This window comes from Rutidosis leptorrhynchoides, chromosome 3 (assembly GCF_046630445.1).
Source record: "Rutidosis leptorrhynchoides isolate AG116_Rl617_1_P2 chromosome 3, CSIRO_AGI_Rlap_v1, whole genome shotgun sequence".
Lineage (NCBI taxonomy): Eukaryota > Viridiplantae > Streptophyta > Magnoliopsida > Asterales > Asteraceae > Rutidosis > Rutidosis leptorrhynchoides.
Window position 1 is genome coordinate 70,242,747 of NC_092335.1, and position 72,089 is coordinate 70,314,835.

The window sequence follows — 72,089 nt, forward strand, 5'->3', positions numbered from 1 at the left end:
ACTTGGCCGAACAATCTTAACACATTCCATCCGGCTAAACTTATCTTTAAAGCTAGTAAAGAAGGCCTCTTTAACAGTGGCAGCCTCCGTTGTCCAAGCACCATTAACCATAATTCCCGGGACTACCAATTTTTTCCGTTTTCTCTTAATGGAAGAATGAAAGAAAGCCGAGTTTTCATCACCGAACTGAATCCATTGTTTCTTATTCTTCTGAGCTGAATCCATATTATCAAGTTTAGAATTTTTTGTGAGGTTATTAATAGCCTCACAGCGACGAGGAAAAAGTAAAGAGTGGTCACCACCGTTATCCAAATCCAAATCGATAGAATCAATAAGCTTCAAAAGAGCTGTATTTTCAACTTTTAACAAACACCTTTTAGAAAAGTGCCACACCTTAAGCTTGGTTTTCAGGAACTTTAACTTATCTTTGAAAAAAACAAAGGGGTTAAGATCACAACAGATACGAGTAGCATCGAATTCATCGCAAGCATCGATAACAGTTTTTTCAAAGCCGTCAATGTGAAACCAGGAGTTAAAGAGCTTGAAAGGCGTGGGCCCATAATCGGAATTATCCAACGTTAGAATAATCGGGCAGTGGTCCGACCAAAGGTTAAGCAAGATTCTCCCAATCATGTTAGGCCAGGAATGAAAGCAATCATTCGACATCAGGAAACGATCCAATCTAGCTCTATTATTACAAAACTTGTTTGAGCGAGTGAATTTACACCCACTTAGGGGAACATCCACCAAGTTGGCATTGAGAATAAAGGCATTCAGGTCTGTAGCTGTGAGATTGCAGAACAGCGAGCCGTCTCTTTCAGTAGGGGCTCTCACAGCATTAAAATCACCAAACAACAAGAATTCCCCACTATTATTGGATATGAACGTGGATAGATACGACCAAATAAGCCGTTTCTTAGACCTTTGTTGAGGGGCATATATGTTAATAAGGAAGCAAGGAGATTGACAACCCTTCCTATGGCCCTCGACAATTAAAAAATTATCAAAAGAGACAATCCGATTCTTAACAAAACAAAATGGGTCTCATACTGTTAAAATACCTCCCGAACGACCACGAGCACTAGAGGTAGCCACCTCAAAATGAGAGTTTCCCCAGAGAGCTTTAACAAGGAGGAGGTCAAGCTGAGTTAACTTAGTTTCTTGAATTCCCAGAACAACAATACCATGATCTTTACAAAGGTTTCTTACCCATTTTTGTTTTTGCAACGACTTCACCCCTCCTCCAAGATTTATCGAGAGCGTATTCATTAAACAGTGTTTTGAACACCCATACTCGAAAGTATTTTTTTAAGATCTTTTTGGCAACCTTTCATATCATAACCTAAAGACATCCCAAAAGAGATATAGCTGTCAAGCTTCTCCAAAAGGTCATCATCAGGTTTGGCCGAAGGGGATTTATGTCCAGTCGATTCGGTAGAGACAATAGGATCAGAAGTGTGGTTTTTCGGTCCACTAAACCCAGGTGCGTTCGACAAACTGCTATCATCTTTATCTTGATGGACACTCTCTACTGGAGAGGGGATGAAATCTATCTTGCTACCCGAATCACGGGTGTCAACATGCTCCTCAATAATTGGATTGTTAATAGCAGCTTGGTAAGAAACCTTACTACAATTCTGTTGTTGTAGTTGTCCCATAATATCAAAAGAGTCATTCACAAACTCGCCTTCCTCTAGGTCATTGTTGCTAGAGTCATCTGATAAAACTTTATAAGGGTGGGGGCCCTCGTCATCCGATTTACCATCGTATGATTCCACCAGCGGTTTTAAAATAACAGGGTTCCAATCTGACACTTCTTTGACCAGAACAATATATTCCTTATTTGCTACCGAGACCAAAGTGTTTTCATGAACATGGTTATTATTTGTGGTAAGGATACAAACTTTTCCGGAGCCTTTTTTGTCATCTATGTCTGTATCCTGAAATAACACCCTGCCAAAACGGAAAGCGATTTTCTTGAAAGCCTGTGAGGTCCAGGCACGAACAGGCAGACCTGAGACCTCAATCCAAATTGCACGTTCCTTAACCGTAAATGATTCAGAGAAGGGAGTGATTTCAGCAAGGGTGTTATGAACTGCAAGGCACTTTTTAAAGTTCCAAACAATTTCAATGTTAGGAAATTCAATCCAAAGCCAATCACCTCCAATATAGCGAACAGAAAGGCTGTCAAAACCTTCCTCAAATCAAATTCGGTTTAAATAGGGAATCTAAGTTGGGGTTTTAGCCCTACCCAATAGGATAAGATCGGAGTTTTCTAATTGTAAACATTCATCGTCCAGTATAGAGATGCGTTTCAAAGGTGATTTGAACATACCATTATTGCGAATTCCATTTACAGCAGAAGCATAAGAGTTATCGGGTTGTGGGGGATACACGTGACTGGATTTAGGATTAGCGTATTTGGGAGTGGTAGTGGCATGTTTAAAATTAGGGTTAGGAACATTGGATCTGTCAAAGCGTGCACGTGAAACAAAAATATGAAAATTACCTGCCCAAATAGTTCCAGATTCCTTATCCAGATCACGATTTGAAGCCAGCGAATGGAAACGGATAAAGGCAAATCGTTTCTGCAATCTTGAAAGTTTCCTTGCAATGTAGACATCTGATATCGTTCCAAAGCACGAAAACAACTCACGTAAATCGGAGGAGGTAAAGTGATGAGGGAAATTAGTGGTGAAGAAGGTTGTAAGTGATTTTGATTTGGTTGGATCATCGGAGCTTTTCATCTGATGATTTGGGAATATTAAAGTCTGGACCGCAGTGGTCCTTTGCTACTAGGAGCTAAAAATTCTGACATGAAAATAACAAAATAGAAATAGGTCACCTAAACTCCTAATGTTAGTTCCAAGCAAAGTACCCAAAAAGGTGAAACTATTACGTGCATTGTTTCCGGTATCAATCCACATCGAAGGTTTATGGCACTTGATTAAAGTGACATTTCTTAATATGATTAGTGTACGATTTGTTTTAATTTTTTAGAATAGCAAACCTTAAACCTACAATGTTACACATATATTATCTATTTATCTACGACCACCATAATTTATAACATCTCAGTGTCTTAGGTGATGCTTAAACTCAACTTGAAGGGTTTCTCTCGTATCGTTAGACCAAGTGTCGATTAGTATGAGTTATTAGAGGTTTAAAGTATATATTGGTCATCTTGTATATATCTATACAAATCTTTCAATCCATATGTAAGAAAATATATATGGATCGACACTAGTGTTTGAGAAACATTTTACTTGTGATGTTATCTCTATGTCAACTCGGAATCATCAATGAGGTATCAAGACTGAGGATGACATTTAGAAGAGCAATGTTCCATCCCTATCACGTACAAGTACAAATGCACATGTTGACATGACTAATTAACAAATCAATGTCCTAACATATTATCAGGTGTTTAGATTTTGTACCCGAACATAAGGCAAATTGAACGATAAAGCAAGGAGAAAAATTATTATGACGATTTTTTCAGTCTAAGTAATCTCTACATGTATTAAATGTCTGTTAAAGTGACTTTATCGTTCATAAAGATCACCTAATCGTTGATGTGTAGCAACACACACAACTACACGTGATGTCTATTTCCTTTAGCATTAATTCACTTTCACTTGCACATTACAGTATAGTAATTTTCATTAACCTATCAACGGCTATCATGTTTCTGTATCACCAATTTGAATTTAAATTTAAAATCTATATAAAAAGGTAATCCCTAAATAGGAATGAAGTATCTATAAGTAGTAGTACAAGTTATTTATAGCAGGGTAAACCAAACTTTTTGCTTTCATGAAAACTAGTTATCGAACCCTCGCTTCGCGCCGGGGGTTCGGTTTTCAATGTATTTTATTGCGTTTAGTAAAATTATTTTGTGGCTAACGATGATGTGTTGAAGCGCAACTCGAGTCGAACTAAAAGGTATAACCCGTGAGAGATTTAAATGTTATTTTAAATTAACAATATATGTGCATCTCCGCGTTTCGCTATGGAATTTTCGACTTTTAAAAATTTAACGCAAAATCAACGTGTATGAAAAGTACCCCAAATATTTAGCGTTTTTTAAAAAGCGTCCGTTTTGCGTATAGCTAGTGACATTGTGTTCCTAAAATTATTTCGAGTTTAACGATGGTGTCGGAAAAATTTAACTCGTTGCGAGCGAGAAGATATGACCCGTTGAATATTTGGGTGGAGTTTATTTAAGATTTTTTTATGAAAATGGTTAATTGACACTTTACCCCATGTTTGAGGGGTCGATTTGAATTTTCCAAAAAAGTGTGGGGGGCGTTGTTGATAAAATGAAATTTAGTTAAAATTTATAATAAAAAAGATGAAAAATCGAAAATGCCCCTGATTATTATTCATAACTTTTGTCAAATAGACCGAGACTATAGGCTATTTAATGGTTCTTGGTGGGCTTCAGATATAGTTGGGCTCAGCCCATAGTGTCTCAATTTGGTGAAACTCTAGCACCATGGTTCGGGTAACTGAGCAAGCAACAGTCCTATCGGTGACCCGACCGAATCACATTAAAGATAGTTTTAGCCATGTGCAATGGCATGGAAGATATTTCACTTTATCACGTGGCAACATACAGAAAAGGTTAAAGTGAAACACGTGGAAACCGGGTCCCACATATAGACTTATATATGCCGCAAAAAGTCAAACGTTGACCGACTATGCTCCAATCTCAATAAACACCATTAATTTACCTGCACCGATAACACCACCACTCTGCTCCAATCTCAATAAACACCATTAATTCTAATCATATTCTCAGTATCTGTAAACTGTAAATTGCCCCTGCAATCCTTCAATAAATTAATAATCAACGTCTCAGATTTCATTATAATTCATTAAAACCCTAACGAATAACCTCATTTACCATAATTATACAATGTTGCTGCTTCAATTATCGAATTCCGGCGTTTTCTCATGTTCGAGAAGCTTGTCATCGAATCAGAGGTCAACTCACACTTCAATGTACTCATATTTTTGGGGAAGAGAGGTGTGCTTCATCAATGGCGGTTCGGTGGTTGAAAATTTGGGTAGGACACGAAGAGTAGTTTCAGAAAGAGGAATTAGGGTTTTGGCGATGTCCGCTTCGACTAATTCACGATTTAAAATGAATTTGAATGAATATATGGTTACTTTAGAGAAACCGCTTGGAATACGTTTTGCTCTGTCTTTAGATGGCAAGATCTTAGTTCATTCCATGAAGAAAGGGGTCCGTAATTACAGTTTTTATTATAAATTATAAATTATTATATACATCTATATATGTATATGACTATATGTATGTATATGAATTTGGTGGTGTTATAAATGTTTGTGTAGGGAAATGCAGAGAAATCGAGAATAATAATGGTTGGGGACACATTAAAGAAGGCAAGCGCATCTTCTGGGGGTAGTCTTATTGAGATTAAGGACTTCAGTGATGCAGAGTACTGTTTGCATATATACATTTTGGAACATTTCAGTAGGACTTACATTTTAACTTATATGATATGATTACATGCTAAATTATTAGTGTACATACTTATATGTGCATACAATGATGTATTACAGCCCAATATGATCTTCTGTTTCTGCTTATATGTGCATACAGTGATGCTAAATTCGTACTGCACATACTTATATGTGCATCAATGGTTGTTGATGTTTGAGAATCTCTAGTGGGCCTGACTCAAGTTCAATCCCCATAGTCTACAACATTGGGGGCCTTGCCGTTAAAAAAGATCAATATGCTTCCTCCATGTGTTGCTTGGAGTCAAATACTTTTAAAGTGGACTTATGCCAACTTTGATGTGATTTTGATGTGTATATAACTGATAAACCATTATAGTATGAATATGAATACTTGGAAGACTTATATCTATTGTTGAAGGGCATAATAGTCTTGGATGAATTTCAGTTATTTGGTTTAAGAAATAGTAAATTTTCACATTTGCATGAGATTATGTTTTTTCATGGGGAAAGCCATATGACAATGTGACTCTTCATTCTCACAGAATATAACAAGTGGCTCATTACATAGTTTAGAAGTAACTTCAATTGCTGGATATTACTTTGAACTTTAAAGTATGAAAAATATTGTTGAAAAGCTCTGCAAACAAAATTTGAATTTTCAAGATTAATTTACTCATCCAACTGAAGTGTCTTGGGTGGTTCTTGCAGGAAGATGATGTTAGAGAAATCCGGACTTTGTAGTCTTGTTCTTGAAAGACCATTTTCCCCTTTTCCAATTCAACATTTGCATCACAAAAGTGATTTAGATATCCAGTTTAATCGAGGTCGGGTTCCTATTGCCACTTGGAATAAAACAGCTTTGACATCAAGTTTGAGAACATCTTTTGAAGGCAGTGGGAATTCAGGGTTTATCATGTTTACACCAAGATTTTCGACGCCTAAAGGGTGGAATCTTCTTATAAACCAAAACGGGCAACCTCGTGGCAGGATGCCGAAAAATATCCCGGATGAACCGTTTACTCAACTTGTCACCATTTTTTCTGAAGAAGAATCTGGAGATGATTGGTCACATGGGAGCTTCCCACTTGAGGAGTATATGAAAGCATTAGAACGTTCTAAAGGAGAACTTTATTATGACCATTCTCGTGGGATGCGTTATAGCAAGGTGAAATGTCCTTAGTATTCTTTCAGACAGTTCATTGTTATATATTAAGCTAATTCATATATACTTGTTATATCTTTCAGATTACCGATCAAATGTATGTGGGGTCATGCATACAAACTACAGCTGATGTAGAGACTTTGGCTAATGTTACGGTCAGCACTACCAAACTTGTGTCATCCTCAAAATTTTATGGTGCTTCATGACACGTTGATAAAAAAGTCCCATTTATCATTTATAAATAGCTGCAATGTTATCATCTGAATCTTTTGAGTACTTGATTGAAGTAAAGTTTCTTGCTTTATTACTTAATAATAAAGAAAGGGTGATTTTTTTACAGGGAATTACTGCTGTACTTAATTTTCAAGGCGAGGTTGAAGCAGAAAATTGGGAAATCGATTCAAAATTAATTAACGAGTCATGCCAGAAAAATAATATCCTCATGATTAATTATCCAATAAGGTAATCTAAAATTTTTCTTAGAGCTGGGGCATATTTTTTTGCTGTGAATTGTCTTTCTCATGCTAATTGGTATCCCTGTTTTTAGCAGGGAAGGAGACTCGTTTGATATGAGGGGCAAACTTCCATTTTGTGTTGGTCTTCTTTTAAGGTTGCTTAAAAAGAACCATTGTGTTTATGTTACCTGCACCAATGGTTTTGATCGATCTCCTGCCTGTTTGATTGCATACCTCCATTGGATGACTGATACTTCACTTCATGCAGCCTACAACTATGTAACTAGCTTGCATACATGCCGTCCTGACAGGTTCAGTTTATAATCTTTCAAATTATATTCTTTCAGTTTGTAAATGAAGTTTGTTTGATATGCATGTATCCGATGTCTACTGCAGACCAGCAATTGCATGGGCTACATGGGATCTGATAGCAATGGTTGAGAAGGGGAAGCATGATGGACCCGCAACCCACTCTGTGACATTTGTTTGGAATGGACACGAGGTTTTTAATAATAATAAGCATTGATATTGATATCTTTAATTACAAGTGTTACACTTGCATCTGTCGTACAGTTTTTGGTCTGTTTTACCATGTGATGGTTGCTTTTTGCATAATACTTATTACTTTACAGGGAGAGAATGTAGAACTGATAGGAGATTTTACTGGTTGGAAAGAACAAATCAAAGCATCCCACAAGGGCGGCCCGAGATACGAAGCTGAAGTTCGACTTGCGCAAGGAAAGTAAGTTATTTTCATTCTTTTTGATAGACATTTGATATTATAATTGACCATTTTTTTTTTTTTTTACCAAAGCATGCAAATTGATTATGTTTGGTACACTTAGGTATTACTACAAGTTCATAGTCAATGGGGATTGGAGGCATTCTCCATCATCACCCACTGAAAGGGATGACCGGGGAAACGTTAACAATATACTCGAGGTTGGTGACACTGCAAGTGTGCGCCCTTCTATCAAACAACCAAAGAAGGTACATTTTCTTATATTAATATCTATATCAATATATTAAAAAAGAAGGTATTTGAGATTTTTCTAGATTTATTAATCATCATAAATTCATTTGTGAATCATATTTGTTCTAGGATGCAAATATCGTGAAAGTGATTGAGAGACCATTGACAGAAAATGAGCGTTTTATGCTAGCAAAAGCAGCTCGGTGTGTTGCATTTTCGGTCTGTCCTATAAAGCAGCTCGGTACAATACCATTATACGGAGTATTCCGTTAAAACATTTATTGGACACAATCGACGACTTATCTTGTTGAGCCAGTATATATGGGTCTTCATGAACTCCGTATGTCACTAACCGAGTTTTCTCCAAGCTCAATAACTATCAAGATAATGGTATATTCGGTATGTTACATGTGTACCAATTCACACAATCACACGATCTACCATTTGTTGCTGGCATTGCCCTGTGATCTATAATCTCTCTTCTGGTTATTTTGACATATGTAAGTTCGTACATATAAATGTTATACATGTATACATACATAAATAAATGCATTATTACTCAACCATGTTGCTTTCAGGCGTTATTCATATGGTTACAACTTTACAAACCATTTTCACAGATTGATTATAAATAATAAATACAAAGAAAATGAAGTACCTTTATAAATGGATTTCTTACATTTTGATCGATATATGGATTGCTTTATAAACAAAGAGAGAGAAGAATATATGTATGTATATGTTAACCATCAAGGAGAAATTCAAGTGATAACGGTTTCTTGCTCCGATGACGGCGTGCATCGTTTAATAACTCTGCAAGCCTTCGTTTTTCATCATCCACCTCTGAACTCGCAGTTCCCAGCTTCTCTTCTCTCATTCCTACAACGTATTCGAGTATCTCTATTGCATCTTCCCACCTATAACCAATCATTCACTTTCATCATACAATATACACAAAAACAAGAAAACTAGACAATGCAAAAGAGTTCACTTCTATAAAGGCGAACTAATGTGTACTGCTAGCTAGCTGCACACATCTTGTGGGAGCCCGTACGAAATCATGGACCCCACAGAATCTTGAATGTAACATGTGTGCAGCTAGCAGTAGGGGCGGATCCAATGCAGAGCAACCGGGGTTAAACTATTATATTGTCTTTTTCAAATTTATTAATTTTTTGTCACCGTAAAAAAAAAAAAATCCTTAATCCACGTATGTTAGTACCTTCCCATTGCGTCATAAGTTCCAGCAAGATTACTATAAACACCAAGTGTATCCGGATGATGAGGACCATATTCGACCTCCAAAACACCCTTTGCTTCTTCAAACAAATCAGCAGCCTCGTCTAACAGTTCGAGATGGACACAAGCCAGTCCCATCTGGTTCAACACAATGCCAAATAAAGCCGATTTCTTATCTGCCACAACTCTTAATTTTGAAACCGCAACCTTAAAGTAATCATACGAGTCAGAGTAATTTCGCATCATGTAAAACATAACCCCCATTTGAGCCTCGACTCCTGCAATCGTGCTTAACTGACCCTGAGCCTTCCCGAAAGCCTTAAGCGCCTTTTTCAGTAAATACACCGCTTGACTAAGTTCATTCATCGACTCATATATAGCAGCAACTTCAATAAACCCGTTACCAATTTCTTCATTCGGGCTTCCGGGTACGGGCTTTTCGTATATCCTCAAAGCATTTCCGCAGTAAGATCTCGACTCACGAAACTTTCCCATTTTATTGTACAGTTCAGCCAAACGAACTAAAACAGAAGCAACCGACGGATGATTATCCCCTTTTGTAGCCTTAAACACATTAACCGCTTTCTGATAAGCAAAAATAGCTTCGTCATAACGGGCCAAACTTAAATAAGCATCACCAATACAAACATCAATCGCGGCCACGTCAGCATCTTGACCGGCTGCCGACATCGAAATACTCGCCAACACATAATGATCAAGTGCCGACTCGTATTCACCTTTCGCATCACAAACCAGACCCATAAGTCTCCTATCAGCAGCTTCCTCAACAGAACTAGTCGACCCGTTTGCTTTATGTATATCAAGCGCCATTTGACACAACTTTTTCGCCTCATCGAATTCCAACGCTTGAATATGCGCTTCGGCTACGTACCGACACGTTTCCCCAAATCGAGGATCAGTTACACCCAAAACCTGTCTTTGTATCCCCAACCCTGCTGTATAACAAAGTATCGAGTTTTCAATATATCCCAGCATCGCGTATGTATCACCTAACTGCATACACCCAGCAAATTTCGCTAACGAATTTTTATGACCTTCGCCCATACTTGGAATCTCGATAGAACGTTCTAGAATAGGAATGGCTTCATTGTACTGTCCTAAACTACAATACAATGCTGCGACGATATGCAAACACATGACATACTCCAAATTTTGTTTCTGAAATCGGTTATTCTCAAACGCTTTCATCGCCCTTATACCCAATTCAAGCGCCTTTTTAGGGTTTTCGCCCGACGACAATAACTCTCTCGTTTGTTTGAGTAAATAAGGCCCGAGGTAATGTGGTTCTTCTTTGCCACTTGGCGATCGTGTAACGTCCTTATTAGTTACTCTCGGGCTACTTACTCTCGGGCTCTTAAGAGGTGAACTGTTCTCATGAAACGATTTCGATCTTGGTTTCGGGATATTAGGAGATTGTGGAGATGAAAGTGTATTAGTTTTAGGAGTATTATAATTTGATGTATCAAATGAATCAATCTTGATTACACTCTTTTTCATAGTTTTATCAAGTGACCGTAAATTTGGGCTGATTTTTGATTCCTGGCTAAGTGATTTGTTGTTTGGCGAATAAAAAGAATCGCGATACAGCTGCTCGTAAGTGTCTGCTGCTATAGGACTGGTTTGATCTAAATCGAAAATATCATTTTCGAGTTCTTTTGCGCTTAATTGACTTCTTATAGGAGGAACTATGGATAAGTTCTTATGTGGCAAGCTAAGGTTGCTTGGCGAACGCGATTTAAAACCAGGTTTCGACATTTTTTGTAGTTCCTCAAACACGGTTTTCCCTAAAATTCGTGTTCCTGTTTACACAAAAATGAGCCCATATTATTGTATAATACTTTTAACTATGAATCATTAATTCCTACATCTACAAAAGAAATGCACGTTTATTGAGAATATTAAAATTCTAGCAATTTTAATTGCAGAAACTATATGTTGCTCTATTTGACATTTCTTGTTTTAAACATGTATGAACACAACCATATCAAATAACAAATGATGATCAACAAACAAAAGCGAAATTATGCGTGATCAGATGCAGAATAACATAACTTAATCATGTTTACATCATTACATGAATATCTTAAAATGTTAGTTATGTAGTTTATGCAACATCATTGAACGTAACATAACTGATAACGATATTTTGAAGTTAAGGAAAAAATCAAAATAACGTACTTACCTTGATATTTCACGTAAATAATGATATGATCTTCTCAGTATGCGTATGTATATGACTCCTTTCGATCTCTCTTTGTATGTATATACGTTTAGGTATTATGTATATGTATACAAAAGACGGAGAGAAAAGGAGAAAATTATTATATAATGAAATAAAAAAGGTGCAAATTTGCTTATTTTATTTTTATTTTTTATAAAAGAAATGGGAAAGGAATTATTGATAAGAGAAGAGAATGTGAAAAATAGATAGCGGTGGATGACGACTGATCTCCGCCCCTCCACGACCGGGCGCGATCACTTTTCTCTCCCTCTCTCTATTTATTTTTCAATCGCTTTTCTTTTTCTGGTTAATATCTATCTATATATGTACGTTGGTGTTTCCATTTTCCTAAAAAACAGTTTTCTTTTTTTTTTCTTTCTAAATTTATACAAATTCAAATCTTTGTAAACAAATGACCCTTAAATTAGAGGGGTGTGTAATTAGTTTTGTACAATGATAAACTCAAAAAAAAAAAAAAAAAAAAAAAAAAAAAAAAAAAAAATTACCAAATTTATTTTATAAAATGATTCTACGAGTAATAATATATACATGACAAAGAAGAAAAAGGATAAAAAAAAAAAAAAATTTCGATTGATCCATCTTATGTTTCACATCAGTATGCTAAGTTTTATTTGTAAGTTTTATGTGAACTTAACGTTTCTCTTTTGATTAACAGGGTGACGGCAATAGCGATTCAGAATTATAATTCAATTGGGTCTCGAAATTTTTTTTCATTACTAATTATATTTAAATACTATTTTAGTGGTAGTTACTTTAAAAAAAACTACAAATTCGAAAAATATATGGAGTCCGAGTAGTTAAATTTAGTGGTGTAATATATAATTTGAAAGAAAAACTATAAATTTGAGAAATATATGGTCTCCTGTAGTTAATTTTGGTGGTGTCCTGTATAATATAAAGATTATTTTCTACTAAAAATTTTCAAACTAGTGGTGCCCGTGACCCACGGGCTTCTCTTTAAACTTGCCACTAGTGACGGGTGCTTTGGAGAAACTCCGAAAGTGAATAATTAGAGTGTGTCAGGGTATCTATGTCAGTTTTCGGGAAATATAATGAGCACTAAAAATAATTTTGAACCATTAGGAAATAAAGAGAAAGAAAACAATATCTCTAACTCCCATGGAGAGACACCGAGAGAGAAGCGTTAACAAGATATTAAGAACATAAATTCCACACGTTTCTAATAAAAGACAATGGCGAAACATTGAACAACTTGTATGCTATAGGTAACCGTTAAACTAACAGACCTCAAAACCTCTACAACATGCGACCAAATCATTATTGTTCAATACCACAATTATGTTTTAATATATTTGTGTTGACGTTGTCTGTCTGCGAGAAGCTATTTTAAGCTAAATCATTTCAAACCAATTAAGTTCGATAGTTTTTGAACAAAATTACTATTATAATCTTACCTTTCAATATGATTGAATCATATAGACCCTATGCAACTCAAAATTGGGTAAAAGGGACTTCAGTAAAAGTCTCATAAGTGCTTTGAAGATGAGAGTGGGAGGTACTTTAGGGTGTGTTTGAATGACAAGTATATGGAGCTTAAGTTTTAGTGTTTTCTTTTTTTTTTTTTTTTTTTTTTTTTTTTCATATACTCAAGTTAGAATAATTATTTTGTTGCCAAAATTTCTAGAACTTATGAAAAATAAGCTCCGAAGAAGTGAGGTAGTTGAACTAGCTTATAAAATAATGTATAATAAGTTTATAAAATAGGGAAATACATAATAGTTACATTAACATAATAATTGTTTTTTTTTTTTAAAATCAATTTACACTTTAGATTTACAATTTCAGCTACTTTACAAAATATATTAAAATTAGTATTAGTAATAATAATAATAATAATAATAATAATAAGTGCCAATTTCTAGGCTTCTAGATTCATAAATAAGTTCCGCTAAACTTAAAAAAATTTTACACCGTAGCTTATAACAAACAAGTTCATGATGAAATATCAATACCAATAAACTTCAAAAGAATATTAGCTTTTAGCTCATCATCAACTTTAAAGGAAAGGTGATAAACCGTTATTCCCATTACTCAATGTTGCAATCCAACTCATGCGAATAAGTAAATAACAACTACAAAAATAATGTATGTAAATGTAATGCGAATAAGCTAATATGTAGTACATTTCTATAGCAAATGTACGTGTGACCGTTTTTTAGGTACGAGCTTCATCAGGGTTTCTTCGTTGCATTCTTCGTTGAAGACATTTTTTTTCGAAAATATTTTTCGTTATTTATTAAAGTTTTCGTTATTTTGATAAAAAAAAAAAAAAATGTACGTGTGACCCACGCACTCTCGCGTGGGTTACACCTGATTCACAAACGGGCCACGGTTAGTGTCAGTACCACTAGTTATAGTCAGTGTCGAAATCAGGAACTTTTTTCATCGGGGTGAATTTTTTTTTTTCAAAACCGTTCAAATTCACTGCAATTTTTTAGGCAAAATGTTACTGTAATACTTTTGACAAGAAAAAAATTCCACCGATGTCAAAATAAAATAAAAAAAAAAATAAGCCTAAAATTTCTAAATTCACTAGAACCAGGTGGCTCGTGCCCAGGGGCGGAGGGAGGGGTGGTCAAGTGGGGTCAGCCGCCCCCGACGATTTTTAAATTTTAGTGTAAATTTTTTTCGGTTTTTCGATTTTGCCCCAGGTGAAATTTTTTTTTGCCCCAAACCCTTCATATTTTGCCCCAAAACCTTCATATTTTGCCCTTAAATCTTCGAATTTTGCTCAAAAGCCTCTAAATTTTGCTTAAAAACTCTATATTTTGCCCCAAAACCTCTATATTTTGTCAAAAAAAAAAAATTTCCTTGCGTTTTAAATTTTTTTTTGCCCCCGGTGAAAATTTTTTCTGGATCCGCCACTGCTCGTGCCTCTTACTGTTTCCGCCCGTGCAACCAGTCAACCACGATGACAATCTAAGATGAGAGGTGATACTCACACACTCTTTTTGATCCATACACACTTTTTATCATAATACTTATAATTATATCTCTAAATTTACCTAGGAAATTGAACCTGCATTATAATAAATAAGAGTATTATAATAAATAAGAGTATAATAGTAAGTTAGTGTGTATAGATTAAAAAAGAGTGTGTGAGTATCACTTGTCATTCAAGATGCCCGTAGCTGCAATGTGGTCTTTGACCCACAACACCTGGGTCATTCTTTCCACTTCATTTTTCTGTTTGACCTCATTTTTGTTTTATCCAATGTTGTTGTTGTTTTAATTAAATTATTAAGTGTAAATGAACGCAACTAGAGTCAATTTCTCATTTAATAGATCATAATCAAAATAAATAATAATAATAATAATAATAATACGGAGTGCTAGTTATTATCTTAGTTGGTCTTTAAGGATAACAAATAGATCAAACGTTTTGACCTTGTATCTTTTACTGAAATTTTTCTTAAGTTTCATAAATCAACATGAAACAAAGACTTAAATTTTATAGAATTTTTGAAAGAATTAAATTTTATAGAATTTTTGAAAGAATGACATAACCCAAATGACTCGACTCGCCAACGAATCCTAGTGAATACAGTATGGACTACTTGATGTTTTGTACTCCGTATTAGATTAGATTCCACTTTTGTTTTGAGTGCCTACCTTCTTTTTTAAGCATGCCCCCCTGCTTTTCATACCTCTTTTAAAAGATTCTTCCACCTCAAATCAACGGATGATATTATTTTCTTGTTCACGTTACATGGAGCTGTCAAGTATTTTTACGTATTAATATGCTGCCTAATCCGGATATCTCGTAATAATTTCCAACCCTTACTCTGAACAACCTTAAAATGTGTAATAAATTTTGATGGTTGAAATAAATTGAAGGCATTCCAGAGTACATATCAACGCAATTACAGTAATAAATTATGGTTCTTTTTTTTTTTTGAAAGGCAAGCAAGAATTTTATTAGAGAAACCAAAGGTACAAGAGATAGGATCCATTAGAGGTGGATCATCTATACACTCACGTATTTATTACACATTTATTTAGAGTGGTTGTAATTTGTAACACATCACATATTTACTGTTAGAGATTATTATATTAGAGTGCGATATATATAGAGTACATGTTAAACATTCTAAACCCCCGTGAATATTATTATATTAGAGTGCGATATATATAGAGTACATGTAACCCTAAAAGCTACATAATAACCCTAATGGACTCAAGCTCACATATTGAACTTGGGCCTAATCTAATATCTTAACATTTACCAATCATTTTATGTAGAGGGATCTATAGATCATAAGCACCATAATGTTAAGAACCCACGAAGACCATATAATCGGATGTTATATGAGAAATAGTGATATCGATATAAATAGTGTGTCAATAAATCTCTAAATAGTGTGTCGATATAATAGGGCTCCTCAATTATAAATTCTGATCCAACCCCTTAATCATCACTATGTGTATACATTTATATGTCTATTTGGTTTAGAGAAAATAGATTCCTTTTGACATAAGATCACTTTTCGTGTAAAGGTACTTAACTTTATATAACAATATATTAATGATTCAGATTAAGATTGAGATCAAGGAAATAAGCATATGCATTACAAATCCAAGTCTCGAAGTATTTCGGTTGTTATAAGGTATACCCCACATAGAACCTTACATGAGCCCCAAATGCATATTTCATAGAAGAACTCATCGTATTGCAAGGACTTGGAAACGTTTCACAACTGAAACAACAAAAATTATTAAAAAGTGAAAAAATAACACCAAAACGCCATTCAATTACCTTCCAACATGTTCAGTTCAAGTACGTACAACGTTGTACATATTTATACATTTGTAGAAAAATGTATTTTATCGTTACATGCCTAGAATACCCCCACCTTAGCAGTACAAGTCAATAATTTTCTACGATAGACGTTCATTATGTTAGACCATATTGATTAGCCCAACATATAAATACATGGGCTAATCAATATGGTCTAACACATTATGATTAGCCCATATATTTATATGTGGCTAATCAATATGGTTTAACACATTATGAATCATAGACGTTCAAAATATTGACACGTATACAACATTCGATCTCATGCCTTTTCAGTGTACGAATTTTTCAAACTCGATCAAAAGCTTCTCGTCAAACTCATCTATAAAACTGTCACATTCTTTGACCGTATAAATTATAGTAACGTTGATTCCCACTTGTACACCACAATTCTCATCTATATATATAGTTTGACATTCGATACTAAACTCTGTTACTCAAATAGCTGGAGAATGATCCACACACTAAAAAAGACTCCGAGGGACCGCAAAGTATCCATGCGAAATATGCTTTTCCCTACAACCTTTTTATATTGGGAATCTTCAAACATCAAATCTCCTGGACCCCACCTTTGGTCAAAAGCGTTTCAGTCCAACATTATTAGACCATCTTTAACCGGTTGATGGGCGTGTTGCTGGGTGGGGTGGGGTACTTGATGAACGTGATGTCAGACTACTGAGTAATGGGTGGCGTGCTGAGTGGCGTGTTAGGGGTATTTTTTATTTCTTTTTCATTTTTCTTTCAATTTTATCGATTTATTAATTACTTTATACTATTATTTTATTAATTAAAAAGAAAACAAATACGATTAAAATTAAATAAAAACGATATGCTTACATAAAAAAACGATACGATTACATAATAAAGACGATACGATAGACGATACGAAAAATAAAAGTCATAAACTAATAAATAGAATCCTGACTCACGCCTTCTTCAAGGCTACTCGAATCGGAGGGCTCCCGATTAACCGGAGTAACGCCCATGTTTACAAGATACAAGACAATTCGACATGGTCGTGTCCTGGCTCGCTCTTTTTGCGCATCTCATTGCTCATCCGTAAACAGAAACATCAACGATTGATGCTCTTCGTCGAAATACACAATTTGCATAAATGCGTATGATGTTTCTTTTTGGAGAAACTTAGACAGCTTCGTCCAATCTTCAATATCGAAAACGTCAACATCTTCAAATGATTTTTTCCCCGTCTACGTACGATTTCCAGTCGTACTCAGCTCGGCCCCCGTAGTAAACGTCAAGAGAAAGTTTAGTGGAAGACAATCTGTTTTGATAAAATATAGAAGTGTATATGTGTATATGTTTGTGTTGTGTGAATATATGTTTATGTGTATCTGTATGTGTGTATCTGTGTATATATAGAAGAAAGAAAATTATATCCGTTGCAATATATCCGAATACGTACACATTTACTCAAACACGCTCGCAAAACTCATGTGCTAACTTGAAGCACGCCTCGATCATCTCCTCCCAACACGCCGCGCTACGGCGTGTTTGCCGGCGTGTTGGTGCAACACGGGCTCGAGCACGCTGGGTTAAAGTGGGTCTTAAGACCATATATAATGGTGATGGGGTTTTTGTGGGGTACAGTGCTGAGTTGGCAAATGTGATGGGGTGATAACGTGATGAAGTTTGTAGTGGTAGACGTGATAGTTATGTTATAGGAAAATAGGTCCCACCAATTTATTTATTTTTTCATTTTCTTTTACTAATTTTATTATTAGGTTTATATAATAAATTCACATTTATAAAATTAAAAGCATAAAAATATATCAAGATAACCTATGATTTATAAAATCTTATATACTTTACTAGTTCTTAACTAACAAATTTAGAACTATAGGGAACAAATTATAAATAACTATAAAGAGTAAAATCTATATTATATACATTTATATATATATATATATAAATTGTGGTAAATGGTGTCAACCTATGATTGGTTGGCACCATTTGTTAATAGTAACTTTTTTTTTTTCAAAACATGATTTGCCCAACACCCCCAAACCACTAACCCAATACCATCCGGATCCCCTGACCCGCTCCACCTATCCGACCCGAATACCAGCTACTGTAGCTGCTACTGTAGCTTTTTTTTTTTCCAAACCAACCCGCAGCGAAAGCGCGGGCCAAAAGACTATATATATATATATATATATATATATATATATATATATATATATATATATATATATATATATATATATATATATATATATATATATATAAATTGTGGTATATGGTGTCAACCTATGATTGGTTGGCACCATTTGTTAATAGTAACTTTTTTTTTTCAAAACATGATTTGCCCAATACCCCCAAACCACAAACCCAATACCATCCGGATCCCCTGACCCGCTCCACTTACCCGACCCGAATACCCGCTAATGTAGTTGCTACTGTAGCTACAGTACCTTTTCTTTTTTTCTTTTTTTCGAAACCAACCCGCAGCGAAAGCGCGGGCCAAAAGACTATATATATATATATATATATATATATATATATATATATATATATATATATATATATATATATATATATATATATATATTGTGGTAAATGGTGTCAACCTATGATTGGTTGGCACCATTTGTTAATAGTAACTTTTTTTTTCCCAAAACATGATTTGCCCAACACCCTCAAACCACTAACTCAATACTATCCGGATCCCCTGACTCGCTCCGCCTACCCGACCCGAATACCCGCTACTGTAGCTACAGTTTTTTTTTTTTCGAAACCAACCCGGAGCGAAAGCGCGGGCCAAAAGACTATATATATATATATATATATATATATATATATATATATATATATATATATATATGTATGTATGTATATAAATTGTGGTAAATGGTGTCAACCTATGATTGGTTGGCACCATTTGTTAATAGTAACTTTTTTTTTCTTTTCAAAACATGATTTGCCCAACACCCCCAAACCACTAACCCAATACAATCCGGATCCCCTGACCCGCTCCACCTACTAGACCCGAATACCCGCTACTGTAGCTACAGTCCCCTTTTTTTTTTTCGAAACCAACCCGCAGCGAAAGCGCGGGCCAAAAGACTAGTTAATATATAATTCATTCAGGGACTAAATCTTTAATTACAATATATCATCTTCTCCATCTTTCTATACTGTAAAAGTTTGCAAGCGGTTTGTTGGGTGGTTTGCTACATTCTATGGAAGAATAGAAATGCAAAGGTGTTCAAGAATAAGCTCGAGACGGTACCATCTTTATTTAACGAGGTTCAAGTTCTTTCATACGATTGAATTTCACGACGTTGCAAGGGTCATATTATGGATTGGCTTTAATGGTTCTCACACCCTTAGTTTTTTTCTCCTTTTGCTAGTTGCAATCTTTGCAATTAGCTTAGGGCGGTGTAATTTGTTTTCTCTATTTCTTTCGTGATGTATCGTGTTGTTAAGGTTGCCAGTCAACCATGTACTATTCGTGATTGTTTAATATAAGTCCTTCTTGCTTTTTTAAAAAAAAAAAAAAAAGTTTGCATCTTCAATATACAGGCTTCATAAACACAGCCGTTTATTTTTATGTATTTATTTTATGTTAATATCAAACTGGTAATGGTAATATGAAATGGAGCTGTCATCTTCCCATTGGCTAGACCATTAACCGCGCCGATTCTCTTCCCGTGAAGCAAACATCACGCCACCATTTTTTTCTTTGCATCACGCTCCATTGTGGTGTGATCAATGGCGTGATGCTCCAAAAATCCACTCATAACGCTGCGTTAATATGTCTAAGAATCTGCTTATGCATTCTTTTCCTTTCAACAAGTCAGTATATTACCAAAGGGCCACGACCTAGCGATATTGAATTGTGAGTTCAAGTCCAGGGGTAAACAATATTTAGATATTCGTGAAAAAAACTCTCGTTGGGGCTTGGTGTGTGAGTTGCCTTTCTTAAAAAAAAAAAAAAAAAAAAAAAAAAAGTCATCGATAATGCATCATCATATGTGTCCACCCATTACTCCGTCACCAAGGGCGAATCTAGGTACATTGGGGTGGGGTCCTAGGACCCCGCTAAATTGAATTCTGTTTTTACAAAATACAAATCAAATCCTATCTTATAGTACACTATTAAATTTAAAGATACGATCTCATATATTTTAAAATTACTTATTTTTTGGAAGTAAACAACCATTCTTTAAGAAAAAATATTATAGTACCTCAAATTATATAAGACTTCTTTAAATTTTGATTTTAGAATCGCCACTTTACAAATAGATGATATTTAAACCTGGGCATGATCCAAGATCTTATCTTTAATCTGCTTCAACTGCCTAATTTATCACATGCACTGATTCATTAGTACTCCTTTACTGTGTTATCAAGCATCTTAAACCTTTAACTAAAGAAAAAACAAGTTTAGTTATCCACGCGAATAAGAACAGAGTTATGACCAAATCTATAGCCAAGACTAGTTAATTGATTCACATAAAAGAACCCACATGCCAACTTATAACTAATCAACTAGGTAACATGAATTCAAGAATCAGAATATATATCCTTAATGTTAGTATGTTTGTAACAACCCCGCGCAACTCCTATGTCAATCTTGGACAGGAGAGATATTGGGTTCATAACTCTTAACCTTATTGATCAGACAACACATTTTGGGGCTATAAGCATAACATATCTCACAACTTAACCGTGATCGGACGCTAGTACCATCCACCATTACTTGAATTGAAACAAAGTGACTTGTGGTTGTACGTATATGTATGGATAGCTACTCAACAGTATAAAGTTCAGGCTTTTATATATGTGCGTGCACATGGTATCTAACCCAAGGCGCAAGGGTAAAAGTACCAACCTGACAATAAATGAAGACTAGGGGAAACATGGAATAAAGTAAGAAGAAACAATCATTCATCATAGGAATAAAAATAGGAGTACAAATATTCTATAAGATTTGGAATGGACCCATTGGATTAAATATCAAGTATGTTCTTGGAATAAAGTATATGCAGTCAAACATTCATGATTAAGACCTAAACTCGTGCACACTAACGCAAACACTTCTTAAGGAATCGAGTCGTTTTCACTTCTCTTGTTGACGTTGTATCCACTATTTTTATTCTAACTATGCTTTCTTCACTAAGTTGTGATCCAGTCCATGAGTCAGCACAGAATGATTGCTATTTGGATCCGTTAAGTTTTTTTTTTTTTTTTTTTTTTTTTTTTTTTTTTTTTTTTTTTAAATCTACATCTTTTCAGGTTATAAATAGCTTACACATTCTTCCATTTCCTTCTCAAGCCTCTGCATTTCTACTCATAAACTACAAGAAAGAACTCCAGTTTACTGTCATCAAAGTTAACAGTACAATGGATCCTTCAGATACTCTAAGGTAACAAGCATAACATTATTGTAAAGTATTATCCCTGCCTCTTTGTAAAGTATTATCCCTGCCTCTTTCATTGATATGTGCCAAATATATATACAGTGTACATGGATTGTTTATCAAGATAACTAACAAAGTCTCCCTTTATTTTGGGATGAGATATGCACCACAATCTATTCCTAGTTTGTTACAATAGAGAATAATTATCTAAAATACACAAAGATATCGGCTATTAATTATGCATCTATTAGTAACAAAGAATGTAGCACTTTCATTGACATAATAATCTGTTAACCGTTTGCATATATGATTATGTATAGTACTAATAAGATCACTTGGCACATGTAATCAAGGTAGTTAACTATATGACCACCTAAACGGGTATCTTACGTATATCATGTTATCTTGGCCAGAAATAAGTGTGCAGCATGCTATAGGCAGTTCAACAGAAAGGAGCACCTAGTGGAACACATGAGGACCTCATATCACTCGGTTCATGAGCCCATGTGTGGAATTTGTGGAAAACGTTGTCGATCATTTGAATCCCTCCGTGAGCATCTTATAGGTACTATATGTAGTTTATGTTGGTGATTTTAGTGTTATCAACAATCATTTTAGTTAATTGAGATTTACTAGAAAGCAAAGGCTTATTGAATTAAGCTCAATGACGAGTTTGGAGAGTGTGGAGTGCACGCTCGTCTGAGTTAATTCAATAAGGTATTGGAAATTATATCTTTTCATGGGAAGGTAACCATGAATAGTTACATATCTTCCTGAAGAGTGATGTTATTTCTAAGAGATATAAATGAAGAGTTGCATCTTTTCATTGAAAGGTTGTATATTTACATTGAAAGGTTGCGTCCTTTCACTCGCACCTTTTCACTTCCTATAAATATAGGAATATGTTTTTGCTTTCATAATGAACAAAACAGAAAACACACACATATTCTCTAACAATTTGATCAGTGATTTCATTGCCAAAAACACTGATTGCGTTCTTGTCTTATCCCTGTAAAGATTTCGTGCAACCGATGCAATCGTAGAGTCGAAATACTTTATAGAGAAAGTGATTACACGATTCAAGAACGAATCCGGCAGTCAATTCATACCCTTTTTCTAACAGTTTATGTTGTCCCTTTCTTACATCTATATATATATATATATATATATATATATATATATATATATATATATATATATATATATATATATATATATATATATATATATATATATATATATAGTGTATGGTCATAATAATTAGTATAGCTATATACACTGTATTAACTCCAATGCTAAATCTTAAGTGATATAACACCATTTTCAAATTTCATCTTCTTCAGGGCCACTACCAAAGGCAGAATGTGAAAGGGTGTTCAGGGACTATGGTTGTGATATTTGCTTAAATATCTTTAGCAGCCGCAACTCTGTCAGAAGTCACCGAAATACATGCCAACTATCAAGTGGAAATAATGTAATAAATCTTCTATCTCGTAAACTTATCAATTTTCCAACTAAGAGAGTGTGTGTTAATTAGAGAATGTTATTATTTCAGGGTTTATTAAGCCGGTTTGCTAACTTAGGCATCCAAGATGACTTGAGAATCGATAGTGGGAAATCAAGGGCAGTTGCACTTGCATGCAAAATGGTTGGTGGTGGTAGTGACGGTTCGTTAGATCTTTGTGCAAAAGTTTGCATCATCGACGAATATGAAAACATATTATTCCGGTCCTATGTTAAACCACACCTTCCTGTTACACATTACAGGTATCTTTTTCATATTTCACTAAACAAATTTTCAATAATTTTATATTAACAGAAGGTCTTGAATTTAACAGATATGAGACAACAGGCATTCGACCAGAATACCTCAGGGAAGCAATGCCACTTAGGCAAGTCCAAAGAAAGATTCAAGATTTTTTGTGCAACGGTGAAGCGATATGGAAGATCCGCCCACGTGGTGGAAAGGCGCTGATTCTTGTGGGACACGGTTTGGATCATGATCTTAAATGCTTGGAATTGGAGTACCCTGTAGTTAAAATAAGGTAAGCCGTTAAGCGATTAAATAAGCAATCCGAAACACATAGAAAGAGACTGATATTTTATGATTTTGATTACAGGGATACGGCTACTTACCCGCCTTTAATGAAGACTAGCAAACTCAGCAACTCGCTTAGGTATCTTACGAGAGCATACCTCGGGTAATTTTCGGCGGACCCTTTTGAATTATTTGTACCACTAATAAAGGCTTAAAGTAAACTGATAGTTTTTTTTTATATAGATATGATATACAAAGTGGCATACAAGATCCTTACGACGATTGTGTTGCAACTATGAGGCTTTACAGGAGGATGAAATCGCAGCCTCATAGAAATGAGAACTATCCACTTGCTACTGACCCACAAAACAAGAATAACTTTGGGTCATGGAGACAAAACGAGCTGGAGAGGATGAGTCCTGATGAACTGTTGGCAATCTCAAGGTCTGATTTCTACTGTTGGTGCTTGGATACAAAAGACTACATTTGATCATAAGGGATGATTGTTAATTTGTTATGAATATTGTATCTGGTGGATTTGATAGTTAAACTGAGCTAATAGTTCATGAAATTATTATATATAAATATAAATAGGAATAAAACATGGGAATTTATCCATGTTTCTACTAAGTGATTATAGGGAGATTTGCATTGTATGAGCTATATCTGTATGTGTGCTTTTACAAATGAAGTATTTGATTTGATCAGAATTATGAGGCGTAATAGTTATTGATGCGTATATCATGTAGTTAGATTAATCATGAATAAATAAGAAATGTTTTTTTTTTTTTTTTTTTGAAAGGCATGTTAGTTTTCATCGCACAGTTAGTGGTTAGATCGCATCGCATCGCACTTTACCAGGAGGAAACCGCCACCATCCAAACGGGCAGGTGGGGAAAACCCCCTGGTGAGACTCGAACCCGGGTCTCCTCGAAAACCATGCAAGCATGGTTACCAATGAGGCAAAGCCCCATTGGCAATAAATAAGAAATGTTACAGAAGATACACAACATGTGTATCACAACATAGAAATGATAAATTGTACATGTAGCAGACAATGCTAATGTCATGTACATGCATCTCATATATGTCAAATAAAACGTTCCAATGGATAAATATTTAAACACGAAAAGTTAATTTCTGTATGCAAACCGTATATTTTAGATATTGTATCTCTTATGACATACTTTTACTACTACTAAAAGTTCATATATCCACTAATAAGTTTCTATTTGTTAGACTATTTTAATGGTCATGGGGTAAAAGTGACGTGTTTGCACGTGCTGATAAACTGAAAAATAATGGGGTGGCAAAATGGTTGACGTGTTGGGGATAGAGTGAGTGTTTTTTTATTTCTTTTTCATTTTTCCTTTTAATTAGTTCATTTTAATTTTATTTTATTTAATTACTTTAATTAAATTTATGTAATTAAAATACACAAATTAAAATAATATATGATTAGTTAAAATGAACTAGTAGCTTTTATATAAGTAATAAGTAATAAGTAATAATATAATAATAAAATAGAACGGGTCTGAGCTAAGTTTAACTAGACTAGCTTTTAAAACCCAAAATCCCAAACCAAAAACCTAATCTCACGGACATTTGTTCTTCGTTGTTCTCTTTCTCTTCACTAGAAGTTCCAGAATCCATTAATTTCTTCATTTCCTTAGATATTTAGAAATACAAATTGAATGCATTAAATACATATTGAATAAGGATGTCAGCCAATCACATTCCTCCACGTAGCCAACACGCTCGAAATCATCTCCGTGCCGTTAACTAGCACCCCACCGAACCAGATCCTACCAACAAGGCGCGTTAATGGCATGTTGGTGGCGTATGGGGCTAAAAATCGACTCCGACACGCTCATTAATCATTATCTTAATAAAATGTTGATTAACATGGATATCTCTATAATCTTATATTTATCTGTATGTTAGACTCAAAATCAATTCACTAATAATGATATACACCAATAATGATATATCATTTATGCAATAGCTTTTTAAAAACAGTATAGAAAATTTATAGAACGGATACTAACCTAAGATCACAAATAACTCGACGTTTGTGCTCTCACCCACGCCTATGTAGCATAACAAACGCACCGCAAACGCTTATAGTGAAAGCGTTTGTCAATGATAACGCGGCAAAAATGTTCGTTTATGATTTATTTATTTCTTTTATCCATTTTCATTACCTTTTAACTCAACCTTCAATTATCTTTTAAAACGTCAAAAAAAAGAAAAAAAAAAAAAAACTCGTGCTAAATAGAAAGATGATTGAGGAGTGTTTTCCTATCTCAAACTCTCTCTCTCTCTCTCTACTTTTCCTCATCCTTCTCACTAAAAACAAACCTGAACCCTAATATCTTTGCCGCCTTCCGGCCTTCGGCATCTCTCCGGGGGGGTCCGATGACTCTCTTTCTAACTTTATTTTAACCCTTTTTCTAAGATCTGCCGTTTTTTGAGCTTCTCCGACGATTTGATGATTCCGGCCAACTTTTCCCTTCCGATTCTGGCGCAGGCGGCGAAAATCGCGTTCTTCTCACGTTCATTTTGCGTTGGTGTTGTTATTGGGTAAGTTATCTTGTTTCCTTTTCGTTTCTCGTTGGTTTTTGGGTTTGGCAGCCGCATTTTAATTGCCGGCGACTTTTCTGTTCTCTGTTGCTTTATTGCTCACAGGTGGAGATCTCCTTATGGAGATCTGTTACTGGTGGTGTAGTTGGGTCGGTTTTTTTATGGGTCGTTTTAGCTTTTCCTTCGGCCGGCAGGTTTGAGCGTCGGTTTGTTTTTTCCGGCGTGTTTTTGCCGGAGTTTGTGCCGGTTTTCTTATAGTTCTTCCTTTTTAAAAAAGCCGTGTTTTTCTCCTTTCTTGGCTGGATCTGGTCCGTACTGTATTTGGTATGGGTTTGTGTTGAGCATCTTGTTATGGGTTTGTCTTTTTAGTACTCCGTATATGAAAAGGATCTCATGCCAGATTCAGTTTTATCAACTTTATGTTTTAATGTTTTTGTTATGGGTTGTATTGAACAGGTTTGGTGGTATATGAAAAGGAACTCATCCTAGATACACTATTAACAACTTTGTGTTTTACTGTTTTTGTTATGGGTTGGTATTGAGCTTCTTGTTAGTTTACAAAAAGGTACTCATGCTAGATACAGTATTAACTTGGATCCTTCCTTTTTATTTTTTTCTTTTCATACTGGGTTTCTTATCATCTTTTTGGCTGCCTCGGTTGGCATACCTGCTTGTTTTTCGGTTTTTCGGCAGGAGGTCCGATGAGTTAGCCGGTGTCTTGTACATCTTGCTTGTTTTGATTTATTGTGTTTTGGTATCGCTCGTTCCATCTTTCTCGTCTTCAATTCTTTTTTGACGGATCCGACGTTGTTGCCATTATAGCTAATTGGGCTAGGTATTCGGCACACATTTTTTGTTTAGATTTATGTGTTATTTTGCTTGTTTGGTTAGGTTTGAATTTCCTTTGCATCGGTTTTACTTTGATTTTCGAATCTATTTTAATGTTATTAAGTTTTTTTTTTTTTTCATAAAAAAGCATGAACTATCTAGAATTGGAGCAAGTAGTTATATTTTTTTTATTATGATCATAAAGTTGTAGTTTTGAGGAGTAGATTTGAACACTTTGTAAAATCTAAGGAAATGCCAACATGCACTTATATAGTACTTATATGATGATCACGAAGAGATTCAAATAGCCGACAACAGTTTTTCACGAATTCAACACATAGGCTCATAATTGAGTGATATGAAGTCCTCCGTATTGTGGAACTTCAATCACTATAAGATCAATAATTACTCCAATTATAACCACCTTAAGCATTTAATTTTTCAAATTATCAACAAACACATAATTGTCAATTATGGATATAAAACCACAAGCTGTTTAATCAAACAACATTGCACATTAATGAAAAGAGCCCTTATACATTACATCAAATATTTTCTCTCCTTATTTCTTTGAATTCTTATCAAATGTATCAAAACACTTGTTTTTCATCATAGGATTAGGATATAACATAATTTTTCAAAAGACAATAGTTTCATATGAATAGTTCAAATTACAATCAGTTATTAATATGTCGCCTCCTATAGGTATGATGGCTGGAAGCGGCATGTATGTTGGCTTTCAATAATGCATGGTCTCTGAAAGAGTAACAATAACAGTTTGCCGTCCTAATGGATGATGTGTGATCTACTTTTTTCTTGATTGTCAAGTTCAGAATTTTAATTATCTCATCTAAAGCACTCTCTAGCCATGATGTCTTTAAAATATTTGCTACCTCATATCTATCAAAAACAAAAACAAAAACAAAATTTAGTTACTGGTTGTCACACAATGTAATGTTCAACACAAATCTATTACGAACCAACTTTAAATTGGAGGAAATGTTACATGCTTCACCTACAAGCTTTTATAATAGAATGGCCATAATTAGTTGTTAAGAACTTTCATCTCATTCCACGTTACTTTTGAGTGATTATCAATATTAGGTCTTGTATGGGTTACACAATCCCATAATAATTCACCTTTACAAGCACATAAACTTCATTTACCAAGATTGTATTTATCTAATCACTTGTTGCTCGACGGACTCTTTAGGTCCTACTTCACATCTATATTAAATAATGTGTTGTTGCTTCGGAGACTATACCGAATGCATTTAGTGATATTCTTTTCGGTGACCTTTATCTTTTCACCTTTAAGTGTGTTTAATGCATCTAAAATTACTGCTAGGACTTTGATATTTTCTAAAGGTAAAAAAAATGATGTTAAAGTGATTAATCCTTGGTGGCGATCTTCTAACTAAAAAACTACTAAATAACAACCATCATTTTCCTCACCTTCAAAAAATATCAGTCTTATCGTAATTTTTGATGCCTTGAACACACCTAAAAATGAAAAAATAAAGCTTATTGAGAAAAACATCACTATTATATTCGGTATGCGGATCTCAAATAGCAACACACTATTTGTTGTGAAGGAGGGCTTAGAAAGGGTCGTTGAGCAACAACTGGAAGTCTTATAGTCTTGGTAAACAGACTTTCTTTGCCGGTAAAGGTGAAGTATTGTGGAATTATGTACACCTTATGGGTACTAATGTTGATGATCACTCGAAAGAAACATGCAATGATCTGCGAAAGTTCTTAACAACTAATGATTGTCATTCTGATACAGCAGCTTCTAGTTACAAGTAACATTTCCTGCCATTTCAAGTTAGTTCGTAACAAATTTGTGTTGAAAATTGCATTATTGACAGCTGGTGATCAATTTTGTTTTTGTTTTATATTGATATAGGCATAAGTATTATGAAGTTATCATGCTTAAAAAAGAGAGCTCTAGGTGACATAATTCAGATTATGGACTTGGAAATTAGAGTAAACAAGTGGATTAGACATCATCCCGACCTGTTACTATTACTCCAACTATTACTCCTTCAGAGGCCATGAATTGTTGAAAGTCAATCTCCATTCCACTTTCTGCCATCATATCTAGAGAATGTGACATGTTAGTACCTGCTTACAATTTGAACTCTTTGTTTGAAACTATTGTCCTTTATTAATTATGTTGTATCCTGACCATATGGCGAAAACATGTGTTGATACATTTGATGAGAATTTGAAGGAGTTAGTAGACGAAAGATTTAATGCAATGTATAAGTAAGGGTCATTTTTTTGTTTATGTGCAACGTAGTTTAGCTGAACCACTTGGTGGTTTTATGTCCGTGATTGTTGTGTGTTTGTTCGTGATTTGGAAAAAATAAATAAATGTATAAGGTGCCAATTTTGTATGTAAGTAATGATCTTATAGAGATTGGAGTTCAATAGAAAGGAGCCCCTAATGGAACACATGAGAACCTTATATCATAAGCCATGTGCTTGATCTGTGAAGCACGTCGTCGATCATATGAATCTCTTCGTGAGCATGTTATTGGCAATATATGTAGTGTATGTTGTCCTTTTCTTACATTTTACAAAATATTGAAATCCACTACTCATACCTACAAACTCTATGATCATAGTCATTAACAAGGATACGGAGCCCGCGCTTCACTGGGGTAGTTTTAATCGGTTTAAAAAAGGTTAACGGGTCGGTTAATGTTACGTTTGATTGAACGGTAAAAAACGGTTGATGGAAAAGGACATCATGAACAGTAAATTACATTCAGTATATTAGTTGGTTAATAATAATAATTAATATAACTATAACTATTTGCTCTAATGCTAAATAGTACGTGTTTTTGTTTTCGGAAAAATTGAATAATATTAAAATAATGAAACCGAAGATGTACAACTGATGCAAAAAGAAATGCAAACATAGATAAACAGGTGATAAAACGTAACCTAAACAAACTATTCCACTGTTGCGGCGGATAATACCATTTACTAGAAACAAAACATGACAAAAATACAAACATTGGATAACCTAAAAATTGACTAGTAAACAAGATAAACAACGACTACGATATCGTCGACCGCCAACGCAACAAGCAAAGATAAAAAAAATTAACGAACCGTCGGGTATACCGTCTGAAAGAAGATTCCGACCGACTTCAAAGCACATCCCACGACCATCACCCTTAAGGAAAAAAACTGACCACCACCAGAATCCCGACCAACACACCCTCTGAAGCTGACACATATATGGAACCTAACCGCAAAAGAACCCGACGATCCGTCAAAGCAGAAACCCGATCTCCATACGAAAATCACCGCCTAGATCAAACCGGACAGCCCTACCGAAAAACGGAGCCCAAAAAGCAACAAAACCACGACGACGTGCACAACACTCCGACCATCAACCATCGCCAGAAACAATCGAGTAAACACCACCAACTGGGTGGTGACAACAGCTACTCCGATGGCCAAACTGAGAAGAGACATAAAGACGAAGACCGATCAAAGAGAGGACCCAACGACGTCAAACCGGTGCTACGGTAAGATGCCGGCAGGAGACAAGATAGGCGAACAGAGGTAAAAAAGATACAAAAAAGGGGGAATGAAGGAGACAGAAGGACCACCGGAAAACGCCGGCTAGGAGATGATGGTTTATTTTTTGGAGAGATGGGCGGGAGAGTTCAAACAAAAAGTATGTGATAATTTCTTCTACAAGGCCACTGCCAAAAGCAGAATGTGAAAGGGGACCGTGATTGTGATATATTTGGTTAAATATCTTTAGCAAATGAAACTTGATCGAACCCTTGTATGCCAACTTTTAAGTGGAGACCAGTGGCGGATTCAGGAAAATTTTTCACTGGGGGCGAAATTTTTTCTAAAACGTAGGAATTTTTTTTTTGGGCAAAATATAGAGTTTTTTGAGCAAAATTTGGAGGTTTTTGGGCAAAATATGAAGGGTTTGGGGCAAAAAAAAAAAAATTCCACGGGGGGCAAAATCGAAAAACCGAAAAAATTTGCACTAAAATTTCGAAATCCACCGGGGCGGGCGCCCCCCTCCCTGATACACTGGATCCGCCTCTGGTGGAGATAACGTAATAAATCTTCTATCTCGTAACCTTATCAATTTTTCGACTAAGTGTGAGTTAATCAGATAATGGTTGGTGGTTGTAGTGATGGTTTGTTAGATCTCCGCGCAAAAGTCTGCATCATGGACGAATGTGAAAATATATTATTCCGGTCCTACGTCAAACCACACCTTCCTGTTACACATTACAGGTATCTGTTTCTTATTTCAGTAAACAAATTTTGAATAATACAATGACCTTTTATTAACAGAAGCTCTTACTTTCCATAGATATGAGACGCACATTCGACCAGAATACCTTAGGGATGCAATGGCTACTTAGGCATGTCCAAAGAAAGATTCAGGATTTTATGTGCAACGGTGAAGGAATATGGAAGATCCGCCCAAGAGGTGGGAAATCGAGGATTCTTTTCTGTGCCATGGTTTGGATCATGATCTTAAATGCTTGGAATTGGAGTACCCTGCGCTTAAAATAAGGTAAGCACCTTCTTATTGTGAATACAGGGATGCCGCTACCTACCCGCCTTTAATGAAGACTCGCAAACTCAGCAACTCGCTTAGGTATCTTACTAGAGCATACCTCAGGTAATTTTCGGTGGACCCTTTTAATAAAGGCTTGAAGTAAAGTGGTAGGTTTTTTTATATAGATATGATATACAAAGTGGCATACAAGATCCTTACAACGATTGTGTTGCAACGATGAGGCTTTATAGGATGATGAAATCGCAGCCTCATAAAACGAAAATTATCCACTTGCTACGGACCTGCAAAACAAGAATAACTTTGGGTCATGGAGATAAAACGAGCTAGAGAGGATGAGTCCTGATGAACTGTTGGGAATCTCAAAAAGGTCTGATTTCTACCGTTGGTGCTTGGATACAAAAGACTACATTTGAACATAAGGGATGATGATTGTTATGAATATTGTAGCTGGTGGATTTGATAGATAAATTGAGCTAATAGTTAATTTAATGAAGTTATTATATATAAATAGGGATAAAACATGGAAATTTATCCATGTTTCTAGTAAGTGATTATAGGGAGATTTGCATTGTATGAGGTGTATCTGTAGGTGTGCTTATACAAGTGAAGTATTTGATTTCATCAGAATTATGAGACGGTAATAGTTATTGATACGTATATCATGTACTGTAGTTAGATTAATCATGGATAAATAAGAAATGTTACACAAAATACTATAGGGAAACGTAAATATCAAACTCAAATATCAACAAAAAAATAAAAATAAAATAATAATCAAATTCAAATTTTTTTATGCCTTAAGCCCAGGGTCGCAGTCCCACACAAACAAGCCCAAAATATCACCCCAAATTCTACAACGTGCAAGTCATTAAAGCGTAAAATGTGTCGCTTTTGATAAATATTAAGTGAATAGTATTCGATTTTGAAAATTAGTATACAGGTATAATAATATAATATAATACTACTTGATTTGATGAATATTATTATTGGTCTCACTTAGAGAATGTTCCGAGGAGGGTCACATGATGCACACTAACATAATTTCTGCAAAAATATGAATAACCTATAAGAAAATGTATTTTCAGTGATGTTTGGCATTTGCAATTTTGTACCTAATTTTTATGATTATGAGTAGTAAACAATTAGAGCATTCTTGGGCTTCGTTATATTTTAAGGTGTGATGTGGATCTTCTTGGAGCTATGATCTGGGAAGAAAGATGGACATAGTTTTGTATATGAGATATTGTGTAATAAAGTAGTATTACATTATTGTAATAATATTATTAATATTAATATTAATATTAATATAATATTAAATAAACTAGTCAAAGACCCGCGAATTCGCGGGTTTTACTTAAAAATATTTATATCGCAAATAAATCATGATAAATGTTTGAATATGTATATGTCGCATCTGAAATAAGTTGAAAGTATGAGGTAAGTAAAAACATAATGTTGACGTAAAATATGTATGCTATAAGCATTAAAATAAAGAAACAAACAAATAATACTAATAAATTATAGAGGTATTGATTGATTCTCATTGGTGGTTAAATGAAATCAATCTTTTGTGGTAGTTGTGAAGTGCAAGCCATGCCAACGATCTTTGTCTTATACTCAGTATATCTTGTATCTTCGTCAAGATAGTTATACGCAATTCATCAGCCTGTAAAAGGAAAACGAGTTAACAATTTTAGAGCTTAGACCAGTTAATTCACCCGTGAATTCACGGGTTTGGTTAAAAATACTTCTATCTTGGTACCTAAATTTTAATGTGATAATAAAGTTGTGTGCTTTTAATAATAAAAAATAATAAAATAATAAAATAAAAAAAAAAAAAAATCCTAAATCTCACTTGCACAATCAACATTACATACAGCAGATACACATGAAGTCAAAAGGAAATGGAGTGACAGTTGGCAACCCAACTCATGTCTGAAGCTGAGAAATAAACAGACCCATATCCAGTTGCAAAAGGTGGTAATTTGGACCCAACATAATCCAACTACACAACATAAGAGACTGGGTTAAATATGCCAACCCAATTTCGCTTTTTTAGCCTTCTAAGGCAGAACCAAATCACCCCACAAATTCAGCTACATATACTTTTGGATATGAAAGCTGTTTGAGATTAGTGCTACTCAACAATATTAACCAACAAAAGTTTATTGTCATAACCAAAAACTTCACTATGAAGTACAAATAACTTGTAAGAAAGTCATAAGTTTGAGACAAATAATGTTTGGACACAATCACACAAATAACAACCTATGTCCACATCAGTTAACCATTTTGGATTCACAGGTTACTGTTTCTTTCACAATTTAGTAGAAATTATGATAAATACATCAAACTTGAACCATGGACTCATAACTCGTTTGTAGTTTTATGTGTCAAATAACTATAGAAATAATTAAGAATGAAGAAACACAAAAGAGAAGATAATAATCATAATTAAACACTATTGTGAACACCAACTAAATAAACTACTATCATTTATAGCATTGTGATAACAAGTACATAATGTGACATACAACATGGCAATGTTACAAAAATGAATGGTCAAATTTACAAAGATGCATAATCAAAAACATCCAATTTTAGAATCATTAGGCCTAAAATCAACTGAGTGTTGGAAATTGAAAACTTGAACTTGATCAAGTAATCGATCAAATAAAAAACGAATCAACACTTGCTATAAATTACCAAGGAAAAAATACATAACAAAACATAAAACTAACCTTAGATAATGTTGAAGCGAAAGAACCCCATCACACTAACATAGCCAAATCCAGAGAGAGAGAAAAAAAAAAAAAAAAAAAAAACAACAGTATATAGTAAGAGACAAAAAGCCATAGCACAAACCTTAAACAACAGCAAAATCTATTATTCGATTTAGAAAACCTAAGATTACAAAAGAACACAATTATTAATACCTCTAATCGATTACTGAACCGTAAACAACAAGTCCATTAGGAGTCATATTTCCTTCTAGGTCATCGTCATAAAACATCAACCATTAAAAATTTGAAAATAGCAAACCTAGAAAAAAAATATAGAAATATCATATGCAGAGAGAGATATCGCAATAGATAGATTAAGATGAGGATAGTATTATATATCAGATTAGATATGGAAGAAAAAAAGAACAATTATCATTTACGTAAATTTCATTTTGATGAAAACCTAATTGATTTATAAGGTTATATGAACTAAAACTATATGTTTGGATAACTATTGACCCGGAGAACCCATTGGACCTGATTTCTATTTAGCTATATTATGAGAAAAGTGTATCCTGAGTTGACCCATGTATGGGTCAAAACCCTTTGCAGCAATATGGAACCTCTTCGACGGGCAAAGCAAAGCACCTACATTAGTAGGCGAATGTTTACTGAGGACAAAATAATCAATGTCAAAGCTTTCGAGCATCCCGAACTTCCAATTCTTATTAAATGTAAACACCAAGCAGAAGCTTCAGTCCATTAATCCGGAAAAGTGACCCAATGTGACGGAAACTAACACACTTAAAGACACCTATAGGAGAAAACAACACGAATGAAGTAGAAAACAATAAACCTCCCCATCAGAAGCGCTGATAATCTGAAGCGCTTTTAATAGAGAAGGTTGGGATACCCGGCAAACCTTTTACCTCAAAATGGGTTCACGTCAAAGTGAGTTATTTAGCCCCTTGGGTTGGGGTACCCGCAAAACCTTTTGCCTACTTAATATGTCAAATGATTCAGATAGTTGTACGCTGTGAAAATACATTTTGGACAATTTTTTACCCTTTCAAACCATTTGACATATTCCATTTTAGATAATTTTTTCAGTACGACCAGCTTCAGATTTAAATGTTAGACACAACAAAATGATGAAATAATAATGTGAGTCTGGTATGTGTCTCTTTAAGTATTGAGCTCTTAACATAGACATAAAAACATTATTTCCAAATAACAAATATAGTCAACATACCATAGTTTTGCTTCACTTTAGTGAACATATGAATGGTTTTCAAAATGAAACCATATTTCTTGTACTTCAGAGGTCCCATGTATCTGCAATATAAAAACGTCAAGTAGCATTAGGTATGGTAGCTCAGATTATTAATGCAGAAGTTTTAGCATTGCAAATATTTGAACGTTGCAACTTCCATGAAAAATGGCAATAATTCCTCAAAGTCAAACCATCGGTCAACATCGAAACGCTAACACTCCTATTGGTCAAATCTGCATGAAAAAACGCGGGGAATCTTTAGTATTAAGTATTTTCAATTTTGGAACTCCTGATAAAATTGCACATTACGATTTTCGTCAAGTTTTATAATTATTTGTACAAATTTTACTGTTATAATAAATAAAGGTAACACACAAGATATCATAAATACTTTTACTATATACACAAAAGGATTTGAAAATAGAAACCACCTAAGCAAGAACAAATCGAGTGTCTTCAGTGCCTCAGTCAAGTAGGTTTCGGTAAAGAACGGTTTTTTTTTTATCTCCATCGACATAATACTTTTTCAGTTTTACCAGAAGCTAAGTCAAGTAGCTTCAGTGAAGAACTTATGGATCCCATACCTACACAAAATGGGTCAAAGTTGTACAAAGTATAAAAAATAAAATTATAGATAAAACTGTTTTCAGTCCAAACAAAACCGATCCATTATGACCCATAATGGAAAATTACCGATTTTGACACCCGACCCATCTACTGACCAGATTTGGGAACGCTGCAGCTAAACTATCCATTTACCTTTTTCCACCATATATTTCACCCGCATCTATATATATATATATATATATATATATATATATATATATATATATATTTTGATCAACTCTTGATGATCTTAAAATCAAAGCAGTTTCCTATCGAGTCGTATGCGGGCACTCGATAGCATGCGAATGCGTGTACCTTGTATGCGGTATGCGGTTATGTATCGAATGCCTTTGTTCCCGGTACGGCAGTTACTTGGTCATCAAGTCAATATCTTTTCCATAATTATATCCGTGATTCGGGGGAGTTAGTTATGGACGAGATTATCATTATCTTGGATGGTTCTAGAATTAGGGTTTGCCTATATATAAACCCTAATTATCATTCTAGGAACATTACGTAACCACCACCTACTACACATCCTACGTAGCAAGCTACCATCATTCATCTTCTCAAGGTTTACAGGTTAGCTTCTTAATAGCTAGCGCCTATGACCTTGCTAGGGGCCTTCTGATCAACGACCGTTATCGAAGGTGGACTTAATCACTTGGCCACCCCGCCGACATCATCATGTCGGCCAGGGTTATTCACGGTAGCCGGACCGGAGAGCCTTGTTCTAAGATCCTTAAACCCCCCTTTTACGTATTGAACAGGTATATTGACCCTATGGAAAATATATGCATGATCAAGTGGTGCTTTCATTGAGAGGCGAATTAATTCAAGACATGTTTAATTGTTTTTTCTTTTAGAAAGTTTTGAATTCTAAGGCTCATTATTAACAAAATTTCTGAATTTTTTGTCTCTTTTACAGTATCATGACTTCCGGGGACTCATCGGAACGTACTCAGACAATCAAAACACGCCGTCTGGTAATCAGCAGACGCAAGCTATGACTACGGGGGCAGGATATATGCCTTACCCTCCACCAGTGTCCGGCGAGCCTTTCCAAAGGTACAAGCCGATATATCCGGATGGGGTTACACCGCCAAGGGCAAACTCACCAGTCACAACCACGAGGCTGAATTTTTCCTCGGTGGACCCAAGGGTCATCTTGGTGGGCACTAGCGGTGAAACAATAGTTCCGCATGTGGTATGCTGCGGCCAGGTACCTATTTACAGTACCACGGTTTCAATCCCTCTGCTTGCGCAGAGTGTTCAGCAAAATTCGTCGTTTACACCATTGCAACCTTGGCAACCGCCGCGTCCAGTATCGCAGTTTCTGACCCCTGCGGATGCGCAGGCATTACTTAATAGTTGGGGGTTTGGTGTCATTCCAGACGCGAACTCTCATTGGACGCCAATAACTGCGCAACAGCAAAGCACTGCGCATACGGTTGGACTTATAACGGCATATCCTCATGTCTCGCAGACATCTGCGCCACAGGTTTCGGCACCTTTTCAGCTACCTGTATACTCCGCGCCGGCAAGCCTGCCTTCTTTTTCAACGCATCAGCCTTGGTTATATCCGCAAACGCCGGGGCAACCTTGGCAAAATATTCAGGGGCAGGCAAATCTTGCAGGTCAATTTATGCAGGCTGCATCTCCTGACATGGTTTACTTGTTTTCACAGCCTGACTTTGTTCAGGATATGATGAAACGTTTCTTCGCAGGGCTAAAAGGAGATCCTGTCAAACCACCTTTTGAGCTGCCAACCACTTTTGATAAGTTTCCTCCGCATATAACTGCATATCCGTTTCCATCAGCGCCAAAGATACCTCACACGTTAGGTACTTACAATGGCTTAACTGATCCAGATGATTTCCTGCAGCGTTTAGAGGGCGCAATGCGAACCCAAGGTTGGGTGGATCCGGTTGCGTGTCAGATATTTCCTATGACGTTGCAGGGCATTGCTCGCGAATGGTTTAATAAACTCCCGGCGGTAGCATATCCGGGTTCATGGATCTGCGGACGAAGTTTTTGCTGCAGTATCAAAATCAAAGGCCGCGCAAACGCACCCACATTGAATGTCACGATATTGTGCAGAAACCCAAGGAATCTTTGGGAGAATTTCTCACGAGATATACTAATGAGTGCCTGCGCATACCAGATCTTAAGCCAGAACAACAAATCAAAGTAGGTTTCCTATCGCGCCGAATGGCAAGGGTAAGAATAATATAAATGCATATGAATATATAACCACTAGCGTATACATACATGTTCTAATATTGCGCATATTTTTGCAGAGATGAAGATGAAGAAAGTGCTCACCGCGGAGGAGATTGCGGCTATCTCTTTCCGCAAACAAAATATTAATGAACCTCTTGAGCAGGAGAAGACTGGGGAGAACGAGGTGTTCGCTCCCGCTACCTCGGCCAATAAGCGCAAGGCAACCGAAGCTCCCCAAGCTAAGCAAAAGAAGAAGAAACTTACTCTTAAACAAAAGGAGGACATGCGGAATGACAACTTTGTCCCCGTCGATCCAGCATCCGCAGATCTACCTCCTCCTACCACCGGTAAGCATCTATTTTCTTGCGTAAACACCGCACAATTAACCTCATGTGCTAACAAGTTGCTGATTTGCAGAGCATATTGAGGAGACGCACCAGACGCCGCCGCAGGCAAATCCGGACCTTGAGGCTACCTCCACGTCCAGGGACAAGGCGATACACCTTGATTCCGATTCTACACCAATCCCACCACACGGCAGCTTCCGATTGGCGAATCTGGCGCACTCACCCAGTCCTCTGCTGAAAATGCCGCAGAGCAGTCCGCCTTTCTACAACAAATTTTTCCGGCCGAGTTCCGCAATCAATTAGCCGCACTGCCCTTCCACCAAGCGCACAATGCCTTCATTCAAAACGGCCTTGTGTTCTTTGGTATGTTTGCAGATCAAGCACGCCGTTCCACTAACCTATACCAAGCGGCCGTGCGGAAAGAAAAGGAGCTTGGATTGCTGCAGGCAGGGGTAGATCAGGTTAAGAAAGATAAGCATGACGCGGAAGAGGCGCGTAAGGCTGCGGAGGCGAAGACAAAAACCGCGCTGATTGAGGAAAGGAAGAAGAACCGCGAGCTGGTGAGGGCGGTTGACCAGGCTAAGGGGGAGACGGAGCGCCTGCGGTTGGAACTGGAAAGGATGCGCAGGGAGATGGACGACGCGGTGACTGGCCGCGAGCTGGCAGAGGCAGACTTGTTAAAGCTTCGCACCTCCCTTCCTGTCATTGCGCAAAAGGTAATGGACTCGAGGTCCGTCACCGAAAAGTTCAACGCCTACGTCGATGCAGTGAAAGAGCATGACCGCAACAAGGTGATGCTTGAGGTGATCAAAGGCTGCGACCTCACGCTACCGTACCCTGAAGTTGTGCAGAAAAATTTGAAAGAGGGTACCGCTGAGGCGCTCCTAGAAGCTGAGCAGGCCATCCAGTCCATCCCGATCCCCTTAATAAACGCTTTCGCTGTGGATCCCAATATGCCAATTGATGGGTTTCTCAAGGAAGATTTCTAATTTGAACACTTTAACGTTGTGCGCCGTAAGTCCTATGCTTAGGCAGGCATTTGGAACAATTGTTACCTGTAATAACTTAGTTGTATTATATATTTTTTTGTGTTATGCATGCGTTATGTATTAAGTGTTTATATACTGCGAATCAAAACAAAGGACGAACCGCATGCCCATGCGCATAATTAACCAAAACTCATGCGCATACGCAGGTACTGCGTAAAATAAACCAATACTTGAGCAATTTTACCTTTAACAGTTTAGACTCAAAAGCTACTGCGTTATCGCTTTGTCATGTGCTAGAGGTGCACTTTAGCTGTATGGTAAGCAACGCAACTAAAAACAAACCAATGCTTTTATACTTAAGAGTTCCTCATGCAAACCAATGCGAGAGTAATTATGCACAAGCAAACCAATGCTTGTATATTTTAATTCGACTTGGCAGCCATCTAGTCTGCGTGACGCTTGGTTAGGGGAAAGCCAATTCCCTTCACCTGCCGTTAATGTCTAGCCTTGTAACCAAACAGGCTTCTGCCGCATGGGGGCTAGAGGACACCCCTTAAGTAGGCAGGAACCGCATACAAAAAAGAAAGATATATACAACAAAAGTATGCGCAAGTAAATATTTTAATTGGCATTAATCATGATTACAACCGCGACACATCCAAACGGACGCAAATTACACAAGAAAAAATAATGTGCTAAAATATTTGGAGTGATCAGGTCCAACCAGCTACATGTAACATTTTTTCAACAACGTCGCGTGCCAAGTGCGTTTCACAGGTTTTCCATCTAATGTCGCGAGATGGTATGCCCCGGTGTTGCTTGCTCCCACTACCTTGTATGGACCTTCCCAACGGGGGCCCAATTTTTCAGTATCTTCTGCATGACTTGCGTCATTCTGACGCCAAACTAGGTCCCCGCACTTATAAGAGCGCGAACGCACACGCTGATTGTAGTACTTTGCAATTTTCTACTTATTGTTGGCTTCGTTTATCGCCGCAGAAATTCTGCGTTCTTCCAACAAATTAAGATTTTCCCGCAAAGCTTCTGAGTTATTCTGCTCGTCGAAATTCTGTATGCGGAACGTTGGCACCCCAATCTCTGCGGGTACAACCGCTTCTGACCCATAGACCAAACTGAACGGAGTCTCACCAGTGCTTGCTTTGGGTATTGTTCTATGTGCCCATAAAACCTTTGGTAGTTCGTCCACCCAACCAATGCGACCATGACCCAATCTAGCTTTGATTCCAGCTACCATATCCCGGTTGGTGACTTCGCACTGGCCATTCGCCTGCGGATGCGCAACGGAAGTAAAAGTTTGCTTAATATTAAGCTCCGCGCACCAACTGCGAAAAGGATCCCCCGCAAACTGTGTACCGTTATCATTAACGATTTCGTTTGGTATGCCGAATCGACAAACAATGTCTTCCCATACAAAATTTCGCACCCTCTTTCCTGAACTTGTTGCCAGCGGTCGTGCTTCAACCCACTTCGTGAAATAGTCGATTGCAACAATCAAGAATTTGATGTTTCCTGCGTGTGCAGAGTATGCGTAAGATATTGACGTAAGTAGCATATGGTATAAAATAAATGATAATATTACCTCGGCCTTTTGAAAATGGTCCGACTATGTCAATTGCCCATTTGCAGAATGGCCATGGTGATGACTGGGATCATTGGATGCGCAGGTGCTCTGCTGATAGGTGCATGTATTAGGCAAGATTCGCATTGCTTAACTATGCGCGCGGTATCTGCGTACATAGTGGGCCAATAATAACCTAGCCGCATAATTTTTGACACAATAGACCTGTGCCCTGAATGAAAAGCGCATGCACCCTCATGCACCTCGCGTATAACTTCCTCTGCCTCTTTTGGACCAATGCACCTTAAATTCGGCCCTAAATAATTTTTTCGGTAAAGGACCTCACCTTCAAGGGCGTACAGTGGTGCCTTAGTGCGGACTTTCTTTGCATCAACAGAATCCGCAGGTGAGGTGCCATCTCGCAGGAAAGCAATGATCGGTGTCATCCACGTCGAGCTGGATTCCTCAACAGGTGCCACTAAAGGCATCATAACAATAGACTTCGCATGTAATTCTTCTATAAGAACTTTCTTCCCCAGTATAATCAAAGGCCAAAGCAGCCAATTTGCTAAGCGCATCCGCCTTCTTATTTTGCCCCCGCATTACGTGGGAGATTTGAAAAGCCTCAAACTGGTCAGCGAGGTTATGAACAAGTGATAAATATTGCTGCATGGCTATGTCATGCGCTTCGAAGTCTCCGCTGACTTGACTGCATACTAGCTTTGAATCCACATAAGCGTGCAGAATTTTAACATTTAATTTATGCGCAATACACATACCTGCTAACAAAGCCTCATATTCTGCTTCGTTGTTCGTAACAGCAAAATTGAAACGCAACGCATATGTGTGCTCTTCGCCATCTGGGTAGATAAAATTACACCTGCACCCGCGCCAGATGCGCTACAAGCACCATCGGTATATAACTCCCATGATGACAAGGGTGGTGCAGGCGCATCCTGCTGTTCAGCCGATGCCTCAACATCCGCAGGCAATTCTGCTAGGTAATCCGCAAGTATTTGACCCTTAACCGCCCTTCGCGACGAAAAATTTATTTCGTGTTCTCCTAACTCGACTGCCCATTTAGCCATTCGGCCAGAAATCTCAGGCTTATATAACACCTGAAAGCAAAATGATTGCGTTAGTCAATGCGGTAGCCCCGGACATTGCCGCAAATTAAGTTTTTACCAACCTGCTTGATCGGTTGATCAGTTAGAACCACAATTGGATGTGCTTGAAAGTACCGGCGCAAACGCCGCGCCGTGTGGACTAGCGCATATACTAGCTTTTCTATTGGTGTATAGTTTACTTCGTTTGCTGTCAGCGTCTTACTTACGAAGTTTACTCGTCCACGAAATAAATAATTCATACAAGTAAAAAAGAATTGATTACCTTTCCGCGATCTGCGATAAGAACCGAGCTGATAGCTTCTTTCGATGCCGCAAGGTACAGCGTAAGCGTTTCTCCTGATACTGGCGCGGTGAGTGTTGGTAACTCGGCGAGCACCTTCTTCATCTCCTGAAAAGCCGATTCTGCTTCCTGAGTCCATGCGAAATCTTTTTTCTTTAAACAATTCTTCAAAGTATTGAAGAATGGCAGCCGTCGCTCTGCGACCTTCGACAAAAACCGTGTGATCGCTGCAAGCTTCCCGGTTAGACTCTGCACGTCTTTCTTTGTCTTTGGAGATGGCAAACTATCAATGGCTTCAATCTTTTTGGGATTCGCCTTGATTCCCCGCGCTGTCACCACATGACCTAGAAACTTGCCTTCCTCTTCCCCGAAACTACATTTGAGCGGGTTAAGCTTCATGTTGATCCTGCGCAAAGACGCAAACGTTTCTAGGATGTCCGCGAGCATTGCTTCTTCGGTGTTACTTTTAATTACCAAGTCATCGACATATGCTTCAAGATTTCTGCCGATTTGGTGCTTGAAGGCAGCGTCAATTACGCGCTGATAGGTTACGCCTGCGTTCTTTAATCCGAAAGGCATCTTCGTATAACAATAAATACCCTGCGGCGTATGAAAAGCAGTTTTGTCCTCATCTTCCGCAGCCATTAAGATTTGGTGATAACCCTTGTACGCATCCAGAAAACACTTGTACCGAAAACCTGATAATGATTCTACCTTCCAGTCTATCTCCGGGAGAGGGTAGTTGTCCTTGGGGCATGCTTTATTGATGTCTTTAAAATCGACACACATCCGCCAATTGCTGTCAGCCTTTTTCACCAACACAGGATTAGCAACCCATGTCTGATACCGCACTTCCCGCAGAATGTTTGCCTTGACAAGGTTATCTACTTCTGCTCATAACCAATCACTGCGCTCAAGAGTCATATACCGCTTCTTTTGTCTAACGGGTGTGAGTGATGGATTAACATTCAACTTATGTTCCGCAATATCACGCGGAACCCCAGTCATGTCTGATTCTTGCCATGCGAAAACATCTGCGTTTGCGGATAATATTCCATGCAACTTAGCCTTAGTTTCGGCTGACAAGCCTGCGCCGAGTTTGATACGCTTATCTGGGTGCAAACGGTTAGCTATGACCGTACTGCTTGCAAGTTGTTCTCTCATGCTGGGAATGTTTACAGGTACAACTGAACCACATAACTCGGTTGTTCGATGTGACGCAATCGTGGCAATTCCTCCCATTGTAGGAAACTTAATCAAGCCATGCACTACCGATGGTATAATATTAAAACGTCGTATGAAATTTCTCCCTAGTAGCGCATTATAACGCGAAGTCGAACGAACCACATAAAAGTAAACTAACTCGTGTCTGACCAACTGCGGATTCTTATCGTCCGCAAGCTCTATTATTAGCTCTATCCGGCCTAGCGGCCATGAGCTTTCTCCAGAGAACCCTGATAGTGTAATATCGGGCTGGCGTAACTGCGCTTTAACTTCTGCAGGAAGGAAACGATAGCAATGCTCATACATAATGTCGACGCCACTCCCGGTATCAACATGCATGCGTTTGATCTGTATTCCGCAATTAGGAACGCGACACTTGATGATAATGGGCTCGTTAACTGTGTCGATCGACATTACGGGAGGGAATGAAATTGGAATGAGCTCCCAATCCTGGTAGTCGTATTTCCTTCGCTGGCCAACTTTGTCTGCGTCAACCATATTGATGGTTACATCGGCGCTTTTAGCTTTATCCGTTTTTTGCCATGCGAACTTTTTGGCTTTTGAACTCTCTTCCGCGGCCTTTCCCTTATCTTTCTTTGGTGGCTTGAGATGATCTAATTTTCCTGCGCGTAGCGCTTCCAGCACTCGCTCCATTAAATTTTTACACCGATTGGTGTCATGGCCGTGATCGTCATGGAACTCGCAGTATTTTGTTTTATCCCGCTTGCCAAATTCTGTCAGCGGAGTTGGAACCGCAAAGGTTGCGCATACTGGTTCGGTTGCCAAAATTTCTTTTGGTGTTTTAGACAAGCTTTTGAGCAGCGCATAATTCTGATTATTAATACCGCGCTGATTATTGTTTCGAAAACCACCACTTGTTCGACCTTTATCATTTCTTATAGGACCACCACTAGGGTATCTTCCGCGAGAGTTGTTACCGCGATTTTGATCGCGCGAACGATCATCATCGTCTTTCCTTTCGTTGCGTGAGCTAGCTGTTGGAATATCATTATCTTCGCCACTCCGCATATAGTCATGGCATTCATTAAGCGCTTCAGCATAAGTTGTTGGCACTGTATGGCGCAGACGCCTTACCAGCGTTGGATGACGCTCTGTACTTATACCATGTATCAGCAAAGAAATTTGTTGCTCTGGCTTAAGATCTGGTATGCGCAGGCACTCATTAGTATATCTCGTGAGAAATCCTCCCAAAGATTCCTTGGGTTTCTGCACAATATCGTGACATTCAATGTGGGTGCGTTTGCGCGGCCTTTGATTTTGATACTGCAGCAAAAACTTCGTCCGCAGATCCATGAACCCGGATATGCTACCCGCCGGGAGTTTATTAAACCATTCGCGAGCAATGCCCTGCAACGTCATAGGAAATATCTGACACGCAACCGGATCCACCCAACCTTGGGTTCGCATTGAGCCCTCTAAACGCTGCAGGAAATCATCTAGATCAGTTAAGCCATTGTAAGTACCTAACGTGTGAGGTATCTTTGGCGCTGATGGAAACGGATATGCAGTTATATGCGGAGGAAACTTATCAAAAGTGGTTGGCAGCTCAAAAGGTGGTTTGACAGGATCTCCTTTTAGCCCTGCGAAGAAACGTTTCATCATATCCTGAACAAAGTCAGGCTGTGAAAACAAGTGAACCATGTCAGGAGGTGCAGCCTGCATAAATTGACCTGCAAGAATTGCCTGCCCCTGAATATTTTGCCAAGGTTGCCCCGGCATTTGCGGATATAACCAAGGCTGATGCGTTGGAAAAGAAGGCAGGCTTGCCGGCGCGGAGTATACGGGTAGCTGAAAAGGTGCCGAAACCTGTGGCGCAGATGCCTGCGAGACCTGAGGATATGCCGTTATAAGTCCAACCGTATGCGCAGTGTTTTGCTGTTGCGCAGTTATTGGCGTCCAATAAGAGTTTGCGTCTGGAATGACAGCAAACCTCCAACTATTAAGTAATGCCTGCGCATCCGCAGGGGTCAGAAACTGCGATACTGGACGTGGCGGTTGCCAAGGTTGCAATGGTGTAAACGACGAATTTTGCTGAACACTCTGCGCAAGCAGAGGGATTGAAACCGTGGTACTGTAAATAGGTACCTGGCCGCAGCATACCACATGCGGACCTATTGTTTCACCACTAGTGCCCACCAAGATGACCCTTGGGTCCACCGAAGAAAAATCCAGCCGCGTGGTTGTGACTGTTGAGTTTGCCCTTGGCGGTGTAACCCCATCCGGATATATCGGCTTGTACCTTTGGAAAGGCTCGCCGGACACTGGTGGAGGGTAAGGCATATATCCTTCCCCCGTAGTCATAGCTTGCGTCTGCTGATTACCAGACGGCGTGTTTTGATTGTCTGTTTGAGTACGTTCCGATGAGTCCCCGGAAGTCATGATACTGTAAAAGAGACAAAAAATTCAGAAATTTTGTTAATAATGAGCCTTAGAATTCAAAACTTTCTAAAAGAAAAAAACATGTCTTGAATTAATTCGCCTCTCAATGAAAGCACCACTTAATCATGCATATATTTTCCATAGGGTCAATATGCCTGTTCAATACGTAAAAGGGGGCAAGGCTCTCCGGTCCGGCTACCGTGAATAACCCTGGCCGACATGATGATGTCGGCGGGGTGGCCAAGTGATTAAGTCCACCTTCGATAACGGTCGTTGATCAGAAGGCCCCTAGCAAGGTCGTAGGCGCTAGCTATTAAGAAGCTAACCTGTAAACCTTGAGAAGATGAATGATGGTAGCTTGCTACGTAGGATGTGTAGTAGGTGGTGGTTACGTAATGTTCCTAGAATGATAATTAGGGTTTATATATAGGCAAACCCTAATTCTAGAACCATCCCAGATAATGATAATCTCGTCCATAACTAACTTCCCCGAATCACGGATATAATTATGGAAAAGATATTGACTTGATGACCAAGTAACTGCCGTACCGGGAACAAAGGCATTCAATACATAACCGCATGCCGCATACCGCATACAAGGTACACGCATTCGCATGCTATCGAGTGCCCGCATACGGATGGAATGCGCATGCGGGTTGCGGTATCATTATCTTTTAATATCCAAATCGATTGCGGTATCATTATCTTTTAATATCCAAATCGATTTCTTTCTCTTTCCATCATGGATATGCATATCTAACAATTTTAAAAGGACCCCACATGAGAGATAATAAAAAACTCAAATGGGTAATAATAAAAATCAAATCTTTTACAAAAAAAAAAAAAAAACCTCATTCTTGTTAATTCTTCTACTTCTTCATCGTTACAGCCTTTTGTGCATCGCAAAAAAAAAAAAAAAAAAAAAAAAAAAACAAGATAGCCATTAACACATATTATCAGTTTAAACAAATGTTACTTCATTAGAAGAACATAATCATTTAACCAAAGCTAAAACACTTTAATTGAGTTAATTCATCAGTCAATAATGCAATAATAAGAGAAAAAACTAATCCAATTAAAATTCTCAATCAATACACACCTATAACGTTCAAGTTTACCTATTTCAATAAACATATGCAGGGACTTTTTTGTCTTTTTTTGTTGCAACTTTCTTCATCTCTTAGCACTTTCGTGCACTATTACCACAAATACCAACAATGTTTGTCCTTAATAAAAATCCCTTAATGTAAACTGAAATAAAACTTGTTGATTCATTCAAACAGTTGTATTGATACAAACCTTGATCTGTTTTCTTAACACTTTCGTACACTAACCTTGATCTGTTTTCTTAATCTCCACCATGAATTTTAATTTTCTCTCCTGAAAATTGAAGTTACAAAAATATGTTAACTTAAAGAAACTAAAGGAAAAAATTGTGTACAGTTATGATGCACCTACATTTGTAAGCTTGCAATTTAGTGTTCAATACAAGCAATTGCACCATATCAAAACTTGATCAGAAAGTCAAAAAATGTAATTATGAAAAAGAAGCAAATGTGCTGATGGAACATTAGGTCTTAAATGCCTTCATGTGCATATAAGCATCAAAATCACAACCATAAAATACTTGGCGTTTAAGATCTCCAAAACTCATAAATAGAAAGAGTTTTCGCCATACCATAAGGGGCAATTTCAACCCATTACATATAAATGGGACCATTTGGATCATGATTTATCTCCATCAGTTCAAACGAGTAGAAAAACTACGAAAGTGGGTCATATGGGTTGAAAGGCCTCCGAATGCATGGAACCTCCTAAATCAATATATAATAATATATTTTTTGTAATCATATTAGTTGAAAAAACAGTAGCATAAAATGATGTTCATGTTACACTAAAACACCTAACACGACGTGAAGCGTAAGGTATTAGTAGAACTTATACACCAAAATGAAACTCCCAACAGTTAATATCATATCATACAATATCTATATCTATTATGAACATAAGATGAACTACAACTGCTAGCAATCAGATATCAACCTAAAATCAGTTCAATTTTGGATTATAAACTTCAAATTCAAACCCTAACAAAACAATTTCACATCACTGAAGCTAATTTTGTACTTAATTTCACTTATGACAATAATAACTTTATTTATAGATAATCAAAAACACGAAATGAAAATACAAATTTACTTCAATACTTACGATCTTACCGGCGACAATCTCAAATGTATCAACATGCGTAGCTGCACCAGAAACTCAATTCAATCAAGTTCAATTTAAACTTCAACAAAATCATGATGTATAAAACTAAGATTAATGAAAAAAGTAGAACCTGGATGAATTTCACCGAAGGATCCACTTCCGATCTTATGGCAGAGTTTATACTTTCCACCGACAATCTTATCCATACAATGTGACAGATCAAACCTCATGATTCCTAAATCCACACATTCTATACTTGTGATTTCAAGTTCACCATCTCCACAAATCGATATAAACTCTAAATCCACATGAAGGTAGAGATAGATTATGAACCAAGATTGTATGATGATTAAACAGAGTAACCAAACAAATTAAGTCCAGTTGACCTTAACCTGTGCAATGGAAAGCTCTATTGATGTCTTATTGGTATTAACTACATCTTCCTTTACGGGTGGATCATTCCTTGTACTCAATTTCTTCATGAGAGATTTATTCGGTAATTCTTGAAGAGGTAACTTCTATTTCCACTGGTAGGTCCCCGATAATGCCAGAACTCTCAGTGGTACTTTTGATATAAGAGGTTGTACATAAACATACTACAAACATATAGAGAAGCATACATGTGAGTATGTGGCATTCTTAAAATTTCAACCTGCAGAACAAGGTTTGATGCCTTAGTTTACAACTCAACTACAATTTCTTCAATTTCAACCCCTTCAGTAGGGTCAGCTTCCAGGCGTCTCCATTAGTGATTGCAAGATCGCCTACTTCAGTCTCTATATCCATAAATAAAACCGAAACTAAAAACAACCCACCACAAAGTAAGATAATCAGTAGATGTATATAGGAAATTGAAGACTCACGAGCAATTTGATAGAGAGTTAAAAGACTCACAATCACATTAATGATTGAATTTAGCAAATTTGATAGAGAATTTACCTGCAAGCGATGAATTCATGGGTCAATCAAAATAAAAAAAAAAAAAAGTAATAACCATATATACAAACAGAAATTTAAAATTACAAATTACCCTACTCGGCAACGATCACCATAGAGAATATTAGAATCTGTTAATCAGAGAAACACAACCATTATCGTCAAAACTTTATTTACAATATAACCACAGCAGCAGCTTGTTATTGACATAGATGTTGATTGTAAATCATAGGCAACTTCCAAAAACCTTTGCATTCCAGGGACCCCTTGGAATAGTGGGACCGCCCACTCACCATCTTGCTAACATCTCAATTTTCTAAGTACGGAATCTCCTTTGACGTGTCAAAATTAACATGATAATCATTGAAAACAGTCAGTTTTAGGTTCCTATTTGTATTTTAGAAAGAACACCAGAAAATTAGATTTTACTACCGCGTACCTGATGCAATTAGCAGCGATGGAACCGTCATCCAATCGATGAAACCCAATTTGTCGATGCGATAACTAATTTAACCAAACCCTAGAATCACACAATTACAAACACTGATGATATCGGCAATTGAAGGAAGACAACAAGTTGGGAAAGAAGAACAGATGATTTGGGTGGCGGTAGTAAGGATACGTCGATTTGGGATTTGAAGTGAATATGCAAAGACCCTAATTTTGTTCTATGATCCCTTTTTGCAAGGGTATAATAGGCACATTAACTCACAAATGATAATGATAATTATTTTTATTAGCTAATATATTTTGTACATAATTTAGGGCCGTTGGATAAGGTGTATGGTGGAGTAATTATCATTAATCATTAACCCTTATATTATTACTAGACTTTGAGAGCCCGTGCAATCACGGGTGGCTCTAATTACACTAATTATTAAAACATAAGTTAATGATGACAATATCAAATGAACATTGAAAATAAAACATCATAGTAGATAATTAAACAATGTTTTTCAATCCATCAAATGCATTGAAGTTTTTGTATGATTGTGGCAAACATCAATATAGATAGAAAGCGCTTTCGTCGAAATAGTAGGTGAATATGCAGTTTGTTCCCGGCTTTAAGCGATTTTCTTTTCGGAAACGATAAAACCGTACGTAACTAAAAGGTTTGTCTGTCTTTGAATTTTCATGTTTCAACAGCCATTTGTATTTCTTCCTTGCTAAATTGTAACATGAAACAATTTTTCCACTTCGTAGTCCAGGAAGTAGCATCAATTGTTTCGGAAGACGCTAAAAAAAGATACATTTGTAAAATAAACTGTTAGTTAAATCTTAAATTTAAGAAAAAAAAATTCAATATAAATATATTGTGTTAAGTGATGCGGCTATAGTATCCTCTTTTTTTCCTTGAGTTATAACCGGTAACACCTGTCGAAAGTCACCGCCAAACACTACAACCTTCTCCAAATGGTATGTCTAAGCTATTTGGATTAAGAGCCCGTGCGTTGCACGGCAACTCTTAATCAACTTCCGTATTCTATAAAAGTCAAACATTAAAGTTATGAATGCACTGTAATCGTAGTCCAAGAGCTAATGTTTTATCATTATATTTATATCTATCAAAGAAATATTGTACATTAACAGCAAATGAGGGAAAAGAAACAACCATGTTCTTCAACATTGTAAATCTCCGATTTACTTCAGTATGTCCCTAAATATTTCCATGTCTCAATATAGACAAACAACACAGCCATATGTGAGAAAAATAATACAATGTAAGTAGCAAACTGCAAACATACAATTAAATAAAAGCTAAAAAAAAATAATATTGAAAATGGTTGATGACAAAGCTCAAAAGATCTTTTTAACACCATATTTGTAAAACTTATATGTAGCTGTCAAGCACGAGGTCTAACTCCAATTATTATAGTCTACAAAAAGCTTATACCAACATGAGCTCCTCGTTAAAAGGGAGCAATATAGCAGCTCATATTGGAAGAACTATAAAAGAAAAGAAAAATTAAAACTAAACAAAGTACTTAATTTTATTTTTGGATTATCATTTTTATAAGTTATGGAAAATTGCGATTCAAATAAAGAGATTTCATACACGTTGAATTTGTTAAATTCTTTAATACATAACCAACAATGTCAAGTTCTTTCATTGGCATCATGTGAAGATGGTAATCATACTCCAAATATGCACAGGACCTTCACAAATTGATAAAGTTGGCTAAAATGGCTCAAATCTGTTCAAGCTTCCTCCTCGGTACTAATTAGGTAAAAAATCAAAAATATCATCACTAATAGCTTCATAAATGTATAGCAGGACAATAACCTTTGTCTAAAAAATAAAAACATGACGGGTTAAACATCAAAGTGGCCAAACGAATCAAATAAAACGTTTTTCATATCTTGGAGTTAGTAATTTTCTTATTGGCAATTTCCACCCATTCACATACATATAGGGGCGACTTGGGTATTGTTTTCTATATAACTAAGTCAAATGTGACGTAAGTCACCCAATGTATCAAGATATTTACCCTTCTATAAATGTATTTGTAAAAAATTAGGTTATACTGACGACGACAATGATAACCAATCCCATGAATGTGCCGTGTGGGTAGGTTATTACTGAATTTAAACAATAAGAGTTAACCTAAAAATCATTACCTCATAGAATACACTCGTTCATTTGACTTCATGCCCTTTCTAGCAAACCCGTTATCAAATTCGACCGGCCTGCCATGAGAAACATCTTCTAATTTATCACCCACATATAAGAAACATCAATGATTTCTCTACATCAAAGATTCATGGAACAACCATAAGCGACAAAAATAAGAATCACTATAGAGCAATTTACCTGATTGTTATATCTTGTGTATGACAACCTTAGGCTCGTCTTTCTCCAAAATAATATGACCGCGCAAAAAGAAGATCATACATTGACTTTCCAAAGTGAACCTGTAACCCTGAAGAGCAATCCTACTGATTTTGTAAGAGCAATCCTACTGATTTTGTCTGTACACACCTGTAACTGTTGTAAGAGCAATCCTACTGTCTGTACACACCTGTAACTGTTGTAAGAGCAATCCTACTGATTTTGTCTACCAATGGAAAAAAAGGATGAAATAGCGAAAGGAAAACTGTTATTGAAGATAAAAATGAATCGGGTGTCCTGATTTCACCCATGGATAGTCCAAAAAAATCTATGGACTATCTATAATATAGGCATTTTGCAACTAAGGACAAAAGTGCTCCAACAGTGAAGTATATATATAGCTCACATCTGTTGTTTTAATGACTTATAAATAAAGGTATAACTCTATTCTGTCAACCTCAAATAAGTAACATATTAAATTACACATGAATCATCTTATGTAGAACCTCAAACGATGGCAAAGGTAATTACATGGAAGCTATCATCTTTAAGTTCATCATTATCGAATCCCCATGTGATTTAAGTGTGAAAATAAAAGATAAGAGATATTCATAGTTCTATACTGAAATTTAACATTTACAAACATCTAAAAACTCTGTAATCTCATCTCTCTTGATTGATAATCTTTACAACATACAACGAGGATATATAAAGACCTGAGATACAAGACCTGACTGCTCAATAAATGCATCAACCCAACTAACTACATTAATTGCACCGTTTCAACTAACTACATTAATTGCACCGACTACCTACTAACATTAAATGTGTATACGTATGTCATATGTATTGTAACACTCCCCCTCAAGCTGGAGCATAGATATTGATCATGCCCAGCTTGTCACAAAACTGACGGATGCAACTTCTAGGTAATGCTTTGGTGAATAAGACGGATGCAACTTCTAGGTAATGCTTTGGTGAATAAGTCAGCCAACTGTTCATTACTTTTGATATGAGGTGTTTGAATAATTCCTTCTTCTAATTTTTTCTCGAGTAAAATGACAGTCAACTTCAATATGTTTGGTCCTTTCATGGAAGACGGGGTTGCTTGCAATATGAATGGCTGCTTTGTTATCACAACACAAATTCATTGGTTCGGACTGAGCAAAACCAATCTCGCCAAGAAGGTTACGAACCCAAATAAGTTCACAAGTTGTCTGGGCCATGGCTCGATACTCGGATTCCGCACTTGAACGAGATACCACATTTTGTTTCTTACTTTTTCAAGATACAAGATTTCCTCCAACGAAGACACAATAACCAGTTGTTGACCGTTTAGTTGCAGGATCACCATTATAATCAGCATCAGAAAATCCCTCGATAGTGTGATGACCATGATTCTGGTATAAAAGACCACGACCAGGTGTACCTTTTAGGTACTTTTAAGATGTGAGCGACAGCATCCCAATGTGAGGTTCTCGGAGATGACAAGAACTGACTAACAACACTCACCGGGAAAGCAATATCAGGACGGGTGAGTGTAAGATAATTTAGCTTGCCGACAATCCTTCTATATTTTTCTGGGTTTATAAGAAGTTCTCCTTCGTCAGGTTTTAACTTTATACTAGGTATCATTGGTGTTTCACAAATTTTTGCGTTAATCATCCCAGAATCACTGAGCACATCAAGACAATACTTTCTCTGAGATAAGAAAATACCTCTTTTATTTCGAGAGACTTCAATACCGAGAAAATATTTCAAAGGACCAAGGTCCTTCGTTTGAAATTGAGTACTTAAGAATGTTTTTAACCTGTGAATTCCTTCTTTATCACTCCCAGTAATTACAATGTCATCCACATAAATAACAAGCAAGATGCACCCAGAGTTTGATGAAGCGAAGAATACGGAGTGATCATATGCACTTCTTCTTAGGCCAAAGTTTCTAACTACCTCATTGAATTTTCCGAACCAGGCACGAGGAGATTGCTTCAAACCGTAAATTGCTTTTCGTAATTTGCATACTTTACCAGACTCCCCCTGAGCAACAAACCCAGGTGGCTGCTCCATATAGACTTCATCTTGCAAATCTTCATGAAAAAATGCATTCTTCACATCAAGTTGGTGAAGTGTCCATTGATATGTAGCAGCTAAAGAAATGAATAATCTGATAGATGTGAGTATAGCAACAGGAGAAAAGGTCTCAGAATAATCCACCCCATATGTTTGAGCATATCCCTTAGCAACTAAACGGGCTTTCAATCGTGCCAAAGAACCATCAGGATTAACCTTTGCCGTGAAGACCCACTTACAACCAATTGCCTTTTTAGAAACAGGTAAGTTAACTAATGCCCAAGTGCCATTATGATCGAGTGCATTCATTTCCTCAATCATAGCAGCACGCCATCCAGAATGAGCCAAAGCTTCACCAACAATTTTCGGAATGGAGACAGAGTCTAAAGTGGCAACAAAAGCACGAGAAGAGACGGACAATTTATCATAAGAGACAAAGGAAGCAATAGGATAAGTACACTTACGTTTACCTTTTCGAAGAGCAATCGGTATATCAGAATCAGAATCGGAATCGGAAGATTGAGTATCATGAATATCACTAGAAACATTACTCGGTGACTCACCGGGAGGATCTACCGACGATGAGTGTGGCTCAGGAGTGGGCACTGATGTAGCACGGGGACGTCGACTGTATATATATTGAAAATGGTCAGTTTGTTCTGATGGTGTGGGCTCTGGTGTGGGAACTGGTGTGGGATCTGGTATGGGATCTGGTGTGGGTATGCTATATCTCAATAAGTCATCACTCTCCTCATGATTGCGAGAAATTGTTGTGGGAAAGAATGGTAATTCTTCTTGAAATGTGACGTCTCTGGAAACAACATAGCGTTGGAGGGTTGGTGAAAAGCATCTATACCCTTTCTGAAGACGAGAGTATCCTAGAAAGACACACTTAATAGATTTAGGATCTAATTTGGTTAGGTGAGGTTGGGTGTCTCGAACAAAACAAGTGCTACCAAATATCTTAGGCTCGATTGGAAACAAGGATTTTGTAGGAAATAAGATACTATATGGAATATCACCATTAAGAACTTCAGACGGCATGCGATTTATAAGAAAGCACGCAGTTGATACGGCGTCAGCCCAAAAAGGTTTTGGAACATTCATTTGAAATAATAGTGCTCGGGTCACCTCAAGAAGGTGTATTTTTCCGTTCCGCAACCCCATTTTGTGCTGGTGTATCAACACATGATGACTCATGCAGGATACCTTCTTGAAGCATATATGATTTAAATGACTCTGAGAAAAATTCTTTTGCGTTATCACTTCTCAGAGTTAGAACAGAAGTATGAAATTGTGTTTTTACTTCGGCAACAAAGGAACAAAAATGAGTAAACACTTCCGAGCGACTTTTCATTAAATAAAGCCATGTAACACGAGAGTAGTCATCAATAAAAGTAACAAAATACTTAAAACCAGATTTTGATGTCACAGAACACGGACCCCAAACATCAGAATGTACTAATTCAAATGGAGACGCAGCCCGCTTATTGACTCTAGGACTTAAGTGGACTCGCTGATGCTTAGCGAACTGACAAGACTCACAATATAAAGAGGATAAACCGGAAAACTCGGAACATAGTTTCTTCAAATTCTGTAAAGAAGGATGACCTAACCGACAATGCATCATAAGAGGAGAGGACGGCTTTGAGCATACTAGTGACCGGGGAATTTTTGTTGTAGTTTCAAGTATGTAAAGTCCATCAGATACCCGTCCTTCACCAATAATCTGTTTCGTCGAGAGATCCTGAAAGATACAAGAGTCAGGAAACAGTAAGGCTACACAATTTAAGTCACGAGTAAGTTTGCTGACGGATAGCAGGTTAAATGAGAAATTGGGTAGACATAAAACGGATGATAAAGATATAGATGGAGTGAGGTTGATAGTGCCGGAACCAAGAACAGGGGAGGTAGTACCATTTGCAATTGTGACATAAGATGAGTGTGTATTGAAGTCAGAGTAAAGATGGTTATTACCTGTCATATGATCTGAGGCACCAGAATCAATGACCCATTTGGAGGCTGATGATAAGAGACACGTGTCATTACCTGTTTCGGCAAAAGCAACAGTTGGAAGTAGTAGGTTTCACAGATTCTTTCAATCGTGTATATTCAGCATGCTCGTTGGCAGAGATAGTGACTGTGGGGGAAGATGCAGCATGTGCTGAGAGATTATTCCTCATATTTAGAGATTGCAATTTCTTGCAATATCGTTTAGTATGTCCAAGTTCATGACAATAAAAACACTCACACCAGAATTAGTCGGTTCTTCCGTTATTCTATCAGTATGGCCTCCTCTTGAACTTCCTCGATAGCCTCCACGAGACCTCCCTCCTCCTCTAAATCCTCCACAACTGATAAGAGCAGTGTTGTGCTCAGAAACTTGAGGTGTTTTAACATCCTCGTGACGGAGGACACGAGCAAATGTTTCTTGAAGAGAGGGAATTGTAGACTCATTCAGAAACTGGGACTTAATAGCATCATGTTCCGGTCGTAAACCAGTTAGAAAGCTCATGACCGCTATTTGCTCACGTTGTGTCTGCATAGTTTTAATATCAGCACTCAAAGGCGTCACAGAATTAAACTCCTCATATATCTTCTTAAATTCCATAACATAAGCCATTAGAGATCGATCGTGTTGTTCACCCCGATGAAAAGATTTGCACACATTAAATATTCTAGAGATATTGCTCTTTCCAGAATATAGAAAATCGAGATACTCCATAAGCTCTTTTACATACTCACAATGATTTACCAAAGAGGTAACCGAAGATTCAATGGAATTCATAATTTGAAGAAAGAGTCTGGCATCATTTTGTAGCCACAGACCCCGTGTATCATCTTTAGGAGGTTCGGAAGTAAGATGAGAATCTTTTCCCATGCTCCTAAGATATACACGGATTGTCTTACTCCATTCAAAGAAGTTAGACCCATTAAATTTATTGTCGGTCAAACGGGCTGCAACAGGAATAGTCTCGCTTAAATTACCATCTATTTTCTTTTCATCGCTCATTTTTTTCTTCTTTTTTTTTTCTTTTTTTTCCTTCCGTTTTTTTTTTTTAAAAACTCTGAAATAAAATTAAATTAAAATATAACTTAAAATAAATATTAAATAATATGGATAAATATGCTTTAAGTTTGCAAGTGGATATAATATAAAATATAAATATCTAACTCCACTGGATATAATAGAAGATAGAGAACAAAGTACCAGATAGAGTCACCAGCAAAGTCGCCAAAAGAAAAAAAACAGTCGACACTTTTTTTTTTCTTTCAGCGAGCAATCGGAATAATATTCCGGAAAGATGATCGGAATCAAGAGACAGACACTCGGACTAAAAAATCGACGGTGAACAGTGATACACGCGCTCACACGCGCCGGTGAACGGTCGGGGTGCGACGGAGATAGGCGGCGCGTGGGGGTTCTGTGGTGGCCGGAATTCAAATTAAATTTCAGGGTTTGCTATTTGAGGACTTCTGAATCGATTGGCGGGGGTGGTGAGATTAGAAAATGACATCAAAGTGGCCAATTTTTATTGACAGTGACGATAGATGGTGATGGTGATGACAGTGGTGACTACAGACTCAAACGACAACAGGTACGCTCTGATACCATGAAATTAAACATTTACAAACATCTAAAAACTCTGTAATCTCATCTCTCTTGATTGATAATCTTTACAACATACAACGAGGATATATAAAGACCTGAGATACAAGACCTGACTGCCCAATAAATGCATCAACCCAACTAACTACATTAATTGCACCGTTTTAACTAACTACATTAATTGCACCGACTACCTACTAACATTAAATGTGTATACGTATGTCATATGTATTGTAACATATACCTATTAATGTATACAAGAGACCTAACATATAGGTTATAGCATAATGCTCATTATAAACAAAGTTATAGCAGAATGCTTCTAACTAAAAAAGTAGGATAAACCTTATTAACAATGAACAAATATACAATTTAGAGCACCAGTAAATATAATTAGAAATTAGATACATGTATATACAAACACAACAACAATCAGTTAACGTTTATATTCAAAAATAAATATAGGTTCAGAAAAGAAGACAATGCTACCTGAAGGGTTTGTCAATTACACCCAATTGTTGACTCAAATGTGATCCAACACATGAAGTTTTAGGGACTTTTTTTTTTAATATATGTACAACTAATAAACAACAAATTAGGGTTAAACGACTTTTTTTAATGTAAAAATTCAACTATTACTAAAGCTAAATTGTAACTTCACAAAATGCAGAAAACTAAATCAAACAACAAATAACCTTATTTTGAGATTGAACTGTTCTTACGAAATCAAAATAGTTATCTTTATATACATGAACATATATACGATATATGATATTATAATTATAAATAAGAAAGTATGTTGTTGATTACCTCTTTCAACGGTTACAGTGGCAGTGAAGAAAAACATTTTAGCCATTAGCGATTCTGCAACCCTAATCCGAATACGTTGTTGATTATGGATATTAGGAATCCCCAATCGTAAATTGGGAAGTTGTATAATTGGATTTTAAGAATCCCCAGCCCTAATTGAAGAAAGGACCGAATGAAAGAGAGAACCCTAATTTCAATTTCAGATCTGATTGCGTGATTGAATCGTTTGGAATGAACAATTGTAATCAGAGATGGTGATGTAGGGTTGTAAATGAATCCGATGATTGGAACGACGATTATAAACATACAAAAAAATCAATTAATTATCACACTCTGTAACCAAAATCAACAATTGTAAACACCTAAATCAACAATTGTAAACACCTGAATCTGACGGATGAAACCCTAATTTGATGGTTATGAGGGTTGACAATCGGAATCATTACAAAATTTATATCATTACGTGCGTAAAATTATAACTAATAAAGTAGTAGTAGTTGCGTGATCGATTGCGGCAGTCTTTGGCCATCTTCTCCGGCGAAAAGGCTGAGATTTTCTGATTTTAGGGGGGAGAGAGAGAGAGAGAGAGAGAGAGAGGTGCGGTGGTGACAGTTTTAGAAGAGACGGTTTTACACTTATTATTTAATTTGGTGTATTTAGGTTTGAAGGCCAATAGCAGAGTGACGAATGTCATTTTGTCAGAATTTTGGAGATTAATTAATCCCACTAATCACAGCTTAACATGTGGATTATCCTAATTAAGGAGTGATTAGCTGAGTGACACATGGACTAATCCTTGTGCTTTATATGATGTAATAGATAGATTTGAAGGGTCAACAACATCAACATGATACTTGAAACTGCAAAAAAAACACATACGTTTATGAGGACTTAAACACATAAACCTATGATTAGATTGAATGTAACCACATTTTAGTTATGTGCACAGTACAAAAAATTACATTACACATCAAAAGTTTAACCATGAAATGATCAAATTGAATGTAACCACTTTAACACATAAACCTATGATTCAGCCAAATTCATTTAATAAAAAAGTTAAAAATATTCATATTTCAACACATGACGTTTACAAATATTCTGAAAGTGTAAGTTGCATACCTTCGTTCAGTTAAGCAATGTTAGTTGAGCAACACGATAATATGAGCATAATTCTTCAGCAAAGTTTCTCTGACATACAAACAAAAAATATGTATTAATACTTCTAAAAGTGTACAGAATTTACATCTAAGTTGGTTTACTTTCATTTAGCAGTATAGTATAGTAGATTTTGCATATCATAGAGTATATATATATATATATATATATATATATATAGATGGATATTGTATATGTATAAATAAAGAATGAGTCGATAGCAGCATGTATGACATTTATAAATAACGAAATAGTATAAGCGTTAACATGTATGACATTTATACTGCAATATCTAATGGAGGAACCTGTCTAATTCAGAAGAGGTCGTATATGGCTTCTTGCATCCTTCCCCACTTATACATCTGGTACCTGTTATAAATGTATAATATACATGGCTATAGTCATTATAAAAATTTTAAAAATAAATGTACCATGTGTGTAACTATATGAAAACATATAAAATTGTCACTTGCAACGAACTATTTTTCAAGTCATGTATGTGATTAATGACATGTAAGTGATAAAAGATGTGAAACATAGATACTTGTACATCGATGATAATTTAGATATGAGTACTCATAGATCATAACTTTGTATATTAATTAATATGTCAAACTTCAATATATATACTAACCGATGTTCGTAATAGATGATAATGGTGTTCTGAAAGCGTTTATATCGGTTGTAGGATTTGAAAGTGAATCTGCAAAGGTCGGCGTAGCAACATTCGTTGTCCTTGAATGTGAAGATGTGTTTTACAATATAACACCTATATTAGTTTATCTAAGAGATAAGAGAGAGAGAATGTAGAACTGTGTTCTGTATTGTGTGTTATACCAGTACATGAGACCTTCTATTTATAGAAGGTATACTTACATAAACAATCCCTAGACTATGATTACAATGCTATATTAGAATATAAGTCTAATATTCCCCCGCAAGCTAAGGCCGGAAAACGACCTGTAGCTTGGATCGTAACAATAGAAATCTTGGTGAGGACAATGGTTTGGTGAAGACATCTGCAATCTGATCATTGGTAGTTATGAACTGAACTGAAAGTTTTTGTTGAGCAACTCTCTCACGAACAAAGTGAAAATCAACTTCTACATGCTTTGTACGTGCATGAAAGACTGGGTTGGCTGATAGATACGTAGCGCCAAGGTTATCACACCATAGGGTAGGAATCGACTTAACAGGAACACGAAGTTCGCGCAATAGATCTTGAAGCCACGTTAGTTCTGCAACAGTGTTGGCTAAGGCGGCCTTGTATTCTGACTCTGTTGAAGATCGGGATACTGGGATACTGTCTTTTGTTTTCGTGCAGACCATGAGACTAGGTTTGAACCAAGATATATAGCGTATCCTCCTGTAGATCGACGGTCATCGGGACAACCTGCCCAGTCAGCATCAGAGAAGCTGGTCAGTGTAGGCATGAAGGATGGTGCCGGAGTCATGCATAAAACGTAACCCATAGTCGGCAGTGCCCTGTAGATAACGAAGAATCCGTTTAACTGCAGACCAATGATTTATAGTGGGAGAGTGCATGTATTGACAGACTTTGTTGACTGCGAAAGCGATGTCCGGTCGAGACAATGTAACGTACTGAAGGGTACCCACAACTTGACGGTATTGGACGGGGTTATCATATGTTGCACTGTCGTCACGAGCAAGATTTGCGTTGGTTGTCATAGGAGATGAAACTGGCTTTGCATGAGATAAGTCAGCGCGTGCTAAAAGTTCAAGAATATATTTGCGTTGTGATAGAATCATGTCGTGACCATTCTTGATGACTTCAATCCCTAGAAAATAAGACAAGTTACCCATATCTTTAATGGCAAAGGAGCGACTTAAACTTTTTACCACTCTATCTAGTTCGTGTGAGTTGTTTCCTGTTAAAATAATGTCATCGACATAAACAAGCATGTATAACAGAGTGTTTCCATTAGAGTAGATAAATAGAGAAGCGTCCGTTTTTGATCCATGGAACCCAAGAGAATGAAGTGCCGTAGAGAGTCGATGAAACCATGCTCGAGGGGCCCGTTTTAATCCATATAAGGCTTTGTGAAGTAGACACACATGATTTGGTTTAGCCGAATCAACATTTCCTGGTGGTTGTTGTAGATAAACAGTCTCATTTAGGTCACCATGTAAGAAGGCATTTTGTACATCAAGTTGCCCGAGGGACCATTTTTGAGATACAGCTAAAGATAGAACAACACGTATGGTTGTTGATTTTACAACTGGGCTGAATGTTTCCTCATAGTCGATACCTGGTTGTTGTCGAAAACCTTTGGCAACTAAACGTGCTTTGTATCGTTGTACTGCACCTGTTTGATCCTGTTTCAATTTGTAGACCCACTTGCAATCAACCACATTTGAATTTGGAACACGGGGTACTAGAGACCAAGTGCCATTCCGTACCAATGCTGAGTACTCTTCGGCCATGGCATGACGCCATTGGGGTTCCTTGTTAGCAATGGCAAAGGTTGTAGGTTCAGTGTCAGACAATGGTCCTCGTGTATTGTATGAGGTGGCATTGTATCGGTTGGTTTGTTTTGGATTGGGGCGAAGATTGACTGGTCGAGAATGAGGAGGTTGCTCAGTGTTGGTTGAATGGGTCGTAGTTGTAGGTAGTTGTTCGTGACTTTGTGAAGGTTGAAGGGGGGAGGTTTTTGAGCGACGATGATATGTGTGAATGATAGGTGGTTGAATTCTATTGGATGGTTCTGGTGGAACAGATGGAACAGACGGATTCTCGGGTATGATGGAAGCTGGATCATTGGGTAGTAAGGTAGGATTTGGATATGTAGAGATGTAGGGATTCAGTGGAGGTGAAGGAGTAGGTGTATTATTGTGTTTAAAAGGAAATGATTGTTCATTGAAGCGAACATGACGGGCTATATAAATATGATCCGATTGTGGGTCGAAACATCGATAGCCATGATGAGCGGTACTGTAACCAAGAAAGACACAGGGTGTTGATCTAAAGTCCATTTTGTGTTTGTTGTATGAGCGAAGATGAGGGTAGCATTGGCACCCAAAAACCCGAAGAAATGAAAAATCGGGTTTATGTTTAAACACATGTTCAAAGGGTGAGGTTGTTGAATTTGTTCGAGATGGCATTCGATTAATAAGATACACTGCCGTGCCAAAAGCAAAATGCCAGAAACGTTGTGGGACGTAGGATTGAGCGAGTAAGGTAAGACCGGTTTCAACAACATGGCGATGTCGCCTTTCAACAATACCATTTTGTTCACTAGTATGAGGGCAGGAAAGGCGATGTTGAATGCCTAGTGAAGAAAAGAATGAAGAGAGATTTCGAAATTCACCTCCCCAATCAGTTTGGACAGATTTGAGTTTGGTCTGAAATTGTCGTTCAGCCATTGCTAAAAATTGCTTAAAGGTGGCATAGACATCGGATTTGAGTTTTAATGGAAAAAACCACATAAATCGTGAAAAGTGATCAACACACAACAAGAAGTATCTATGACCATCAAAGGAAGTGACAGGCGCAGGGCCCCACACATCACAAAAGACTAAATCCAAAATGTGCGAGCTTTTATAAGTAGATGGTAAGAGATGTAGTTTAGAGGATTTTCCAACATTACATGAATCGCAAAATGTGGTAGTACACTTATTTTGTAAAGGCAAATGATATTTAGATAACATGGACTTCAAAAATTGAGGATGCGGATGTCCGAGCCTTTGATGCCAGGTAATGGAAGAGGCACGGGTAGTAGAGAATGCTACTTTGTGAACAGGTGAAGACCGAGGAAGGTGGAAGGAGTAGAGACCACCGTTACTTGGTCCCGTGAGGAGGGTAGTGTGTGTAATCTTGTCCTTCACAGAAAAGAAAGTTGAGTGAAATTCAAAATACACATTGTTATCAAGACAGAACTTTTGCACAGAAAGTAGTTTATGTTTTATTTCAGGAACATGAAGTATGTCTTTAAGGGAAAAGGTTTTGTTCGGAGAAGAGAACTGTGAGGAACCAACGTGTAAAATGGGTAAACCCTTACCATTGCCAACATGAAGATTGTCGTCACCGTAGTAGGCCTCGGAGGTACCAAAGTTGGAAAGGTCTGGAGCCACATGGTGACTAGAGCCGGTGTCCGGGATCCAAGAGGTCGACGCTTGTGAGCGATAATCTGTAAAGTTTGCCGAAGGTGACTGCCTTCTCATAGTAGCAGGATTACGGTTAGGGCATTGAGATGTGATGTGCCCAATCCCACACCTGTTGCATGTGCCAAAAACTGTGTTTTGATTAGAGGCCCAGTTAAATGAATTACGATTACCTGCTTGGTTTCTGTTGTTATAGTTGCCTCGTCCACATCTGGAATCACGTCCACGACCACAATTGTTGCCAGATCGGTTAGTGTACATGGCTTGTGCAGCCGGTGTATGGGCTGGTTGAGCTTGGAGTCCAAGTTGAGATAAAAGCAATTGTATGGCTTGAAGCTGATCTGTTTGTGCAGCGGGCAAGACATTATTAGAAGCTGTTGAATTGCGACTTTGTGTGCTAGTCGTGAATGCTTGAGCTGAAGGAATGTCGGGTACAGATTTCTTGATCATGTAGTCGTGGTCTGATAGCAGACCATGAAGGTCTACAAAGGTAGGGGCCTTTTCGCGGCCCAGAAGGCTTGATTTTAAACCGTTGTATTCCTCTCGTAGTCCTGATATAACTAGCATCACCAAATCTTTTTCTTTCATCTTTTCACCTATGTTAGCGAGCGCAACATCGTATTCTTGAGTCCTTGTTAGGTAGTCTGCGGTTGTTTCATCTGGCTTCATCTGTAGTCTGAGAAGCTGGGTTTTCAAAGTGTATTCTCGAGAGGAAGTGTGAGGAGCGTAGGCACGCTTAAGGGACAACCAGAGATCACGAGACGTTTCTCCTTGAACATGTTGAAATGATGCTTCAGAGATGGTAGAAATGAGGAGCATTCTTATATGAGCATCATTAGAGACCCAATTAATTGGGGTTTGGCGTTTGAGACTGTGTTTCTTCATCTTTTTGTGATAATGGGACCGATGATGGGACATTTTTAGGTGGACAAGGGATTGTGCCATCAATATAGTCAAATAATTTGTTGGTGACGAAGAACGGTTGAACCATTGTTTTCCAATAACCATAGTTCGTAGGAGATAGGGTGAAACCAAATTTGTGAGAGTTGTGTGTGGCTTTTTCTGTTGGAGTAAAGGTAGCTAGCTGAGCCATATTGAGAAGTAAATAAAAGATACGTTTTTTTTTTTTGTTTTTTTTTAAAGGAAAATAAAAATATGGAATATAAAAGATATGAGATGGCTATTTAAGGTAAAAAGGAGTGATTAAAAACAAAAACACTTCCGTGTGTTTTTATTTACTCCCATTCTCATTCTCAGTAACAAAAGAAGAGGAGAAACCGGTACTGTAGCGTTCCGGTGGTGAATAGTGGCGGCCGACGGCGGTTTGTGTCGGAATGAGCTGAGATTTTCAGGGTTTGCTCGGAATTTTATCCCGAATCGAGTGGTGTAGATGGTTTTTCCCAATTTTGCTTGGATCGGTGTAGATCGAAAAAAAGAAATTCGAAGTTCCGGCACCTGTGGTGGCGCGTGGCGGCGCGTGAGTGAAGGGTTTGGGCTGAAATTTGTTTGTGTGTACTTGGAAATTACTTCTGCATCTATTGTTGTCGTTAATTTGGCTGATTAGTGTTGTATTGAGTGGTGGTGGGTTGTGGATTGAGCGGTATTGGTTGTTATGACCTAAGAAAACTTGTTTCTGATGTGAGGGCTCAGACAACGCTGCAACCACAGAGCATACTTTGAGTTTTCAAGGTCAGTTTTTTTGTTTTTTTTACTGTTCCGGTACCGTAGCTGCCGGAATAGTGGCTGCCGGAATTGTTGCCGGACTTACGCCTTTACAGCTCTTGATACCATATTAGTTTATCTAGAGATAAGAGAGAGAGAATGTAGACCTGTGTTCTGTATTGTGTGTTATACCAGTACATGAGACCTTCTATTTATAGAAGGTATACTTACATAAACAATCCCTAGACTATGATTACAATGCTATATTACAATATAAGTCTAATAACCTAAACATTCAAATTACATAACAATCAACACAAATAACGATTTAACATGTATTAAAATTAACCATAAAATCAATCAGCTTCGTAACTTGACATTTTGGCTTATTTCATTACCAAAAAAACTAAAAGAAAAATGTAAGACTGCTCATGAACTAATTTAATGGTTGATTTTGTAGTCAAACTTCCAACTTCCAATCATATTATTATGGATTGGGTTTCAAACGTCATCAATAATTCATTAGGGCGTAACAATAACAACCTAAATGTAAAGATGTATAAAAGTAAAGATATACCATTAATACTCGGAGGTTGAAAGTACCTAAATATAGAAGTGAAATTTTGGTTGTTGCTCTCGTCGCTAATCCTTCATCTACTTAATCAACACACCTGCGATCACAATTCGTTTCAAACTTAAGTAAAACATCCAACTGGTATATTTAGGTAAATAAACAGCTATAAGATAAAAATAAAAAGAAGTAAACTGTTACATTCGGTCGGCGGAGAATATGTAGAGGGTTATGTTATCGTCATAGGCCTTACACTCCTCGAAACTATTTGGCCACATGGCATTTTCAGTTGCATATAAGGTGAAGTAATGACTGCAACATATTTGCGTCTTCAAAGAGCTTATGACAATTTGTCTAATAAATGAGCAACAAAACCCTACTATTCGACTATACATCTTGTCCTCCAAACAATACACGTTGAACGAATTTTGTTCACGGCAAATATTCAACTTAATTATGTAGGTGGAACATTTTATGTTGGTAGAAGATTTTGTCAAAATTGCAAAATTGAAAAAAAAAAAAAAAAAAAAAAAAAAAAAAAAAAAAATAAGAAAAGTCAACCATAGTCAATAACAGTAATGAAATTGCCAAACTGTAACAAAATTGCCAAACAGTAAAAAAGATCAACCATGGTAAAACTGATTTTTCTATGTTTAAGCCAACCATAGTCAAAGTGATTTGTCAAACAATGCATTCAACCAAAAGTGTTTTGTCATAAGTTACCAAACACGTTTTTGCAAAAGTGTTTTGTCAAACTATTTTTGTAACAAAGGGTTAATCACAGTCAAAAGTAGCGAAGTGTAACTAAAAGTGCCAAACTGTTTTTGATATGTACTGGACCCATTGACTCATGAAACTTGCAAGTTTTTGCAAGCAATAATCAGACATGAATTCAAGAAACATGAATGTAAGTTTAATAGTTTGAAAAAATATATGTGTAACAAAAAATTTAAAATTTGAAGTAGAAATAATTACTGATTTTGATGCTAATACAACACTTAAAGATTTTGAGTCTGTTGCACAAAATCAGTAACATCCCTGAATTTTTTTGGATTAGAAGTGGCGATTCCAACCCACTTGCTAAATACACCATATATGTAAAATGAATTAACTTAAAAGTGATGTTGAATATAGCTGAAAACTTTATATGATCCAATAAAAACCGTTTGACATAGGTTGACCTGGTGCTACGACAACCCATTTCACCTTTTGACCCAACTTATACATTACGTTCAGGACCACCAGAAACAATGCGTAAACAAACAATTCGAGAAAACAGAACAGGGAGCAACAATTAGCGTACCATAAAGTAAATAGCAGTTGTGAAGCAAATTGAAGCGACGTCAAAACCCTACGAACAACCAAAATCAAAACTGATAATAAAATAAATTTAAATAGTCTGATGCTATTATAAAGAGATAAGGGTGTTTGATGTAAATAAAACAGAAAACTGATAATTTGCAGTAACGAATTGAGAGGTTGGCTTTCACAGTTTTGTGATCATTAGCATTCTTTAAAGATGAGCATTTAGTATTAGTGTTGGAGACAAAAAAATCACATGAGGATTTAGATTTCAAAGAAAGGGTATTACGAACTCACAGTTACAGACAAGAACATAAGGAATAGTTCTACTCATTTACTTTAATGTTCAAAGCGTTGACCATCATAACCACAAGGCAACAAAGGACGACTAATCCACTCCGATGCAACCATTAACACTCCACACTTTTCAAAAAATGATCAAACATCACAGTTCAAAATCTTGCAATAGAATGCATCGAGTGCTATTAGAGTAAAAGCCTAGGAAAAAAGAAACCACACGAACCCTAATAAATTAAATAAAGAAGAATACCGATTGAGATGAGACAACAATTAACATCGAAAAGTTATGACTTATGAGTACAATTACTTCAACCTTCTCCATTAAAAAGTTATGACTTATGAGAACAATTAATCAAAATCTATGAGAATCCACACAAAATTTGATATACAAACTTCACAATTCAGAGTTAGGCATTTCATCGAACATGTTACATGCATCCAACAAAACATAAACATAAACATAAACATAAACATAGTCGGGAAGCATCACTATTTCAATATTATCATACATTGGAGAAAGGAATTATAGCAGCTAATCACCAGTAAAAAAACAAATTGAAAATCAAAATTTTCTCTAATGCTAAATGAATCAGAATTGCGAGATTAACCTGTATCCCGAATTTCAATTAGGGTTTTGTTCCGATATATCTTCAGGATCTATTGAATGCCATGCTAAAAATGCAAGATTTAATTTCGAATTCAAAGTTACGAATCAAAACCCTAATTTAATTAAATAATTACCTCGTTTTCCTGAATTCGATACTGATTCAAACAACGTAATACATCTTGCAGTGATCAACGAAACCTTCATATACATCGTCGGCATGATTATCGGCTTGAGAGCAATAGATTGATTACGGAGCTGTGATCGTGGTGGTGGAACTGTGGTCGTAGTGGACTATTACCGTCAACGGACAGCCTTTAAGGGTTCAAATTTCAGTAATTCTTTGACATCGGTTTACGATTGAACCCAGAATTGATACATCCCGCTTTGCCGAATTGTTCATCGTTTTCCAGCGATTAATACATCATTTTAATCAGCAAATTGAGTCTGAAATTATGGTATGTGAGTGGCGATGAAAGGAATTCGAATTTTTCTGATGAATCGAAGAAGATGACGACGGATAGAGCGGTGAAGCTGAATAGGGTTGTTTAGTTTTTTGTTCGTTTTTTTTTTTTTCATTAAAATCTGAGATGCAAACCAGGACACGTGGAGTTTGATGAGGGTATATGGTTGTTTAACATGTGGATTACCTTAATTAATGGCGAGTGACATATCGGACTAATCCTTGTACTTTATATGATGTAATAAATAAATAAATAAATAAATAGATTATTATATTATTATTATTATTAATTATTAATTAACCCTTACAGACTAAAAAGGTGGTAAAATGTGTAGTTTTAATTATATTGGACTGTAGCACCCGGTCCCTCAACTTTGTCTAAATTTACATAACGATCCCTTAAGTTTACACTTTTTCAGGGGTTAAAAATGTAAATGTATAATTTTATTAAAATAAAAGAAACTAATTCCACCCGAATTTATAACGGGCCCTATCTTCTCGCTCGGTGCGAGTTAAATTTTTTCGAGACCACCGTTCAATTCGGAAAAATCTTACGAACCCAACGGGACTAACTATACGCGAAACAGACAATTTTTTAAAAAACACTAAACACAACGACAACCCGTATCTTCTCGCTCGCCACGAGTTAAATTTTTTCGACGGCAGCGTCAGACTCGAAATAATTTTATGAACAAAACGAAACTAACCACGTTCGAAACGGACACTTTTTAAAAAACGCTAAACACAACGACAGCCCGTATCTTTCTGCTCGCCGCGAGTTAAATTTTTTCGACAGCACCGTTACACTTGAAAAAATTTATTGAACACAACAAAACTAATTACGTTCGAAACGGATACTTTTTAAAAATCGCTTAACACAACGACATCTAAAACGGCGCTTAACACATGGGCCGTGTTCCCCTCTGTATATACACAACGCTATGTTAAATATGAATACGCAGTCCGAAAGCTCCCGCCGCAACGCGCGGGCCGGTCCGGACTAGTTTTATATACTAAAACTCATGGCTTAATGTGTAGTTTCAATTCATTTGGATTGTAGTTTTGCTTTTGCGTTCACACTACAATTGGTCCCTCAAATTCGGCTCAATTTACACAACAACCCCCCAGGTTTACACTTTTTCAGGGGTAGAAAGTGTAAACATATAATTTTATTAAAATAAAATAAACTAATACCCCCCGAATTTATAACGGGCTCTATCTTCTTGCTCGGTGTGAGTTAAATTCTTCCGAGACCACCATTCAACTCGAAAAAGTCTAAACGGACAATTTTAAAAAAACGCTTAACACAACGACAGCCGTATCTTTCTGTTCGCCGGGAGTTAAATTTTTCCGACAGCACCGTTACACTCGAAAAAAAATTATGAACAAAACGAAACTAACTACGTTCGAAACGGATACTATTTAAAAAAAGGTTTAAGACAACGACATCTAAAACGGCGCTTAGGACATGGACCGTGTTTCCCTCTGTAAATACATAACGCTACGTTAAATATGAATACACAGGTCGAAAGCCCTCGCCGCATCGCGCGGGCCGAATCCACACTAGTTACTTAATCTAATGGTGATTAAAAGGTGTTTCAAAATATTTATTAGCTAATAAAAACTCTCTTTTAAGATATAGAGTGATATTGTATATTAAAAATATTACATTTAGACAGGGGGTTGCAAGTGACGCGGACTAGCAAGTTTTAAGCCTAAAATTTTGAATTATTTTATTTTGTCTTTGTCTAAAAGCTTAAAATTTAAAATTTCAGATTATTTTAAATTTTGCTCCTGGTGTTACAGATAGCTGGATCCGCCAGCATTTGCATGCATACATCACCATATGCTTAGTTTATCGCTTCATTTTAATATATGAACATAGATCAATAGAAATAAAATTTGCCTTACCTTCACCTTCACCTTCACCTTCACCTTCGTTCGCTTCGTTTATTATTAGGGTAAATTATTTATTAATATTTATTATTATTATGATCCAAAATGAAAAAAAAAAAAAAAAAAAAAAAATAACAAAGCAAAACCAAAAGAGAAATTGTAGAGGATCATCACTTCTCTTGTGAGTCCTACCAATATAAGTATTATAATAAAAGTTTATTTAATTAAAAAATTACATCATCTTCTTGGTTGAAAGTTGAAATTACCCACCATTGTTTAACAAAACATCTACATTGTAGTCCCACCGTATTTAAACCTTGATAAAAGCACGAGTATCAGCACAAAACTAGAGGTACGAGGCGAAGCCCAATCCAGAAAAATCGTGCGAGTGAAGAAGGGAAATGCCACTTGTAAACTCTTTCGTCGAGTGGGCAATCATGACAAGACTCGAGATGGCGGATGGATGTCGGAGTGGTGCCATCGGTGTCATCGATGACGAGACAAATGGCGGACAAGCGTTGGGAGTGCTCTCACATGACTGTCTTCCAAAGTCTGCTGCAAGCTCCTATCACAAGCGGTATCTACTACCGGTCACATTTAAGTATACAAACATGTTTTGATCATTTCATTCAAAGACAACATACTTTTATTTTTTAAGTAAGTTATAACTCGGCCTCAATTGTTAGTTAGTTAGTTACCCAATGTTGTTGATTATTATTCAACTATGCAAGGAATATGTATTGAAACAAATAACTAAAAAAGTGGATACCTCATCATCATATAAGTTGTAGAGAGACGCTGCAAACTCAACATTCGGCCATTGATATAATTTAGGATCACTTTTGTCGTAATTATAACAAGTAATGTCATGAAGCTGGTGGTATGTCTTTGATTCCAAATTTAACCTCATGATTTTCCCATTTATTTTCAACACCAAGAAGGATTCATCATCATCATCAT

The 72,089-nt window shown here is 36.8% G+C and overlaps 4 protein-coding genes and 1 long non-coding RNA gene across 41 annotated transcripts; 3 read left to right on the forward strand and 2 right to left on the reverse strand.

The window, feature by feature from the left end:
* The first annotated feature begins 4,852 nt into the window (after positions 1-4,852).
* On the forward strand, positions 4,853-8,356 carry LOC139900080 (phosphoglucan phosphatase LSF1, chloroplastic). The gene is made up of 10 exons (XM_071882886.1): positions 4,853-5,251; positions 5,362-5,468; positions 6,202-6,658; positions 6,739-6,810; positions 6,996-7,117; positions 7,206-7,421; positions 7,507-7,612; positions 7,743-7,852; positions 7,956-8,100; positions 8,213-8,356. The coding sequence occupies exons 1-10, from the start codon at positions 4,922-4,924 to the stop codon at positions 8,354-8,356; spliced, it is 1,809 nt and encodes a 602-aa protein (XP_071738987.1). The 5' UTR covers positions 4,853-4,921.
* A 462-nt stretch (positions 8,357-8,818) lies between these two features.
* On the reverse strand, positions 8,819-11,710 carry LOC139896297 (protein KINESIN LIGHT CHAIN-RELATED 2-like). Its single transcript, XM_071878893.1, has 3 exons — positions 11,526-11,710; positions 9,306-11,142; positions 8,819-9,000 (listed from the first exon to the last, which is right to left on the reverse strand). Exons 2-3 carry the CDS (start codon positions 11,096-11,098, stop codon positions 8,826-8,828), a joined length of 1,968 nt encoding a protein of 655 aa, XP_071734994.1. The 5' UTR covers positions 11,099-11,142; positions 11,526-11,710; the 3' UTR covers positions 8,819-8,825.
* Positions 11,711-21,717: 10,007 nt separating this feature from the next.
* LOC139896298 (RNA exonuclease 4-like) lies at positions 21,718-24,510 on the forward strand. 2 transcript variants are annotated; one of them, XM_071878894.1, is made up of 7 exons: positions 21,718-21,794; positions 22,202-22,353; positions 23,132-23,262; positions 23,344-23,555; positions 23,627-23,833; positions 23,909-23,989; positions 24,070-24,510. In XM_071878894.1, the coding sequence occupies exons 1-7, from the start codon at positions 21,772-21,774 to the stop codon at positions 24,314-24,316; spliced, it is 1,053 nt and encodes a 350-aa protein (XP_071734995.1). In that variant the 5' UTR covers positions 21,718-21,771; the 3' UTR covers positions 24,317-24,510. The 2 variants fall into 2 exon arrangements, with proteins under 2 accessions (XP_071734995.1, XP_071734996.1); XM_071878895.1 differs by having other exon boundaries at positions 24,136-24,510.
* Positions 24,511-26,135: 1,625 nt separating this feature from the next.
* Positions 26,136-32,471, forward strand: LOC139900005 (uncharacterized). Of its 7 annotated transcripts, none has more exons than XR_011777637.1 (4): positions 26,136-26,409; positions 26,515-31,521; positions 31,601-31,891; positions 31,978-32,471. It is a non-coding gene; the product is annotated as an uncharacterized lncRNA (long non-coding RNA). The 7 variants fall into 7 exon arrangements; XR_011777634.1 differs by having other exon boundaries at positions 26,515-30,937; positions 31,417-31,521; positions 31,601-32,471; XR_011777631.1 differs by having other exon boundaries at positions 26,515-29,042; positions 29,147-31,521; positions 31,601-32,471.
* Positions 32,472-33,226: 755 nt separating this feature from the next.
* On the reverse strand, positions 33,227-50,366 carry LOC139896299 (casein kinase 1-like protein 11). 30 transcript variants are annotated; one of them, XM_071878914.1, is made up of 16 exons: positions 50,171-50,366; positions 49,979-50,063; positions 49,831-49,862; positions 49,659-49,734; positions 49,487-49,571; positions 49,188-49,391; positions 48,926-49,093; positions 48,804-48,836; positions 47,919-47,964; positions 47,703-47,780; positions 47,435-47,474; positions 36,241-36,393; positions 35,789-36,042; positions 34,750-35,350; positions 34,555-34,589; positions 33,227-33,479 (listed from the first exon to the last, which is right to left on the reverse strand). In XM_071878914.1, exons 2-6 carry the CDS (start codon positions 50,025-50,027, stop codon positions 49,352-49,354), a joined length of 282 nt encoding a protein of 93 aa, XP_071735015.1. In that variant the 5' UTR covers positions 50,028-50,063; positions 50,171-50,366; the 3' UTR covers positions 33,227-33,479; positions 34,555-34,589; positions 34,750-35,350; positions 35,789-36,042; positions 36,241-36,393; positions 47,435-47,474; positions 47,703-47,780; positions 47,919-47,964; positions 48,804-48,836; positions 48,926-49,093; positions 49,188-49,351. The 30 variants fall into 30 exon arrangements, with proteins under 30 accessions (XP_071735015.1, XP_071735013.1, XP_071735016.1 ...); XM_071878912.1 differs by having other exon boundaries at positions 47,884-47,964; XM_071878915.1 differs by having other exon boundaries at positions 48,796-48,836.
* Between the last annotated feature and the right edge of the window lie 21,723 nt (positions 50,367-72,089).

Coding starts and splice junctions, on each gene's coding strand:
- LOC139900080 (XM_071882886.1), top strand. CDS start 4,922: ATGTTGCTGCTTCAATTATCGAATTCCGGCGTTTTCTCATGTTCGAGA. Junction 6,811..6,995: donor AGACTTTGGCTAATGTTACG/GTCAGCACTACC, acceptor ATTTTTTTACAG/GGAATTACTGCTGTACTTAA. Junction 7,422..7,506: donor CATACATGCCGTCCTGACAG/GTTCAGTTTATA, acceptor TGTCTACTGCAG/ACCAGCAATTGCATGGGCTA.
- LOC139896297 (XM_071878893.1), bottom strand. CDS start 11,098: ATGTCGAAACCTGGTTTTAAATCGCGTTCGCCAAGCAACCTTAGCTTG. Junction 9,001..9,305: donor ACTTATGACGCAATGGGAAG/GTACTAACATAC, acceptor GATTGGTTATAG/GTGGGAAGATGCAATAGAGA.
- LOC139896298 (XM_071878894.1), top strand. CDS start 21,772: ATGGATCCTTCAGATACTCTAAG. Junction 23,834..23,908: donor TACCCTGTAGTTAAAATAAG/GTAAGCCGTTAA, acceptor TTTTGATTACAG/GGATACGGCTACTTACCCGC. Junction 23,990..24,069: donor CTTACGAGAGCATACCTCGG/GTAATTTTCGGC, acceptor TTTTTTATATAG/ATATGATATACAAAGTGGCA.
- LOC139896299 (XM_071878902.1), bottom strand. CDS start 49,025: ATGAGGTTTGATCTGTCACATTGTATGGATAAGATTGTCGGTGGAAAG. Junction 47,965..48,795: donor AGATTGTCGCCGGTAAGATC/GTAAGTATTGAA, acceptor TTCAATTTTCAG/GAGAGAAAATTAAAATTCAT. Junction 36,043..47,918: donor GATTAAGAAAACAGATCAAG/GTTAGTGTACGA, acceptor TTTTTCATGCAG/ATTTGACCAATAGGAGTGTT.